Source organism: Sciurus carolinensis, chromosome 6 (genome assembly GCF_902686445.1).
Source record: "Sciurus carolinensis chromosome 6, mSciCar1.2, whole genome shotgun sequence".
Lineage (NCBI taxonomy): Eukaryota > Metazoa > Chordata > Mammalia > Rodentia > Sciuridae > Sciurus > Sciurus carolinensis.
In genome coordinates, this window is record NC_062218.1 from 101,606,505 (window position 1) to 101,678,593 (window position 72,089).

A 72,089-nucleotide genomic window follows, 5' to 3' on the forward strand; every position below is an offset into this window, starting at 1 on the left:
CAGTTGCATGATCTTGAGTAAGTTACTTTTCCTCTTTTTAACTGTTTGCTTTTCTCTGTTATGCCTCTGCCATTTCCCTCCTCATAGCTTGTACCTACACAGAAGTATAGTTGTCCCTTGGTATCCACAGAGAATGCATTCCTGGAATCCCCTAACCAGCTCTGTAGACACCAAAATGCTCGAGTCCCTCATATAAAATGGCATATGATTTGCATATAACCTCTGCACATCCTCCTGTATACTTTGCATTATCTCTAGGTGATTGATGATATCTAATTCAATGTAAACACTGTGTAAATAGTTGTTAAACTGTATTGTTTATGAATAACAGCAAGAAAAAAGGTCTGTCCATGTTTGGTAGAGATGCAGTATTTTCCCCTAAATGTTTTCAAAACCTGATTGGTTGAATCCACAGATGCAGAACCCATGGATGAGGAGGCCAATTATGATTATGTTCCTCTCATTACCTCTGGCTGCAGAGGTTTTACTAGCAACCCCTATTTAATGGGTTCCTGCTGTCTGCCTGTATGCAAGGCCCTGGAGAGAGAGAGAAGTAAGAGAGGCCTCTGCTCTCAAGGCTTTCCCAGTTAACAGAGGACAGAATCACAGATGATGTGATAAGTAGACACAATCATAAAGATGGGCATGTGTGACAGCACAGGAGGCTTGAGGCTGAAGCAGAGATCAGGGAGACTTCTGGCAGAGGCGGGGTGAGATTACAGGACCAGGCGTCACTGGTGCTGGTCAGGACAGATGGACTGAGGCTCAAGGGAGGACAGAGGTCATGCTGAAAGGAGAATTGTGCTAACAGAATGAAGAATCCAGGCTCGACGCTCCTAGTCATGTGACCTTCGCCTAGTTACCTCAGTTTCCTCCTCAGTTAGGTAGGCGTGGTGCATGGGTTTCCTGTTAGGGCTGCTGTGAACGTGCATGGGATTATGTATGCTAATTTTAGTACAACACTTGGTACCAGCAAGAGTTTACCTTTGCCAACAACGCATTCTGATACCAACGACATATTCTGATAACACATTCCTTGTGCCTCTCCCTCTTTCACGGACCCAGGCATATTCATATTCTGTTGTCATATGTATTTTATTTTTAAATATTTTGTTTATAAGTATTTGAAGCACTATGATAAAAAGTGACATTCCATACAATACCTTGAGATCACAGAGGGAGCCACTAATTATGTTTTTCTGTAGACAAGTAGTTCTCAACTAGCAGTGATTTGGGCCTTGGGGATATTTGGCAATGCCTGGAGACATTTGTAGTTGTTCCAGATGGGAGCGGGGGTCTCATTGGTGTCTGGTTAACAGAGGCCAGGGATGCTGCTAAACATCCCACAATGCACAGGGCAGCCTGCACAGGAAAGAATTGTCTAGCCGGAAATGTCCATAGTTATAAGGTTGAGAAACCCTGTCCTGGATGTAACCCACTCTGCTTATTTTCCATAATCATCAAGAAACATAGCAAAGCAATGTTCTTAAGTATCCAAGTTCATCTGCAAAAGTATGTCCTCCGGGCATTGTATACATTTTAACATTTCCTTTGAAAATGAAAGTCCTCAAGAGCCCCTGGTAGTGTCCCTCACACTTTCCTTACTATCGAAAGAATGGAAATTATTGTTTTTTTTTTTCATTGTTTTTCCTCCACATGGGTAACTCAGGACAGATACCATTTATAGATAATGATTTTAATGAAATTCACCAGAAAAGAGACTCACTCCTAGTTTAGGGTTTTTTTTTTTAAATAGGAGTAAGTAGAGAAACTTAAAAGTCTTGTTCTCTCTCAGTCACTGCAGGGATGCAAATGAACAGCCACCCACCTCCTGCAGCCTCTAGGTGAAGGGACTATTTGCCCTTTGAGTTCTCAAAATTCTTCCTAACACTTCTGCGAGAGTTGGGCCAAGTACAGGGGGACTCAGAAGGGTCTGTGTTTTTATTTTTCTCTAATGAGAACTTGCAAATTAGTTTTTCTAAATTTCTAAATTTTCTAAATGGGCCTCATCCTTCATTGGTATTTTCTTTCTTCCAGAAGCAATGTAGTAGTTGAGAGGTGGCTCTGGGGCAAGACTGCCTGGATTTGAATCCGATTTTACACTTGTTAGCTCCCTGACCTTGATCAGCTTAACCTCTGAGTGCCTCAGGGTCCTTACCTACAGGATGGGGGAAGACAACAGCACCTACCACCAAAGATTAATGTGCTGATGCAGTGCATTCACTGGGTGTAAAGCACCAGAACAGAGCTGGGGCATGGTCTGCAGCAGACAAGTGTTAGCTGTCCCGCTTCCACTCTTTCTTCTTTGTCTTGTGGTTCATTCACTTGCTCATAGAACAGTGACACAGACTTTAGTAAGGTGTGGATTTGGAGGAAGTTACGTGTCACTGCAGGGTATGTGGTACAGTCACAGCTGGAGCCAGCCATGACCAAGGTAGGGAGTGGCTAAGTGGTACTCACTGATTGGTCAGTTCTATTCTTTGCTAGCTTACCGATCTTTTTTTTTTCCCTCCTTTTAAAAAAAAAAAAAATTTTAATTTGTTGTTTTTAGTTATACATGGCAGTAGGATGCATTTTGACATATCATGCATACATGTAGCATAACTTCTCATTCTGGTGCTTGTACAAGATGTGGAATTATGCTGGTCATGTATTCATGTAAGAACACAGGAAATCGATGTCCAATTCATTCTACTGTCTTTTCTGTTCTCATCCCTTTTCCCCTTCATTCTCCTTTGTCTAATCTAGTGATTATTATTCCCCTGTCGTTTATTGTGAATTAGCATCCACATATCAGAGAGAAGATTTCAGCCTTTGTTTTTTTGGGATTGGCTTATTTCACTTAGCATGTTAGTCTCCAGTTACATTCATTTACCAGCAAATACCATCTTTTCGTTCTTCTTTATGGCTGAATAATATTCCATTGTGCCTATGTACCACATTTTCTTTATTCATTCATCTGTTGAAGGGCACCTAGGTTGGTTCCATAGCTTAGCAATTGTGAATTGAGCTGCTATGAATACTGATGTTAGCCTACCAGTATCTTGTGTGTTTCCCTCCCGGTCAGCTTTGCTTGTACCCGATTTTTTTGTTTTCCATGGCTTTTCCTCCCAAGTGTGGCATTTGAGGTCTTCCCTGTTTTGACCTTTCATAGTTTATTTTGCCATCCTTTACAGTGTTGATGTCCATCTGAGCTACCCATTAAATCATTTGGGAATTTGTTTATAGTATAGATATCTAGACCTGACCTTAAACCTCCTGAATCAATCTCTAAGGGAAGAGTCTAAAGATTTTTATTTGAGAGGCACTGTGGTTATATTTAAGAATATGACCAAGAAGCCAGGCTGCCTAGGCTACTGGTTAGGTGTGTCACTTCAGGAAAATTACTCAACTCTTTGCGTCTTATTTTCCTGTCCTTGTTTGTAAAGTTCAAACACTATGGTCTGAATGTTCCTGTCATTCCAAAATTCATAAATTCAAATTTTAACCCCTAACCTAAATGAATCATTAATTGTTAATGAATCAGCATTAAGAAAATGTGGTAGATCCATACAATGAAATGCTCTTCAGCCACAGAAATGGAGCGCTGACTTTACCTGCTCCAATGTAGACCAGCCTTTAACACGTTGTGTCAAGTGAAAGAAACTAGACATAAAAGCCCACACATTGTACAATTCCATTTATATGAAGTGTTCAGAATAGGGAAATCCCTAGAGACAAAAAAAAACCTGATGAGTGGTTGTCAGGGGGTTGAAGGAGAAGGGAATCACAAGTGACTACTAATAGTTTCAGGGTTATTGTTGGGGTATGGACATGCTCTGGAATAAGATAGTGGGGGTAGTTTCACAAACTTAAGAGTATATTAAAACTCACTGGATTATACTTTTAAAAATGGTAAATATTATGTCATGCAAATTAAATGTCAATTATAATAATAAAAATAAAAGTATTGACTATTAAGTATTAAATATATTAAAAGCATATGCTTTCTATTTTCTTTGGAATGTTGACACATTGATACGTCTCAGCTACAATAATAGAGCACAAGAGTTATGCCGTTAACATTTGTTTTATAAAAACACACGTGTAGAAGTTAGAGTTTATACAGATTATGATCAAGAGCAGGCAGAAGCCAAGGTAGGACCAATTTTAAGGGACTTGGCTGCCATGGCTCCTTTGACTAGTTTTAAACTCTCACATGATAATTTATCTTCTCACAATAGCTTCACCTTGAAAAAACAACTTTTATTAAAACTTGGTACAATAATTGGTGGGTCAAAATCTTGTCTCATTGGTACAAATTGATCATTTGAGACAAACACCTTCTTGCCGTGCCCTTAGCAGCTATCCATTCATCAGGTGGGGACCCTGGCTCGGCTGCCCTCTTGTCACCTGTCAGCATGTCTCATGGTGAAGTGTCCTCCAACACCACTGTTCTCTTCCTTAGATGTGCATTACCTGGTTTAACCTTTAGCAGCAGCTTCCAGGTGACATGAAGTCAGCTCTGTAAATGGGAATACAATTCATTAAACCTTAGGCTTCTTTCTGAAGGTTTCTGAGGTCTTTGTTTTTATTTCTGCTACCTTTAGAGGAGTTCAAGAGCTAAGATACTCGCCTCCATAAACACCCTATGATGTTTTAGCAAGCCTAATATTTCTGATCCTGGAAAGAGGAACACCAGTCTCTCCATAAGTAAGAGTTTTCAGTGTTCTGAAAGCTATGCTCTTACCATTTTGCTTGAGATATGGCTTACTTTTTTTTATAGTGAAGATAGGAAATAAATATTCTGAGGCACTGTGCAGTTGTGCTAGGGGGAAGGATTAGGCATATTGATCTGACACTGGGGTGGTGTGGAGGAGATTACCCTCAGAGTTTAATTGTGAACTTCACATCAAATGAATGAAAAGCCATCCTAACAGGGCAGAATGGCAAATAAAGTGAGACACAGAGGGAAGAAGAGAGTCGGAAAAACAAACTTCGGCAGTGTCTTTCCACCACCAGCCTGGAGATTACGGGTTTGGGGATTCCTCTCCTAGTGGGAGGACCATGGCCAGGGTGGAAGTGAACAATGTCATAGCCAACAGACTTCAGGAGCGGAGGCCCTGTTGGCAATACCATTCTTATGTGAGAGGGATGCACTGGGGTCGTGGCCTAATGATACTAAAAATGGATTCACCTGCCTTCCTTCCTGCCTCCCCTGGGCTCACTGTTCACCACTAGCCTTCTGAACCTGTTTTGCCTTCTGTGAGACACCATGTGGTGACGATCAGGGGCCAGACCACTTCACAGCCTGTGTTTGGTAGTCATCCCTACCATGCAGTAGCTTTGTGATCTTGCAAGTTACATAACCTCTGACTTAATCTACAAAGGGGACTTAACGACATTTCCTACCTAACAGACTTACTGGGAGGATTGAATGAGGTAATCACATAGAAAGTTTTGTGTTGTGCTTGGTCCAATGTCATTATTAATGCATGTTAACCATTGTGATCGCCATTACTGGGATTCCACCAAAGGTATGAGGATAGAATGGACTGCTCACATGTGGCAACTATGTTTTTTGTTGGAAATTTCTAAATTGGACTTTTGACTTACTGTACTAACCACCTGGACTTAGTGTAAGTCTGACAGGAAGTGAGGGACCGGGGGTTAACAGACAGAGGTTTCTGATCCTGCCAGGCTGAGGATTAGAGACAAGGCTGTGACAGGTTTACCAAAGCTACAGATGCCACCCTGTGTAGCCCACGGGGGTCCACAGGCTGGTCTTTTCCTGAAGATGCCATCTTACCGAGGAACTTGCTTCAAATTTCCTTAGAAGGGGACTCCACAGAGGAAGAAATGAAATGGATCTGTGGTTCACAGGGCGAGTGAAATGCAAAGACTGACCTCCTAGGCCTGAGCTTATCTCTATGAGGTCACGCCCCTTTCTAAAACCCTTCAAAGACCTCCCTTCTGCTCTTAGGATAAAATCCAAACTTTGTTCTAGGGACCACAAGGTTCTCCCTGTCAGGCTCCTTCCTGTCTTTCCAGCCATATTCTATGACTCTCCCTTGGCGTTCTATGCTCTCGTCCAAGAGTTGGCAAACTACAGCCACGTTTTGTGAAGTTTTATTGGGATGGAGCACACCCGTTTGTGTAAGTATTGCCTGTGGCTGCTTTCATGCTGCAATGGAGGAGTTCGGTTGTGGAGACAGATACCATATGGCCCACAATGTAAACACATGGTAACACTTAACTGGGAAATGAGATTTGGTGGTGGGTCCAAGAAGAAGGAATGGTTTTGTTCATCAGCTAAGAATTTTTGCCATAAAAGCAAAGATATGTGCGTGGAGGTCTGGAACCCCCCGTGCCTCACCATTCTATCACCCCTGTGCCCACTGAGGTCCCTGGAGCACACTCCTGCAGGGTTTATGACTTTGGGGCACATGTTTTGCAAAACACTGACTTTACTACTTTGTTTCGGCATTTTGAATAGTTACTTTAGTATTTTGATTAAACTTAGAACTACATGATAGAGATGTACTCCAACTACCAGCACTTTAAGAACGTTCAACAGGAAGCCAATAACTTCTTAACTATTTCACACTGAGTCTAAATTCATTGCTTAATAATAAATAACAATGATAATAATAGTAGCTAACATATGCTACTCACATGTAGCACCATCTTATCTAACCTTGACTTATGAGGTAAGCACTTTTGTTGTCTATGTTATACATGAGAAAACTAAGGAAATGAGTAATTAAGTGACTTGCCCAAGATATGCAATAATGAGTAATGAATAATCGGTCCAGGATTTAAAGTCAGCCGTCTGATGCCAGAGCAGCAATTAATTTATTTAGGTTACATAACTACATCATATGATTAAACTAATGCCCATCCTTGCCTAGAAGTTCACAGTTTACAAAATGGTAGGAGCAGCCTCATTTTCCAGATCAGTAAACTGAGGCATGAAAAAGTTCAGTGATTGGCAAGGCTATGTAACCATTTTTAAAGTAGAAGAATATTAGGAATTGGGTTCTTCCTGTTACAAGCTAGAATTGAACTGTGTTTAACTCCCTCTGGTATGGCATGGTCATGATCCTGGAGCCTGTGAGCATGAAATCAGAATCAACTAAGGGATGGATGGCATTTTGCTGCATAGAGTTTTTTTTTTTTTTTTTCTCTTCATTTGTTTGTGCTGCATAAAGCTTTTAAAAAGACAAATTCCACCTCCCTCCCTCCCCCCTCTCTCTTTCTCTCTCTCTCTCTTTCTTTCTTTCTCTTTTTCTCTCTAGTACAAACACACACACACACACACACACACACACACACACAACCCTTGAGAAAGAAATTCTACTTTTAAGAATGTCCTAAGGAAGCGGTAAGAATGAAGGAAAGAAGGACTGTATAGAGGGAAAAGAGAGGTGGGAGGGGTGGGGGGGAAGGGAAAAAAATAAACATCATTACCCTATGTAAATGTAAAAAAATAAAAAATAAAAAAATAAAAAAATAAAAAAATAAAAAAAAGAAAAAGAAAAGAAAGAAAGAAAGAAAGAAAGAAAATAAATTATTCCTTAAAAAAAAAAAAAGAATGTCCTAAGGAAATGAGAGAAAGTGTAGTAATCATGAAAATTAGAGACTACCTGACAATTAACCGAAAGGAGAATGGTTAAATTAATTATATTGCATCTACACGATGAAAAACTGCCATTAAAAAAATCACAGTTTTCTAATGATCTGGGAAAATGATCACAATAAAACAGTAAGTATACACATACAGACATATATACAATAATATCAACTTTGCTTTGGTTATGTCTTTATGAATTCCATACCTTTGTATTAGATTATATTTGCTATACTATGTTAATTTATAGTAAATAACTTTACAAGAAACACATTAAAGTATTGAAGATGGCTGTCTCTGAGAAATAGGATTGTTACAAGGCTGGGTCTGCAGGGAAACTGAGGTAATGCAGAGACCCTTCTTCAAACCCTGATTCTTGCAATCAGGTCAGAAAGATTTTAGATACATCACTCAAAGTAACAGACATGAGTTTATTACAAGGGATAGGAAAGGGAAAAAAGGGACCCCCTCAAGGGAGAGAGTGGGTCTTCTCACAGAGAAGAGGGATAGCATGCCTCTCCTGCCTTCCAGTTTTATTAGGGGTCCCAGGTAAGTTTCCAGAGAGTCCCACCCAGGTTCACCTCTTGCCTTTTGACTAACAGCAGGATGACATCAGACTTTCAAGTCCCCACTGTCATGATAACTCTAGGTCACTTTATCCCATGCTGACCAAATATAACTGAAACCTGTTCTTAAGGATTTTATGGGTAGGAGGAATTATTCTTATTTCCTTGAGTTCTGGGATCTGGTCTGTGGAAGGGTCACAAAAACTTTCCCCTTCAGGGCAACTTGTGTTCCTCTTATTAGCATTTTGGGGCCTAAATTTCTCCTGCAGATAACAGGTAGTTTCCGGAGGAATGTAACATCTCCTGTCAACTTAAGCTAGGTAGGGCTGCAGGTAAATTGCTTTTTAAAATAGGAAGCATGTGGGGGGCAGCCCAGTGGGCCCTGTTTCGAGAATTATTCCCTTAACCTCAGGTTCCCACTGCTCATGTCTGTCTGTCCCCTGTCAGGATGATGGTGGATTTTATTTTCCTCTACATAGTTTTCTGTACTTTTCTGCTTTCTCCAATGAAGATATAATGCTTTTTGTTTCTTTTAAGAGACAGGATCTCACTTTGTTGCCTAGGTTGACCTTGAATTCCTGTGCTCAAGTGATCTTTCCTGTCTCATGGATATATTACCTTTATGAGAGAAAATTTTCATAATACATGTTGCTATAGTCTGAATATTTGTTTCCCCCCAAATTCATATGTTGCCATCCTAATTCCCTGTGGGATAGTATTAGGAGATAGAGTCTTTGGGAGGTGGTTAGGGAATGATGGTGGAGCCCTTGTGAATGGGATTTATGCCCTATAGAAGAGACTCTGGAGAGCTCCCTTACCCCTTCTTTCACATGAAGACACAGGGAGGAGACAGCTGGCTATGACCCAGGAAGCTGGCCTGAAGCAAGCCCTCATCAGGCATGGGATTTGCTAGCACCTTGACCTTGATCTTCCCAGTCTTTAGAATTATGAGCAATGAATATGGGTTGTTTTGGCCACACAGTCTATGGTATTTTGTTACAGCAGCCTATAAAGAGGTTGGTGCCCTACACTTCCCAGCTGTCTCCTCTGCAAGGGCCTGCCCTGTTTGGGAATATGGAGGCTTCATGTGCAACCATGAACAAGACACCCCTATTTTGCAAGCCCACTCAGCAACTCCCAGTGAACCTTCAGGATCACCTAAATGTGTCCTGGGTTGAATCACCCAACAGTGTTGCTTACATAGAGATGTAGAGAGGAAGATATTTTGATCTCTTTGTGATTTCAGAGGATGTACTGTTTGGTCCTCTTCAGGAGACAAGAGTTAAAAGGTTCAGAGATGGTTTAGGACAACAGGGTGCCAGGACATGTAAGGAGCTGTGACTCGAGCTTCTGAGAAGCAGGGTGTGGGGCACACCATCCCCAGTACCTCTCATTTGTATCTATTGGTTTTCAACAGGGTTTAAGAACTTCCAGAGAAAAGACTGAAATCCTGCTCACTCATGCATTGCAAATCTTCATCTGAGAAACTGGGGTACTCCTGAATGGAGGGCAGATGATAGAGAGGAATATGGGCTTCCAGGGAAGAACGAGCCTGGCAGAGCAATTTCAATAATAAAGCCTGATGTCATTAGAGTGTGGGGGTGACCGTCTCTCGGTTTATATCAGAATTCGTCTGGACCCAACTACCCTGGGGCACTTTGTAGCCTTGGAAGAGGTACAGTGTGCGTGATTTGGAAAAATGATAACTCCTTAAAGGTAGTGACACTTTGGGACTCACACAACTTTGCAGTGGGGTCCTTTGGTGAGTGGACTATGTCAGTCACATGCTCTTGATTTGAATCCCAGTTATACTGGATGGGGCCCAGAGACCCCTTGCCCTGAGGTGGTGATGGCAGCTGCAAAGACCAGGGGAGCAGAGTTAAAGCCTTGGGGTGGGGCAGTCTGTACAGAACTGTCAGAGGTGGGGGCGCCCACTTCCTTGCTTGGTTCCTCACACCGCCAGCAAGCATGCCTGCCCACGGACCACTGGCACATCTGAGATCGAGCATAACGGCTGTGGGCTACCTTCTGAATGTGGCACCTCCTGAGTCAGTGCCTGAGCGGGGAGGTAACAAGATTTTTGAGCTTAGGCAACAGGTAGGTTTTCCAAGTTCACAGCATGGATCCTGCAGGACATCCTGGTGGCAGTGAATGGGGCAGCAACAGGGATGGGAAGAGACTTCTCAGTGCTGGGGGCATCTTTGTGGAAGACTCAGGGGCCTGGGCCTATGGATTCCTGCCACATGAGGATGCTCAACAGTTATTTCCAGTCACATGTCGGCACCCTCGGCATTTCCGCAAAATACTTAGGGGTAAAGTACTCTTTAAAGGTCAGGGGAAGCAGGGACACCTGCCACTAGTAAAGTGTGAGGTGTCTGGGGGAGTTTTGTTTAAGCACAGGTGAAAGGAGCCATTCAATCCTGAAATTCTCGCTGGATTAAATGTTTCTCCTTTAGCAATTTGACTTATGTAGCTGTAATGATTTAAAAGAGTGGCCCCACCAGGACTTCATTTACATGAACACCATGACTGGAGGCAACTCAGAATGAATTTCACCATGCAGTTTATCTATCTTTGGGGGCTCCTTTCCGGGGTTCCTTTCTACCTGTCCCCATCATCCTGAGCTGTCCCCCACTGCTGCCTTCCCTGCCCACATTTCCTCTCTCCTCTTGGAATTCAAGCTAGTTATGATGGTAGAAAAACCATCTGACATCTAACTTGACCTAAAATGACAAACAACTGACAACTCGAATTAGTTTCTGTTTTAAGGAGGATGTCTGGGGTCCACAATGCCTTAACGGAAGGGATGGGGCTAATTGTGAAATTCTTTCACCATGACAGGGCGTTGGAGGGAGACTTTTGGGCAGGGGAGCTTCCTGGAATCTCTTAATGAGATACCCCAAAGGCAGCACAACTGACTCACAGCATTAACTCTGACGGTGCTGCTGATGTTGTTACTAATAAGCCCTAAGCTTATGCAGCCTGGAGCTCACAGAGTTGTATTCAACATGTTCTTCTGAGGGAGGCCGAGCAAAAATGACCATCCCTAAGTCATGGCAGAGCTACTGAGGATCAGAGATCCTTATTTGCCCCAGTCTTTCAGCTAGTGACTGGTGGAACCAGCACTAAATATAAATGTCACCTTGTGCAAGCCCCATAATGGCGGTGTCAAGATAGGCAGGAGTATCTTCCTTGGCCCTGGTTGGTATCCTGGGGTAGAAATATTAAGGGGTGGGCTAAATGATCTGATCTGTGAGCTTCTTTCTTTCTCTCAATTCCCATATTCAGTCGTTCAGCAAATCCTCTGAGCTCCACAACCAGAATAGAGGGTAGGGCGACTCAGACTCTTTTCATCAGCTCCACCACAACTCCATGTCCCCACGACTCATCTGGTGACTGCAGCAGCTGCTGATTGCTTTCCAGACTTCCACTTCTGCCTCCCTATGGTCAATCTCCAGCACCAGCCGAGGGATCCTGTCAAACCCTAAGCCAGGTCACAAAGCTCCTTTGTATAAAACCCTCAGTGGTTCCCAGCTCAGTCAGACCCAAAGTCAAAGTCTGCCCCTCCTGCTGGCTGCCTGCTGGCCTGGGCTCCCCATCTCCACCCTGGTCTTCCTTGCTAGTCCTCCAACTGGGCAAGCACTTTCCCACCTCCGGGTTGTTCTTTCTCCTCAGGGAGCTGTCCTCCTCCCCGAGTCCCCAGGTGACCACACAATGTCCTCCTTTATTCAGATCTCTGTTCAAACGTTGCCTCCTCAGAGAAGTCCCTTCTATCTTCTCTATCCCCACAATTTTGTTTTGGTTTTCTTCACGGAACTTTTCACGTAATACAGTGTATATTTTTTTTAAAAAAAGTATTGGGACTGGGGAGATTTCTCAGTTGGTAGAGTGCTTGCCTTGCAAGCACAAGGCCCTGGGTTCAATCCCCAGTACCCCCCCCCCAAAAAAAAAAAAAGTATTGTTGGGTTCTCCTCTCGGCCATGAGCTCCATGCCTATCCTGCTTTGTCCACTGTGATGTCTTCGTTGCCTACCAAAGGGCCTGGCACACATTCGCTGAACAAATGAAACGGAGAAACTCAGAGCAACACAGTTCTTTTTAGGTAAACCCACACAAAAAGAATTTTTTTCCCCTTTGCAGTTCAAACTATTAAGTACACACATCAGTCTTGTGGGTATTTTTCCTTGATGTTCTGACCTCAGTGTCACCTTCGGCAAGCAATCTCAGGTCACTAGAACTCATTTTACCCAACCATAGAATGGGAATAGGACCACCACATACCTTCCGTCCTGACCCGTTAATGAAGCAGCCTCTGAAAATGCTTCTTTGCCAGGAAGAGTGCGGCCGTGAGCCGAGCAGAGGGAGGCTCCCCGGGAGGGCAGGTGCTGTGCTCTGCTCCCGGCCACGGCTGCACAGAGAAGGCGTTCATGCTGTGGTTATCAAAGCTCGCATCTGCAGGACACCGACAGCACCTGCCTCTGCAGTCACCACAGGAGCCGGCCCTCTTTCTGGGCTAACTGCTCTCAGGGCAACAGAAGAACAAGATCTGACTTAGATGTGACGCAGATTCCTTTTACTAGAAGTAGCTGGCTGCACCCCACTTGCCCAACAAATAGCCACCACTGGAACCTTCTTGGCTTTGAATATGAAGATGAGAATCTCACAAGAAGGAACCTTTCAGCTGGGAGGACTCCATCAAGATCTCTGTTTCAGAGAGACCCTGCCTAATACTGTGACTGCTTACTTTGGGGAATTTCCTGGTTGGCTCAGAGCTACTGATTCAGCAGTCACTCCCTGAGTGGATCCTAATGGAAACCATGGTGGGAGGGCTGGTTCCAGGTACAGTGGTGGTCAAGGAGGATCTGTGGAACAGACAAATGCACAGAGATTCACACCAGTCTTCTCCCCATCTTTGCCACTTTCCCTTTCTTTCTTCTCTTAACTTCTTGCGGACAAATCTATTCCTTCCCCATCTATGCCCAATGCTTCTCTCAGACATACAGGTGTATTTTGCTCCCGCTGGGCCTGGAAGATTACTTCAAGGTCCAGTGATTTGGTATCAGAAAGTCTACGTTTTCTCCTTCATGTTACCACTTAAAGAAGCATGTTGTAATTTCCTCAGCAGAAGTGAAAGTGGTCAGTTTCTACTCCAGTGTCTGCCTAGGCACAAGGCAGAGGGCGAGAGGGAGCAAGAGGAGAGGAAGAGAGCGCGCTGAACGGGGTGTGGGTAAACTTCACGTAAACTCTGACCACCCAGTGTGAGGAAATGAAAACTTGGGTTCAAGGACAAATTTACCATTAATTATAATTCTCTGTCATCAAGCAGCTGCTGGGAGTTTTTTAAAAATTATTTCTATCTGATATATGAATTTTAACAACTGGGACTTCCTCATTTGCCTGAGGAGGATCATTTCAATGTTCACAACTTGTAGTTAATTTGAAGATGAATAAAATATTAAAATATGAACACACTTAACTTCCCCTAAAACAATACCTAAATTAATGCAGTGCCCTGCTAACCATCCCACACAGGCATTCAGATTGCAAATGAGCTCAGTTTCAAGCACACTTATATCGGTTCAGCAAATGCACACATTACATGACCAAAATGGTACTGATGATGCAGGCCTCCAGAAGTGTTCTGTCCCATGATCTCTGATCTTCAAAGGTTTGAATACTCATAGTAGAACCAATGATATTGATTCAATGACCCCCAATGAGAAGGTTTTCATCTAGCGCAGTCAGTTACACTGAATTCTAATTATCGCAATTTTTCAAACAGATTTGTTTCCAGAAAGCTTGCTTGAGAAAAGTTAAAAGGCCCAAGTTGTTAAGCATATCATGTTGCCTTTTTGTTTTAAATAGCTGGTGTGTACAAAGTAAGAGGTCAAATTGTTACTTCAGTGGCAAGGATGATTTTTATGGTACATTTGTAATTGTTCTAAAAAATTAATATGAATTAAAAGTTACCAGAATTAAGTGGTGATGTGTACCTTAAAAAGTAGAAAAGCAGAGCATTTGCCTAGCACATGCAAGGCACTGGGTTTGATTCTCAGTACCAATATAAATAAATAAATGAAATAAAGATCCATTGCCAACTAAAAATATAAATACACTTAAAAATTTAAAAAAAAGAATATGAGAACAAATTGGCTCTAAAAAACTTGTCATTATATTTGTTGAAAGAATAGTGTCAAGGTCCATATTCTGTGGATCTACAGGACATAGTTTCTTTAGATTTTGGTTTTGGCATCCACAAAGTTGCTGGTTTCTTTTAATTTTTTTTGAAACTGTATGTTTTTACTATTAATCAGATTTTCTTGTTTGCTTTGGTTAGTAGGAAGCTCAATTTATAGACTAACTCTAGTGACTATAGAATTTTTTTAAAAAGGTTTAAAATGTATTTTAATAAGTTGATGCTGCATTACTTCTCCATTTCTCAGAAAAACTCAAAATTTAAGGTATCAGGAACAAATCAAACATGGTACACCAATAAAAAATGCACAGCATAACTACCTAAGATAGGCAAGGCTAAGTGCTATTGTCAGACCATCAGCATACAGCAACCCTGTTCCCAAGATTCTACTAGGCCTATCAAGAAAAGCTGTGAATACCAACATCATAGACACTAAAGGGTCATTCTTTACCCAAAGGGTAAAGGGTTGTCTTTACCCAAGAAAAAGATGGAGGCAAGTTAACACAAGATTTTTAAAAAAGATATGCTAAAATGAGAAGTTCTAAGAGAAAATGTCTTCCTTAGGACATGAAGGGGTAATATATGGGGTATAACAGAACTGTATGTAATGTTGTCTGTGACCTCTGTGGACATTTGCCTGAATTCTCACCTGGGAGCGAATGGAGCAATGGGGCTAAGGTCATTGGGGGATGTTTTGTTTTTGTGGTATATGTGGCAGTGTCTCTGAGTTCAAGGGGTGTAAGGACAAGAAAGCAAATAAAACATTGTAGGGAAAAAAATGGAATGATTAAGATTAATGGGGCTCTAACTGGATCCATTTTGCTTTGGGTACCCCAGCCCTCAACAATCACATTTGAGACTTCAGGAATGCACCACACAGAATCAATTAACCAATATGCCACCAGAACTGATTTGTTACATACCACCCCTCCCTTGCCCTCTGCCTCCAGCATATTCCTAGAGTAGTACAGGCAGGGAAGACCTAACTATTGGGAAGAATCCCTAACACTTTTCCAGGGTAGAATTCAGGCTAGTCCAAAAAGAATCCTTCTTTTAAGGGTTTTTGGAAACTAGACACTGCAATTTTATTAGAATCCACGACATTTGTTTGGAGCAAATTCAACTCCAGGAGTTGCACGGTTGAATGCAGGAGGGGTTCCACCAATTGCCCCAATTCCTTCCATTGTGGCAGCTTGGCCAAAGCGTTTAGTTGTTGGTGGGGTCAGTCCCAAAGTTCCATCCGGCATCATAGTGGCAGGTCCTGGAGGAGCTGGGGTATCAGCTGGCACAGGAGCAGGGGGCATGGCGCCTCTATTATTCAAGCCCATAGCACCTCCCATAGCCATCTGGCCCATCCTTATCTCAAGGTCCCCTTGAATCCTTCCTGCTGTCGCTGCATCATCTCTTCTTGCTGCCGCCGCACTTCTTCCTCACGGCGCCTACGCTCCTCTTCCTGCCTGAGCTCCAATTGCTTTCTTTTTTGCACCTCTTGGTTGTGCAGCTCTTCCATTCTTCGAAGTTCTTCTTGGCGCCTCATCAAATCCTGCCTCATTAGCATGACTTGGTGCTCACCATGAGCAGCCTCCATCTCCATTTCCAGCTTCTCACGAGCCACCTTGATGGTGTGGTCCACCTGGTCCTGCTGCCGTTTCTCCATCTCAGTGAGTGCCTTCCAACGCGTCGCATACTCAGACTCAAAGGAACCAGCCTGTGCAAATCTGGGTGGCTGCTCTCGCTCCTTGTGAAATTGCTGGTTCTTTATAACCAGCTTCTCTGGAAGCCCTTCTTCATCATCTAACTGGTCCATCGGCTCCATAGTCACAGACCGAGGAAATGTGGTTAACAGGAAAGACCCTTCACTGCCTTTGTCCAGAGCTTTCCAAGCAACTGGCTTCCCTGAGAACTCAACAATGCCTTTTCCTGAGGGTCTTCCTCGATCATCCACAACGACTATGGCCCTCTCCACCTGGCCAAACACAGAAAAAAGCTTCTTCCAGCAGTTCGTTAGACACGTATTGAGGAAGGTTTTGAACCGTAAGGGATGCACTATGACAGACAAAGCGCACACGCAGCTGTTTTCCACGGAGTGGCATATTGTCCAACTCTACTTTGGCAATTTCCACCAGGGTTCGTGTTTCCAAGTGGATAAAGCCAAAGTCTTTATCCTTATGAATGAAAACTTCGCCTGCCTTCCCGTATTTCTCAAAAAGTTTCCTCATTTCCTCCTCAGTGATGTCAGGAGGGAGATTACCCACAAAGAGATGGCTACGTTGGGTGAAGGTCTTCTCTCCTGGTTTCCTAAAATTCTTCAGGTCAATAGTCAAGCCTTCATTTTGGCTGCTGGCCTGTTGCCCATTTGCAGGTGTTGGTGGTGGTGGTGGCTGCTGCTGGTGCTGCTGCTGGTGCTGCTGCTGGTGCTGCTGCTGGTGCTGCTGATGGTCTTTCCTTGGAGTATGGTTCTGTTTCTCCAAATTAAAGGTTTTATTGCTCTGCATTTTTGCACCCCTCCACACACAGTCCTTTCCTCAGGGTAACGGCGATGCTGCACAGTCTCTACCCTGACTATAGAATTTTAATGTTTGCATTTCATTTTTTATTTTTTGAGGAGTGTAGGAGTGGGGTGTATGAATTTTATTCCTGGGTTTATTTTCTTATCATTATTTTCCCTTCATTTAGATTCCTTCAACTGTTTTTTCTCCTCCTTTTCTGTTATATATGTTCTTAAAAGCATCATGGAAGGAGATGGAACATGCATTATATAAATAAATCTGGTCTCAGAGTGACACGCATGAAAAATGACCACACTGGTGCTGCTGCTATTCATCTTATCTGTTCACAGCAGTACATCTGGAACACTGTCTTCCTTCTTGAAGTTTCTAAAATGGTTTAATTCTTCTCTGAATTCATGTATAGAAAACTTAGGCTTTCTTCTTAGTCTTTTATGTTTTGTTCTTTTTTATCCTTTTCATCAAAAGAAATTAAAGTGAACGACAACCTTAGCTTCCAGTAGGCATGGACTCTGGGGCACTGTCCATGGTCTCACTCCCAGAAAGCCTTTGTTTTGATAACACCCAGAAGGGTGATCCATCGAGCCTGGTCCATCATGATTCCTTTGCCCAGTGAAGATGTCCTGGCATTTATCTTTCTCTAGCTATCTCAACATAATTATTTATCGTTTGGTCAGTTTGAATTCTCTCTTTCAGCCTTCTTCCCTCTTTTCTTCCCTTCCCTTTACCAACCTCTTTCTCTTTATTTCTCTTCCTCACCTATCCATCCTTCCACTCCTTCCTTTTTCCCTCCCATATGTACTTCCTCAGAAGTTTAAGAACAACAAAAGGCTCGTAGGTAGTCAGACCCCTAAAAGATAAAATCCCAGAAGGCATAGAAAAGACAGAAGAAACAACAGGATTCTGGTTATGATTTAGGTCTTAAACTCAGTCTGGTCTACCTGCTAACTCCTGTCAAGGTGGAAATCAGAATGGATTCTGAAAGTCCCAGAGGCAGAAAACTGGTCTAACACATTGGTTGCAAATACAACTGGGTCCAGGTGGGTGGAGGTAGAGAAGAAGAGGGTTGTAGTAGACATTGGAGATTCATTTTAGAACAAAATGGAGCTAACCAGACCCATTTCAGACACAAACTCATGGCAACAGTTATCTTTATTTGGAAATTTGAATCCTCTGTTCACATTCCTTCTGGAACCCATTTCAGTCTTTTGACCTCACCACTCTACTCAGAGTGGTTTTATCAAAACTACTACTGGTTTGCTTAATCCAGCGAGCAGCTCCCAGGCCTCATCTTTCTTGGTCCATCACCAGCATTTGACACAGCTGATTACTCCTCTTTGAAATATTTCCTTTCTTTGGCTTTCGGGATACCACACACTTCTTGTTGCTCTCCTACTTCATGATCCCAGTGGTTCTTAAACTTCAGTGTGCAACAGAATCACCTAAAGGGTTTGTTAAATGTAAACCACAGGGTTCACCCACAGAATCTCTGATTTAGGAGGGTGGACAGGGGTCAGGTAATTTGCAGTTCCCATGAGTTTCCAGGGGATGCTGGTCCAGGGACTACACTCTCAGAAGCACAGAACTTGTCAGTCTGCTGGACTGGTTCCATACCTCTCCTACATCTTGATTCTGGAGAGCCTTAAGGCTCAGTCCTTGGGGCTCTTCTCTTTTCCATAAACACCTCCCCTTAGTTGGCTCATTTAACCTAATGGTTTCAAACAGAATCCCTATACTGAAGACAGGAATTTACAGATGTAACCTGCATGTGTCTTTGAAACCCCGTTCTTGTACATCTATCCTCCTGCTTCTCCTGTCCAGGTGGATACCCAGTAGGTATCTCAGACTTACCTAGAACTGAACTCCTGGTTCCCACTCATCACAAACACAGCTCGGCTCCTCCCATAGCCTTCTCCATTCACTTTGTAGCAACTCCGACTCCATTCTTCCAATTGCTTAGACCAAAAGTCTTGGAATCATTCTGACTCCTCTCATTTATACTTCACTCCCCATCCATTAACAAATCCTGTTATTTCTGGTCTCAAGACAAATCCAGAATCTACCATATACTTCGCTCACAGTTCAAGCCCAAGTCCTTATATGGACTACTTGGTCCTCCAAAGTCTAGATCCTGACCAGCCTAACCTCTCATCACTACTGAGCTTTGGCCACACATCTGTCCCCAGGCACCCAGACCATGAGGCTACTCTACCACATGGGACCCTCAGCACTCTGTCACCTTCAGGGATTCACTCAAGCCTTGTCTCATCAGAGATGGTCCTACTTAAGTCCCCGATCACCCTGCTGACAAGTAAGCCTCCTCTTCTAGCTCAGCCCTATTTCCTTCCTTCCTTCCTTCCTTCCTTTCTTTCTTTCTTTCTTTCTTTCTTTATTTCTTTCTTTCTTTCTCTGCAGCACTTGTTACCACCTAACATTCCATATATTATTAGACTTTATTTATTGCCAGTCTCCCTCCCTCAGTCCCTCCCCAGAGTTCAAACCGTCCAGGCCTGGGGCTTTTTTTTTTTTTTTTTCATCTGTTTTATTCATGTTTTATGTTCAACACCTAAAACAGTGTCTGGTGTGTGGGTAGCTCAATAAATATTGTTGGATGAATGGATGGAACCACATACTCTGGCCTCATTGGCACTAATTCTAAATATCTAAGCTAATAAAGCAGAGTGTCATCCAAAATAAATTAATAGAATGAAGCAAGGTCCCTGTTGCCAAAGCAAAATAGAAAATTGAAGCAATAGCTAGTTAATTAGGGCAAAGGAATTTTTTTTACTATATTACAGAATCATATAGAATCATGGGACTGAAGGGAAGTCTGAGCTCAGGCTCAGCCCTGTCTCCTGACTGCAAGGATGACAGGGCATGTCACACATTTAAAGGGAATCTTTTCTGTTTTTAAGAGTACTAGGAGAACTATTTTGGTTTTCCAGTATTCATAATTTTCCCTTCTGATATTCAGCAACTCACCACTAGCTTTCCTTCTTAGGAAAGTCATACCTCTACTTTAATTCTGGTACTGGGAGGTTGAACCCAGGGCCTTGCACATGCTAGGCAAGTGCTCCACCACTGAGCTACACCCCCTACCCTCCTGCTTCCTTTTATCTTTGACTATCTGGACCTAAACAAGAACAGAAAAAAGTACCAGATCCCTCAGGCAATCATGGCAAAACATCGAAATGTTACCAAATTGTACTGAAGACTTCAGTCTTTCCCTAAGTTATCATAAGTAATTTCATTTGGCTGATGTTTTCTACTGTCAGTGATCAACAGTTATCTGTATTTTCTTTTTCTTTTTTTTTTTTAATTGGAAAGAACTGTTAGCTATCCATCTTTTTAAAGTCAAATTCCATTATGGCAATGTGTTACAACTTTTTAAAAACACACAAATAAGGTTTTCTGATCTTGCATTGCAGAAGGCCCATTTTTCTCCAAAATAATATTTATGTTGAATGATGCTTGAAATTAAATAGCAAGTTTCCAATGAAATGAAAGAGGGCAGCAGGAAAGGCAGTGGGTTAGCCTGGGAGTTAGCAGACCTGGCTGGAAATCTGGTTCTCATTCTGTTACAAATCTGCTGTGTGAACTTGAGGCAAATTACTCCTCCTTTCTGGGGCAAGGCTTTGCAAGGGAGCTCTGCGTTCTCCTTCGCCACTAGCATTTGGTATAGTTGAAATGGTTTTAGCCTGAAGTTTTCAGTTTTGATCTTCTCAGTCCTCCTTACCTCCCTCCCTTCTCCCTCTCCTTCTTTTCTTTCTTCCTTCCATTCATCCACCCATCTTCTGCTTACATTTTGCTTCTCTATTTCTTTTCCTCTGAGTCTTTCTCCATTTTCTTTCAATTGCTCTCTTCCATACTTTTTATTTTTTACTAGCCCCTTTTTCTCTTTTATTCTTTCCCCCTTTTCTTCATTCCTTTTCTCCACCTCCTTTCTAGCTTTCCTTCTTCTCTTTCTTCGGTTCCTTCTTTCAACAGCAAATCACTTGACATTTCAACAGATCCATAAAGTAGCAGCAGTTTTATGGGCTGGTGTTAACATCTATTACCACCAGCAGCACTGCAGGCTGATGTGAGAGCTGATAGGGTGACTTTTAGGCCTTGCATGGAAGGTAGCCAAATCAGCACGTGGCTATTGTTTAATGATGCCCAGAGTCCAACAGAAAGCCTCTGTGCACTGCCTCACAATTGTATGGTGGCTCCTTGCTTTCTTGTTATTGGCATGAAATAGATTTGTGAAACTACCTTTTGACATGCAAATTCTTTCCCTGTTATAGGAAGCATCAAAGCAATCATTTTAAACATAAAATTTAAAAATATCTTGAGAAAGACAATGCCATAGGGTATAAACATCAGATGGGAAACATTTACCATATGATGATAATTAAAATGTCTAATTTTCATAATATACAGAAAGTTGTTGCAAATTATTTATATATACATACATATTTCAATAGAAAAATGGGGAAATTTAAGAATAGATAATTTATATTCAAAGAAATAAAAATGACAAATATAAAATGCTCAACCTCAACAATTAAATTCAGGTTGAAAGGGTCATTTTTTTTGATAGAGGATTTATTATTTTTAACAAAGTTTAATGCTTCAAACTGGCTTCAAGGGTAATATTAGTATGTATTTTCTTTTCCTTAACTTTTCAGATTAAAGTCACGCTTAAAAGTGACTTTAAAAATACTTTTCTCCCACTGAACAATTTAGTCAAATAATATCCTTTGCTTCTTATTACTGTAAGTAATAAAGAAATTTGGAGGTATTTTTTAAAAAGTGTTTTTCTTTTTAATTGACACATAATTATTGTACACAATTATGGGATAGAGTGTGATAATTTAATACCTGTATATAATGTGTAATGATCAAATCAGGATAATTAGCATTCTCATCTCCTCAAACAGCTTTCATTTCTTTGTGTTCAGAGCCCTCAAACTCCTATCTTCCAGGTCTTCATAATATGTAGAATAGGTTGTTGTAGTCTACAGCCACCCTAGTGTGCTGTAGAACACTTGAAATTAATTTTCCTACCTAGCGTGGTAGGTATTTTTTTTCCCTGAGTAATGTTTTATGTGAGCCAAATTCTATAAGACTGGTTCTCTAATTTTCTTCTCTACCCTCAGTTTCCACTAAAATGCTCAGAATATTAGGTATCATTGCCCTTATTCAAGATTCTGTTTTATAATTGAAATGTATCGGGCAATCTTGGAGACCTCCACCTTTATCTTAGTTAAGATGCTGGAATGGAGTCACAATGAGCCTGGGCTAAACCTTAGCTCTGGTAGTTGGTCATGAGTGTTCTTGGGTAAGTTCTTTATTTTCTTGAGCCTTGATTTTTTTCATCTGTAAATAGGACCAATACTAACATCTCTTTCATAAGGTGGTGGTGAGCCTTATGTGATGGTAGGCATATAAGAAAATCCTTAGCTGAGAACATAATGCAGGACAAAATCAATAAATTGCTGAGTTAATGGTGATGATGATGATGATAGTGTTGGCAAAAGTTTAGGAGAGTAAGGGAACTGACGGGAACTGAGAGGAGAAATCTGCAGAGAACCTAAGAATTTAGAAAGAAGTAGAATCTCGCATACATAGGAAGAAAAGAGCTTTGCAACTTATTCACAGTTGGAATTGAACTCCCTTGAAATCCCACGGAGTCAGTACAATGTAGAATAATATCTCATTCTGGTGAATAGCCAAGCTGTAAAATCTTTCACAAATGTAAATACAGTAGAATGAAGGGAACAGATCAGAAAAGAGAGCGGCAACAGTTGCAACAGCAGGGGAGGCAAACACACATTGAGGTCTGTGTATAATTTTGACACAATATGGGTCAACATCTAATAATATTCCAAAGAGCAGGAGAGGTAACCTTGACAACCCAAATGATGCGGGCATGGAAGGAATAAGAGATTCACAGACAGAATCAGGGGAAAATCAGGGCCATTTTCTTGGTTCACTGCTGGTTTATAGCTTTTGCTTGTAAGTTGTAACCCTAAGTCTTCACTTACTTAATCAACAAGCATCCATTAATACCTGTAGTACCTCAAGACAGTGAGAATATACAGATACTCCCTGCCCACATGAAGCCTCTCAGGGAGGACATCTCGACACCACAACCAACTAGGGGATAGCTCAGCCCATGCAGCAACCCCCTCAGCTCAGTTCTTGCTGACAGCAACAAAAAAGGAGTGATCAGTTTTGACTGGGATAATGTTAACAGAAACAATGACCATAATGATAATAATAAATTGGCTAGGTTTTGCTGCAGTAGCAATCAATCTCTAAATTCTGGTGGTTCCATACAATAAACTTTTATATCTTGATCATGCAACATGTCCATGTAGTTTTGCAGGGAAACCAACCTCACACACCACTGAACACCAGCATCTAGAAGAGACCACTTCCTGGCTTCTGGGACAGAGAAGAGCGCATGGAAGATTGAGAGCTGGCTCTAATCTTAAGTGTCAATTGCAGCTGTAACTTACTAGCCAGACATTGTCTTGTGGCCTTACTCGATTATGGGACTAGCATAAGGGGAGTGAAGTGCCCAGAGTATGAAATCTTAGCAGACCCTCACTCTTGGGGAAGTGCATTCTAGGGTTGGCCCTTGAGTGACTTCTTTTAGGATCAAGTGGCTTCTTACATTATTCACCTTAGGCATCTCACAGGTCTCACCCTAGTCCAAGCATAGTTATGAGAGAGTGAGGAATGCAGTGTTACCTGTGTTTAGGAACAGGAGGTCATTTGGATATGGGAAAGCAGTAGAAATGTCTGCTAACTCAGGCTGGAAACCTCAACTTCATCTGTGACTTTTCTGTTCCTTTTCTTCCCACCTTTCTGACCCAGCTAGTCAGAAACTTTCGGGTTTAGCCAAACAACAAACATACCAACATGTTGAGGGCTATTTCAGTCAGCTTTTTCACTGTTGTAACCAAAAACCCTGACAAGAACAATTTTTTGTTTTTGTTGTTGTTTGATTCATTCTGTTATTTTTTCCCTTCCCCCCCACCCCTCCCACCCCTCTTTTCCCTCTATAAAGTCCTTCCTTCCTCCATTCTTACCACCCTCCTTAACCCTAACCCTAAACCTAACCCTAACCCTAACGCTAACCTCTCCCACCCCCCATTTTATGTCCTCATCTGCTTATCAGCGAGATCATTCGTCCTTTGGTTTTTTGAGATTGGCATATCTCACTTAGCATGATATTCTCCAATTTCATCCATTTGCCTGCAAATGCCATAATTTTATCATTCTTCATGGTGGAGTAATATTCCATTGTATATATATGCTACAGTTTCTTTATCCATTCATCAATTGAAAGACATCTAGGTTGGTTCCACAATCTGGCTATGGTGAATTGAGCAGCTATGAACATTGATGTGGCTGTATCTCTGTAGTATGCTGATTTTAAGTCCTTTGGGTATAGGCCAAGGAGTGGGATAGCTGGGTCAAATGGTGGTTCCATTCCAAGCTTTTTGAGGAATCTCCATACTGCTTTCCAGAGTGGCTGCACTAATTTGCAACCCCACCAGCAATGTATGAGTGTACCTTTTTCCCCACATCCTCGCCAACACCTATTGTTGCTGTGTTCTTGATAATCGCCATTCTAATTGGGGTGAGATGGAATCTTAGGGAAGTTTTGATTTGCATTTCTCTTATTACTAGAGATGTTGAACATTTTTTCATATATCTGTTGATTGCTTGTAGATCTTCTTCTGTGAAGTGTCTGTTCATTTCCTTAGCCCATTTGTCGATTGGGTTATTTGCATTCTTGGTGTAGAGTTTTTTGAGTTCTTTATATATTCTGGAAATTAGCGCTCTATCTGAAGTTTGAGTGGCACTCATTCTCCCACTCTGTAGGCTCTCTCTTCACATTGCTGATAGTTTCCTTTGCTGAGAGAAAGCTTTTTAGTTTGAATCTATCCCAGTTATTGATTCTTGCTTTTATTTCTTGTGCTATGGGAGTCCTGTTAAGGAAGTCTGATCCTAAGCCAACAAGTTGAAGATTTGGACCTACTTTTTCTTCTATAAATGCAAGGTCTCTGGTCTGATTCTGAGGTCCTTGATCCATTTTGAGTTGATTTTTCTGCAGGGTGAGAGATAGGGGTTTAATTTCATTCTGTTGCATATGGTTTTCTAGTTTTCCCAGCACCATTTGTTGAAGAGGTTATCTTTTCTCCATTGCATATTTTTGGCCCCTTTGTCTAGTATGAGAAAATTGTATTTATTGGGTTTGTGTCCATGTCCTCTATTCTGTACCATTGATCTACCTGTCTATTTTGGTACCAATACCATGCCGTTTTTGTTACTATTGCTTTGTAATAGAGTGGAAGATCTGGTATTGCGATATCCGCTGCTTCGCTCTTTCTACTGAGGATTGCTTTAGCTATTCTGGGTTTTTTATTCTTCCAGATGAATTTCATAATTGCTTGCTCTATTTCTGTAAGATACATCATTGGGATTTTAATTGGAATTGCATTGAATCTGTATAGCACTTTAGGTAGTATGGCCATTTTGACAATATTAATTCTTCCTATCCAAGAACATGGGAGATCTTTCCATCTTCTAAGGTTTTCTTTAATTTCTTTCTTCAGTGTTCTGTAGTTCTCATTGTAGAAGTCTTTCACCTCTTTTGTGAGATTGATTCCCAAGTATTTTATTTTTTTCGATGCTATTGTGAATGGGGTAGTTTTCCTAATTTCTCTTTCTGAAGATTCATCACTTATGTATAAAAATGCATTGGATTTATGAGCATTGATCTTGTAACTGGCTACTTTACTGAATTCACTAATGAGTTCTAGAAGTTTTCTGGTGGAATTTCCAGGTTCCTCTAAATATATAATCATGTCATCAGCGAACAGGGATAGTTTGAGTTCTTCTTTTCCAATTCATATCCCTTTAATTTCTTTGGTTTGTCTAATTGTTCTGGCTAGAGTTTCAAGGACGATGACAAGAACAATTTTAGAGGAGGAAAAGTTTATTTTGGGGCTCAGGGTTTCAGAGGGGTTAGTCCACAGTCAAATAGACAGCAGGCTCCATTCCTCAGGGCTTAAGGTGAGGCAGAACATCAGGGTGGAAGAGTATGGTGGAGGAGAGTTGCTCAGGATGTGACTCCAGGCAACAGAGAGATGAGAGCTCTGCTCAACGGGGGCAAACTATATACCCCAAAGGCACACCCCAGGAGCCCACCTCCTCCATCCGCACCCTACCTGCCCACAGGTACCACCTGGTTAGTCTCTATCAGGAGATTAACACACTGATTAGATTAAACCTCTTATAACACAATCATTTCACCTGTAAGCCTTCTGGCATTGTCTCACACGTGAGCTCCTGGGGGACACCTGATCTAAACCATGAGAGGCTGACATCCGGTCTTGCCTTCTGCATGCTTATGCTCGTCATTCCTCACAGTAGCCCTGGGAGGCAGTTCCCATTACTATTGCAATTTTTAAAAGGAGAACAATCAAGTAACTTGCCCAAGGTAATTGTTTGTAAGAGACAGAGTTGGGATTTGAGCTCTTGTTGTTTACAGTGCCACTCACCCTTGTGGGAGCTCACACTCATTTTATATTCCAAATTTGATAGATCAACCCAACCCATGAGATAGTTGGGGCAGAATATACTCGCTTGCAATTTGGAGGAAGTGTGTATAACAATCATTGTTAGTGATTTCAAGTCTGTGTGATTGATAAGAGGTGACTTTTTTTGTCGTTGTTGTTTTGGGTTTTTACATTAGAGTGAAGCTCCATCTGTAGTTAGCAAGTGTGGGATATAGAATAGAGGTCAAAAGTCTCCACTATTCAAAATATAAACGAACAATACCTGGCTGCTAATACTAATGCAAATTTATCATAAAGTTCACAATACTGAGTCATAAAATCATCCCTTTATCAGACAAAAGTGCAAGGTTAATTTGAGGATTTAGCAAGAGTGTCACATGTAAATTTGGCAGTGGTCGAGTTTTCTTTGGTCAAAATATTTAAGCGCTTATTTTGGGTTTATTGGGCATAAAATATTGAATGAGTGTGAATACCCTCCCGTCCCACCCCGCCCCAAATCTGGCTCCTCCTGAGCCCACAAATGGCTGTAATGCTGAGAGACAAAGGAACTGGGGAAGAAGGAATCAGTTTAATGGAGGAGGAGGAGCATTTTTGAAGCAGTCATTAAGGATGAGGTCATGTTCACCAGTGCACACAAAAAACTTTGCCTTTACGTTTTTTGTGGAAACATCTGGCAAAAACATGTTGAGAAAAGAAAACTTTTTCTGTTTTGTGCAATGGGATCTTGCTGTGAAAAGACGAAAACTTGGGCTAATTACAGGATGTCTGCAAAAAGAAAGGGCTAGCTTTATATTTTAGATCCGTTTTTCTCCCTACAGCATAGAATGTGTAATATAAAAGCAATGGTATGCTGTGGGAAATAAGTATGGGGTAGGGAACAATGAAATGTATCTAATATATAATACTGTACCATAAGGGTTATTAAAATAGAATTCAATTTATACTTGCTTTTATAAATGTGCCAAGAGAAAAACAGACAACTCTGAAATTTGTATGATAAAGACCACAAAGCAGTTCATTTTCTTATGTGTAAAATGTTGCAGACTTTTTATAAAAAAAATATGTCCCAGCTATTGTCCTACATTGAAGTAAATAATGTATATTTTGGAATTTTGGTTTGCATTTATGTTTTTAGACTGCAATATCCCCAAACTCTTAACATTTTCCTTTCTCAATGTTCCTTTGGTCTCTTTGGCCTTTCCCTACAATCCTACATTTCTTTTATCCCCTTTGTAGGGTTCTGCAAATTTCTTCTGCCTCAAAACAGCAGAAGAGGGGCTGGGGAGATAGCTCGGTTGGTAGAGTGCTTGCTTTGTAAGCACAAGGCCCTGGGTTCAATCCCCAGCACCCAAAAAAAAAAAAAAAAAACAGCAGAAGAAAAGCAAAGCAAAAAAAAAAGTTGGGTGCATTCAGGTCTTAATCTCTTTTGGAGCATCCCACATGACCCTTCTACTAATGGTACCAGATGTTGAAGGACAGGACGACAGGCATTCAGGGGTTAAGACCATTCCCAGCCAGTTAGCCAGTCCTTCAGACAGTTAAGCATTCTAAAAGGATTTGAATTCAATGAGGCAGAGTGGTGCAGAGTCCCAGTGGCTTCTTCCTGTAGGAAAAGGATGCTTAAAATAAGGGGTTGGGGGGGATCTTCTGTCTGCTGGAGTTGACTGAATTCAATCTTTAGAATTCATTTGACCATTTTAGTAAATTTTTTTTTAAAATAAAGAGCTAGGCCAGCCATATCAACCTCCTACTTTTGTGACATCATTTATATTGTCATGTATCCAATTGACTGAAAACTATGGGCTCAGGGGCTAGGAGAATCTGGTTCCAATAACCTAGTCTCCTGGGGACCATATGCTGTACCTGGCTGCTCCTTTGCAAGTGCCCACCGTCCTCTGCATAGCGCTGTCAGAAGTCAGTTCTCAGAGCCAGGAATCTCAAAATTATTTGGAGACTATTCCCTTTATTGTTCAATAGTGGCACTCTCTTTAGTTCTCCACACTTCCCATCCTCTTTCCAAAACTAAGCCCAGGCCATCTGTCATTTAGTATCATTCTGACAATGCTGATTTTCTTAAAGTTGAGACACCATATACCTACCATAATTAAAAAAAATAAAAAATAAAAAGACCAAAAACGTTGTGTGGATTTTCTGACATTTGCCTGTTTTGCTGTGAGTTTCTGATTTGTGTGATTTGCAATAGAACTATAAGTTTCTTAAATCCACCACTGTCTGTTTTTGCTCCCCAGTGTTTCTTCCACCAGAACCTAGAACTGCTTCTGGCACAGAGTATATATTCAATAATTTTACCAGTCAGGTGTAGGAATAAATGCCACTACTTTGGCCATGACTGTGCTAGGTCCTTTGAATATAGGTGTGAATAAGACAGAGTTCTTGCTATTGAACCCTGGATAAAGGGCTAAACTTACATTATGGCTGTCAGTGCTGTTGACTTTAAGTGAAGCAAAAGAAGTAGAAGTTTCCATTAAAGATCTGGCTTAGGGATCCTAAAGGAAACTCTGCTTCCAAATGTCTCTTCCATTAGCCTGACAGTGCATGGTATTTTATGCATTTATTAACAAAGATAATAGCAACAACAAGCATAATTATGGGTACTTACTCTCTGTTGGAGACTGTACAGAGTTCCTTGCAAATATTTGATAAAATTATATATGAAATTTTATGTATCATGCATAATTCTATAATCTCATATATAAGATTATATGGGGTATAACCTAATACCCCTATATAAGAGGTAGTATATTATTTTATTCATGAACAGAGAGAAATCCAGAGATTATGTGCCCTCATTGGTTTACTTGCTGCATGACTGGTAAGAGGAGGTAATTGCTTTGAGCCCAGCCTATCGGAGTTCACAAATCAGACCTCTAGCCATGCTCTGTTCTTTTTCCCACTCCTTCCTTAAGGATCAGGTCATTTTGTCAAGAAAAGGCAGCATATTAATTAGTATCACTTGGTTGATTTTGTCCCTTATAGGAAGCAAAATTTGGCATATTTTGATTTATTTTTCCAGCTATTCACTGACATGAGCTGGACAAGTCTTATGTCCCTATTGTAAAAATGAGGAACTTGGGACATCTGGAGGTAATAAGGAGCAGACTGCTGGTGTGATTGGATCTCAAACAGTATTCTCTCTATTGCATAGAGAACGAAACCTCCAGGATTTCAGAAAGACATTTTCTGGTTCCATGTTTTCACTAAGGGATGGAAATCCATGTAGTGTTTCCCCACTCCCCAATCTGATCCAAAAAGTTTTAGAGAGACCACATTGTTGATTGGAAAAATGCATGACCAAGAAGACCAATGATGGTCTTGCCTCATCTAGGTCTACTTTTCCTGGGGGATCAGGAAATGGTCTCTGTTTCTATCCTCTGCTTCCCTCTAAACCATGGTTCTCAATCAGAGGTGGTCCACCAACCAGGGACATTTAGCAATGTCTTGAGACACTTTTTATGGTTCTATCTGGGGTTGGGTGGCTTCTACCGGCATCAAGTGAGAGGCCAGGGATGCTGTTTATCATCTTAGCATTTGAAGGTCAGCTCTGTGCAGTGAAGTATCTGGTCCATAAAACTCTGCTTAAGCAATGTTCTGTCTATCTCATTTAAAAAATTCTTATTTCTCCAAAAAGTTTAGAAACACCTGACACTTCAACAGACAGAATATCTTAATTGATTACATGTAGATGTATAGGACCACTGAAAACAAGGGAGATGTTTAATGATCTTCACAAACACTATGTTATTAAAAAAATTTTCTCCCACTACCAAAGGTAGAGTATCCTAAGTGAAAAAAAAAACTTCAGTATTTTGAAAATAAACTATATAACCACTAACAAAATATCAATTGGTGTTCTTCTACATAAATGACTTTTTAAAAAACAGAAAGATACTGTGAAGTTTTAAGATAGTCAGTGAAGTAGGCATCACACAGATGGGCAAGGAAAATTAAAATAATTTCCTGTAAACAGAAAGAAATAGGAAATGAGGTTAATTTAAACCTTTAATTCACTGCCACCTTTCCAAGGCTTTGAGAAGCTTTGTACTTAGAATTCCGCTTATGTGGCACAGTTTGTGTCTCTCTTCACTGTGTGTTTTGGAGATGCATGCAGGTGACCAAGAATTCATCAGTTTTGTTCTTAGTACCCTGCAACACACCTGGGAACACCAGAGATGTGCCACTGCTCAGAGCTCTGGGCTTAATCAGGTGTGGGGTTCTTCACTCAATGATGGGGTATCTCTCCAGGGCCAATGGTATCATTCAGCCACCTTCTTCACCTCAGTCTTCTTCCCAAGCCTGTGTTCTCAGCAGAATAAGGTTTCTTCTAGTTAAACCATTCAAGAATCATTTATCTATTTTTCAATGGAACCAGGCACCAGTGATGGTATGTACACCAGTATGTACAGTGATGAATGGTGTAGGCAGCCTCTGGCTTTGAGGAGCTTATAGTATGGTAGCGGGCAGAGAGGAATGAATATTTAATCCCACAGTAGTGATTAGAGAAAATAACTGAGGATCCAATGAGGGCACCTGACAGGGGACCCTACCAGACCACTTGGGTAGTGCCTGTGAGGGGGAGGCTGACCAGAGATGTGACATGTAATTGGATGCATAGGATCAATGAACGGTGCAGGGAAAGTATGTTCCAGGCGTCACAGGCCACCTCGTGGCTTCTGTAACTCAAGTGTAAATGGACCTTGTACAGTGGCCTTTGTGCCTTTTGGCTCCTGCTACTTCTGCTTACAGTCTTATTTTCTGATATTTCCTCCTTCTCATTTGTAAGGGAAGGAAGGTGATTAGGTCAGTTTATTTTTTACCTTTGACTTGTATGACTTTTGAGCTATTCCTGTTTCTGGAACTAGAGTCAAATTTATTCTTGGGCAAGAGCCAGAGTCCTCAGAGAGCCTCGTCATGATGCTCTGGAAGGCTTCCTGACCCTCACCATGTGGTGATCCCTGTTTCTTAGGAGAAAAGATGGAGTTTTGGACTGCATGGTAATGCAACCCTTGGGCTAATCCACTAGCATGGATCATTTGCCCTCATTACTATAAGAGGAGGAAAGAAAAGCATGAGAAACTCTCTGTCATCATTTTGTATTGCTTTATCTCAATTGCTTTGGTGTACAAGAGAGGTACACCACTCTTCCTTGTCCCATCTGCCTGCCAGCTCCACTGAGCAGAGCTGTAGATGAATCTGTCTGTCTGTGCCTCCAAAAATAAGGTGGTCTTGTTTGGATCTCACAAAAAATTCAAGGAAAGAAATCGTCTAAGTAGAAGCCTGAGAAAACATGTGTATACTATAAATATTATTACTTATAATATACTATACTATTACTATAATATTATTATAATATTATCCTGAGTAGAAAATAAAAGGGATTTTAGGGCTGGGGTTGCGACTCAGTGGTAGAGTGCTCGCCTCGCATGTGTGAGACACTGGGTTCGATCTCAAAACCACATTAAAATGAATAAATGAATGAATAAATAAATAAATAAAAGTATTGTGTCCATCGACCACTAAAAAAATGTATTAAAAAGGGGATTTTATTGAAAAATCCTTTGTAAAGTTTTTGTCTTTTCAAAATTGTATACCCACACCTTTAAGAAGAACTAGTTACTTAATTTAGGGTTAGCCAAGAGAAGGGAATCTTTTACTTCAGGCTGCAGAGTCCTCTTAAACTGGGAGGGATGGCTCTTGACTTCTTTTGTTTTCACCACAGTGCACGACAGGGGCTGAGCAAAAGGTGGGGCCTAAGAGGACTGTGCCATCAGTGTTTGTTAAGGAAAACCAGGAATTCTTCACTCTAGTTCTTTGAACTTCCTCCCAGGCAGCTCCTCCTCCTCTTTCTTCCTTCCTTCCTTCTTTCTTTCTTTCTTTCTTTCTTTCTTTCTTTCTTTCTTTCTTTCTTTCTTTCTTTCTTTCTTTCTTTCTTTCTTTTTCTTTCTTTCTCTCTCTCTCTCTTTTTCTTTCTTTTCTTCTTCTTCGTTGTCAGCGTCATTGTTGACTTCTTCTTCTCTTTTTACACGTCTGTTGTGGTTCTCATCACATTACCCTGTCATCAATATTATTGTCATCATCATCATCATCACTGACTCTGATTAGTTGTTTTCGAAGGTGGCTTTGGCAAGCTTTTGGAAGCTTGATGGTATGGGTCAATCATCTGTCTCTCCATCCATCATCCATCCATCCATCCACCCATCCATCCATCCATCCCACTGAATAAGATTGTCTTGGTCCCCCAGTTACTGTAGTAGCACCATTTTAACCATAACCAACTTTTTGGTGACTTGAGTTCTCAAGCTACATAAAAATGGAATAATCATGGTGGAGTGGGGTTGAGTGAGTATGTGGGGAAAGGTGTGGCGGGGAGGGATGAATGAGAGGGAGAACAGGAGAGGGAGAATGCACAGATATGAGAACACATAGTAGCAAGGAGGTTGAGATTGATTCATTCAGCTCTTGTTTCAAAAGAGATTTACAAATGTTAAACTATTTTAGAAAGCCCTGAACAAGGACCTTTTGTGAGAGGCCACAAATAAAACTCACCCATTCAATGACAGCATGCTTGAAGAAGAGAAACAAATCAAGGGAAAACAGAAATAAGAAAGAACCTTCATGAAGAGGAAGGAGGGTGGGAAAGGGAAAGCAAGTGAGACCTGTCTTACCTGAAGAGACCAGCAGGACTTTCTTACCTCTCTGCCAAGCATAGTCTCAAGCACTGAAGCAGAAAATGAGGATCCAGGAGGAGGAAGGACCCTGACACCAACTCTAAAGGATTCCTTGCAGTTCTCCAGATTCCCCACTCCCATCCCACCCACCACTGAGCAGCAATGACTCTGCTTTCATCTCTCTGTGAAGCCCTTCTCAATTTCCCAAGGAGGTGCGAGGGGTAGCCTTGTTTCTGTACCCACACTCCCCCCTACTTGTCCTTCTACTAAGAGTTGCCTTAGTATGTACTATTTATTTGTCTGGATTTCTAACTTGGCTATTGTTATGGTTTGAATGTGAGGTGTCCCTCAAAAGCTCATGTGTGAAACAATGCAAGAAGGTTCAAAGGAGAAAATGATTGTGTTATGAGAGCCTTAACCAAATCAGTGAATTAATCCCCTGATAGGGATTAACTGAGTGGTAACTGAAGGCAAGTGGGGTGTAGTTGGAAGAGGTGGGCCACTGGGGACGTGGCTTTGGGGTATATATTTATATCCGGTCAGTGGAGTCTCTTTGCTTCTTGATCTTCCTTTGAGCTGCTTCCCTCCACCACACTCTTCCACCATGATATTCTGCTTCATCTCAAGTCCCAAGGAATGGAGTTGGTTGTCTATGGACTGAGACCTCTGAAGCTGTGAAGCTCCAAATAAACCTTTCCTCCTCTACAGTTGTTCTTTTAGTCCCATCAGGGAAAAAACTGGCTAATACAGCTGTGGATTTGTGTTCACAAGTTTGGTCTCTTTTGCCTTTCAATATGTAGGGCTTATCATAGACCCTTGTTTATATTCAATAACATTTGAGAAATGGAGGAGGAATAAAGGAGTAATCTGGCAACTCTACTAGAGTCCCTAAATAGAAATATACATTCAGTGAGACTTTAGACATTCATTCATTCAACCAATCAATCAACTATCCAATAGTGGTATTTGCTACATGTTAATCACTGTGATAATATCAGTCTTTGAATTCCCTAGTGGGACTAATTAATAGACTAGTAAAATGAAGTGTGCTACAGAGAGGTAGATAGTGGTGATGGTTGCACAACAGTGTGAATGTAATTAATGTCACTGAATTGTATATTTAATAATGGTTAAAATGACATATTTTATGTTATGTGTACTTTAACACATAAAAATTTCAAAACCAAGACTGCAGGCTATATATTACACTTCCATGAAGTCCAGTGATGGGCAAACTAATCCGCATGCTGGAAATCTGAGACATGTGCTTGAGACTGTGTTATTGGAAAAGGGCTGGCAAAAACTTGATGGGAAGAGGAAATGTTTTATGTGTTGTTTGGGTTGACGATTATCTGGGCATATACAACTGTCATCACTCATTAAATTGAATGTTTCAGATCTGTGTTTTTAACCGTATATTAGTTATTTCTCAATAGAAAGTCAAATTTTAAAAAGAAAGAGGTAGAAGAATTTATGTGAGCAACAGGAGGGGCACCAAATCTCACTAAGGGGGGCCTGGGGAGTCTTCTCATAGGACCTGAGCATGTGCACTATCAAGGCTACATTTATATGTTTGAAGGAAGGGAAAGGAGACCCACAGCTGGGAGGTGATGTGTCCACACCAACACTGCACCTGCCTCTTGAATGCTTTCTCTTATTCCACAGCTGTCCACTTAGAGGGGTACATAAAGCAACCAAGGCTAGTCTTTTCAAAAAGTCAATCAGAAAATTTTTCTTACTTGCTTAAAATTCTCCTTTGGTTTCCTCCTGCCTTGGAAGGAAGTTCAAAGTCCTCACCAGGACCTAAAAGTCCCAGAATGGTCTGATTGTTATGGCTGTTGTGCTTTGCTGCCCACTCTCCCCTCTAGGACAGAGGACTTTCCCCCCCACAGTTGTGAGTATTGCTGCCTGACAGCCCATACCCACCCACCCTGGCTGTTGGAGAGCAGCCCATGTCCAGTGACTGTTCAAGGTGGGCTGAGGAAGCCCAGCCATCCCCCTTGTCTCTACTTGGAACAAAGTCGACGGTCAGCAGGTCAGCACTTCCTACGGGGTTAACCAAGGGCCTGCCATGTCCACAGTGCAGCTCAGCTTCTCCCTCTGCCCAATCTTACTCTTCCATTCTCTCCATAGTTGGTCATCCCAAGAGCCAGGGAACCTAGCTGGCAAAATCCCTGTGTAACTTTATGCCACTGTCCTCCTTAACCCAGGCATGTCACGCTTCTTTACTTCCTTTGCTGTCCTGTGCTCCTCATGGCCTCAGGGCTGTTATTATTGTTCATTCCCTCTGTATGGAAGTCTTTTTCTGCTGTCTGCCTGGTTGGTTCCTACCCACCCCTTAGAGTTTAGTTCAAAAGCAACTTCCTCAGGGAATTTACCTCTGACCTAGGACTATGCCCAGGTTTCTGCTATGCACTCTTATAACACCAAATACTTTATCCTGGTACTCTCCTGTAATCACTAATACCTTACTTACATAACTAGGTGTTTAAGGTCTGTGTTTCCTGCTAGAATATCTGTGTCAGGAGAGTAGATTTTATCAGTTTTTCTTTCACCATCTCTGCCTTTTATATAATAGGTGCTTAATAAATACACTTATGGGATGAATCAATGAGTGATTTAACTCCTTTGTCTTGTCCCTTAGTGATCAGCAGAGGTAATTATAAAAAAACTCTGAGTAATTGTGGTTAACAACAACTTATTTATCCTATATGTAAGAAAATGAAACAAAACACCAACTACAAAAGAAACAAAAATAACACCTTAAGGAAAAAAATATATCTGGACAGCCTACAGTCAGACACAGGTGTTCCTCCTGGAAGACTCACTGATTAAGGCTTCTTGATAGACAATTCAGCCTGAGATGGAGAGAGGAAAACAACCCCGGAGAGGCTAGAAAGACTCCTCTGTGTCCAGCGTGGAGTCCAGAGTTTTCCCAAGCACATTTCAAAATGTGTCAATTAAATTAGATTCAATTCAAGACACATCTGTCTTTTAATACTCCCGAGGTTTCAATTTTTATGTTGAAATCTTCCATTCTTTTGGAACGTGACCCACTGTATAATGTAACAGTCCACTTTTTTTTTTTTAACCATAGGAAGTGCTTTTTAACTTTGTCCAAAATCTAGAAGACATAAAAAATTAATAAAGTATGTAAAATTAAAACAATTTTGCATGTATGGCAAAAATATCATAAGTAGAGAGAAAATACAAATGACACCTGAGAAAATATTGCAATTCTTATCACAAAGTGTTTATTTCTGGAGATTGAAGATGGTGGACTAGAGGGAGACTGTGTTCCTTGGGATTCAAGCAGAGGAAAACCTGTTTGTGAGGCAGTCTTTGCTGCTCATCGATTCCCTACTGCTTACCCCATTTGTCCATCTTTATCACCCCTGGTCTGCCAGCATATTGACTATTTTTTGAGTGCAGAACCCTCACTGACTACTGCCTATCATCCGCCATTTGCCTGTTTGCCTGCTTCTTGCCTGCCCATCTCCTGCCTTTCACCTACCCATGATCCACCGCCCGAGGTCCACCTGCTGATCATCTGCCGATAGCCTGCAGATCGCCAGACCACCAGTGGATCACCAGAGCCTGCTGTTGTTGGAAGTTCACTGTCACAGTACCCTCATGTTTGGTTACACATGGCTGCCACCATTTTGGGACAACAGCCAGGACTTGCAGGACCCCTGCCTGATTGACCCTGTCCCACCTCCAGGACCCCTTCCTGACTGACTGCACCCCACATGGACTTGGCACCCATTCCCTATGTTGCAGCTGCACATTTGCCAACACATTTGGAAGACAGTGCAGCAATCTTGGATTATCCTGAAAGTGGAAGCTACCATCTTTAGGTGGGGCCAATCCCAACCTGAGACTGGAAGTTCATTGTCAGGTACCTCTCATGCATCAGGCTACTGAGGACTGGGAGGTTTGAATAGTATATGACTGTTGTAGTATAGATTTTTTTTCTCCTTTTTGAAAAATTTTGAGTTTTTATTTCTTTAATTTTCTCTCTATTTTCCTTTTGTTTATCTGTATCCTCAGAGTCTCTTTTTTCCTTTTCTCATGCTAACAACCAACTTCTCTTGACCCCACTTTTACTCTTCCTATGATCTAATACTTGTATATACTTTTTTCTTATCCCATTAACAGTTACATCCTACGCCCCACCCCAATCTCTTTGTCTACCATTAGAAAGTATAGACCTCATTGAAAATCTATTTGTTATACTGTGGATAATAGTTGAACTCATCTTCTCTGTTTATTATGACAATATTTTTAATGTCTTCATAGGGGCTATTCGATTTAGGGCTGCATATTGTCTGTACTCAGTGCTGCTAATATTTATCTCTCCCTTAAAGAGGAGGTTTTGGAAGCCTGTAGGGTCACTATAAGCCTATAGGAGGGAAACTGTAATACCCCAGATCTGCACTGCTAGAAGGGAAGGTATGCAAACAACATGAAAGAACAAGGGAAGAAAGTGTTCCAAACAAACCAAGATTCTATATTAATAGAATCCAATGACAACATTGTAGAAGAAATGAAAGAAAAGGAGTTCAGAATATACATAATTAAAATGATTTGTAAAGCAAAGGATGAGATAAGAGAACAAACAAAGGCAATGAACAATCATCCAATAAACAGTTGAAAGAGTAACAGCAGGAAGCAAAAGATCATTTCAATAATGGGATAGAGATTCTGAAAAAAAAATTAAACAGAAATCCTTGAAATGAATGAAACAATAAACCAAATAAAAAACTCAATGGAAAGCATCACCAACAGACTAGATGACTTGGAAGACAGAACCTCAGACAATGAAGACAAAACAATTTAATCTTTAAAATAAAGTCAATCAAACAGAGAAGATGGTAAGAAATCATGAACAAAAACTTCAAGAACTATGGGTCATCATAAAAAGACCAAATTTAAAATTATTGGGATTGAAGAAGGCACAGAGATACAAACCAAAGGAATGAACAACATATTCAATGAAAGAATATCAGAAAATTTCCCAAGCCTGAAGAATGAAATGGAAAATCAATTACAAGAGGCTTACAGAACACCAAATGCACAAAATCACAACAGATCCACACCAAGGCACATTATAATGAAAATGCCTAACTTTCAAAATAAAGATAGGATTTTGAAGGCCGCGCAAGAAAAGCATCGGATTACATATAGGGGGAAACCAATACGGATAACAGCAGACTTCTCAACCCAGACTCTAAAAGTTAGAATAGCCTGGAACAACATATTTCAAGCTCTGAAAGAACGTGATTGCCAACCAAGAATCCTATACCCAGCAAAACTAACCTTCAGATTTGAAGATGAAATAAAATCCTTCCATGATAAACAAAAGTTAAAAGAATTTACAAATAGAAATCCTGCGCTACAGAATGTTCTCAACAAAATATTCCATGAGGAGGAAATGAAAAACAACAATGTAGGTCAGCAAAGGGAGGAACTACCTTAGAGAAAAATTCACTCAAAGGAGAAACCGGGCCAAGATAAAAACCAAAACTAAGCCCAAATGCCTGGGAATACAAATCATATCTCAATAATAATGAATGTTAATGGCCTAAGCTCATCAATCAAAAGACATAGACTGGCAGATTGGATTGAAAAGAAAGACCTAACAATATTCTGCCTTCAAGAGACTGATCTCATAGAAAAAGACATCCAAAGACTAAAGGTGAAAAGATGGAAAAAAACATACCACACACATGGACTCAGTAAAAAAGCAGGGGTTTCCACTCTTATATCAGATAAAGTGGACTTCAAGTCAAAGTTAGTCAGATGAGGTAAAGAAGGACATTTCATACTGCTTAAGGGAACCCAAAATCAGGAAGACATAATGATTGTAAATATTTATGCCCCAAACAACGGCACATCCATGCATGTCAAACAAATTCTTCTCAATTCCAGAAATCAAATAGCCCACAACACAATAATTCTGGGTGACTTTAACACACCGCTCTCACCACTGGGTAGATCCTCCAAACAAAAACTGAACACAGAAACTGTAGAACTAATTAATACAATCAATGATATAGACTTAATGGACATGTATACAGTATTTCATCCATCATGGAGTGAATACACTTTCTTCTCAGTAGCTCATGGATCGTTCTCCAAAATAGATCATATGCTATGCTACAAAGAAGCCATTAGTAAATACAAAAAAAAAAAAAAAAAAAAGAGATACTCCCATGTATTCTATCAGACCATAATGGAATGCAATTAGAAATCAATGATAAAATAAAAAACAAAACCACTCCTAACACCTGGAGACTAAATAATATGTTATTGAATGATGCAATGATAACAGAAAACATCAGGGAGGAAATAAAAAAGTTCTTAGAGGTAAATGAGAACAATGACACAACATATCAAAATCTCTGGGACACTTTGAAAGCAGTACTAAGAGGAAAGTTCATTGCATTGAGTTCATATATTAAAAGAATAAAAAGTCAACAACTAAATGACCTAACATTACATCTCAAAGCCCTAGAAAAAGAAGAACAGATCAACACCAAAATAGTAGAAGACAGGAAATAATTAAAATCAGGACTGAAATCAACAAAATTGAAATAAAGAAACAATTCAAAACATTGACAAGACAAAAAGCTGGTTCTTTGAAAAAGTAAACAAAATTGATAAACTCTTAGCCACACTAATGAAGAGAAGGAGAGAGAAAACTGAAATTACTAGAATTCATGATGAAAAAGGGAAGATCATAAGGGAAGATCATGACAGACACCTTTGAAATACATAACATAATCAGAAGCTACTTTGAAAACTTATACTCCAGCAAAATAGAAAATATCGAAGATATTGAGAAAGTTTTAGAGACATACGATCCTCTCAAACTGAATCAGGAAGACATAACACAATTTAAACAGATCAATTTCAAGCACTGATATAGAAGAAAACATCAAAAGCTTAACAACCAAGAAAAGTTCGGGACCAGACAGATTTTCTACTGAGTTCTACAAGACCTTCAAAGATGAACTTGTATCAATACTCCTCAAATATTCCATGAAATAGAAAAGGAGGGAACCCTTCCAAATTCATTCTATGAAGCTAGTATCACTCTGGTACCAAAACCAGACAAAGACGCATTAAGGAAAGAAAACTTTTGACCAACATCTCTGATGAACATCAAAAATCCTTAACAAAGTTCTGGCAAATCACATACGAAAATATATTAAGAAGATAGTGCTCCATGATCAAGTGGGGTTCATCCTGGTGATGCAAGGTTGGTTCAACATCCAGAAATCAATAAATGTAATTCATCACATCAATAGACTTAAGGTTATGAATTGCATGATTATTTCAATAGATGCAGAGAAAGTGTTTGACAAAATACAACACTACTTCATGCTCAAAACACTAGAAAAAATAGGGATAGTAGGAACACACCTCAACATTGTAAAGGCTATTTATGCTAAGCCCACGGCCAATATAATTCTTAATGGAGAAAAACTGAAAGCATTCCCTCTAAAAACTGGAACAAGACAGGGATGCCCTCTTTCACTACTTCTATTCAACATAGTGCTTGAAATACTAGCCAGAGCAATTAGATAGACCAAAGAAATTAAAGGGATATAAACAGGAAAAGAAGAACTCAAGCTATCACTATTTGCTAATGTCATGATTCTATATTTAGAGGATCCAAAAAACTGCACCAGAAAACTTCTATACCTAATAAATGAATTCAGCAAAATAACAGGATATAAAATCAACACACATAAATCTAATGCATTTCTATTCATAAGCCATGAATCATTTGAAAGAGAAATGAGGAAAATAACTGCCTTCACAATAGCCTCAAAAAAAAATATGTGGGACTTAATCTAACAAAAGGTGAAAGACCTCTACAGTGAAAACTATAGAACATTAAAGAATGAAATTGAAGACCTTAGAAGATGGAAAGATCTCCCAAGTTCTTGGATAGGCAGAATTAATATTATCAAAATGGCCATACTTCCAAAGGCTCCATACAGATTTAATGAAATTCCAATTAAAATTCCAGTGACATTCCTCATAGAAATAGAGAAAGCATTCATGAAATTCATCTGGAAGAACAAAAGACCCAGAATAGCCAAAGCAATCCTGGGTAGGAAGAATGATGCAGGAGGTATCACAATACCAGACCTTAAACTATACATAGAGCAATAGTAACAAAAACAGTGTGGTATTGCACCAAAATAGACAGGCAGACCAATGGTACAGAATAGAAGACACAGAGACAAACCCACATAAGTACAGTTATCTCATACTAGACAAAGGTGCCAAAAACATACAATGGAGAAATGATAACCTGTTCAACAAATGGTGCTGGGAAAACTGGAAATTCCTAGGCAGTAAAATGAAATTAAACTCCTATCTCTCAACTTGAAATGGATCAAGGATCTAGGAATTAGACCTGAGACCCTTCACCAAAGAGAAGAAAAAGTAGGCCTGATTCTTCATCATGTTGGTTTAGGACCAGACTTCCTTAACCAGACCTCCAGAGCACAAGAAATAAAAGCACGAATCAATAAATGGGATGGATTCAAACTAAAAAGTTGTTTTCTCTCAGCAAAGGAAACAATCAATAATGTGAAAAGAGCCTACAAGGCGGAAGAAAATCTTTTCCACATACATTTCAGACAGAGCACTAATCTCCAAAATTTATAAAGAACTTAAAAAATTTTATACCCAAAATACAAAGAACCCAATCAATAAAGGGGCTAGGGAAGTGGGTAGACACTTCACAGAAGAAGATATACAGGTGATCAACAAATATATGAAAAAGTGCTCATCATCTCTAGTAATTAGAGAAATGAAAATTAAAACCAACCTAAGATTTCATCTAACTCCAATTAGAATGGCTATTATCAAGAACACAAGCAATGATAAGTGTTGGTGTGGATGTGGGGAAAAAAGTACACTCATACATTACTGGTGGAGTTGCAAATTGGTGCAGCCACTCTGTAAAGCAGTATGGAGACTCCTCAGAAAACTTAGAATGGACCCACCATTTGACCCAGCTATCCACTCCTCAGTTTATACCCAAAGGACTTAAAATCAGCATACTACAGTGATGCAGCCACATCAATGTTCATAGCAGCTCAATTCACAATAGCTAGATTGTGGAATCAACTTAGATGCCCTTCAATTGATGAATGGATAAAGAAACTGGTAAATATACACAATGGAATATTACTTAGCCATAAAGAAGAATAAAATTATGGCATTTGCTGGTAAATGGATGGATTTGGAGAATATCATGCTAAGTGAAACAAGCCAAGCCCCCAAAATCATGTTTTCTCTGATAAGTGGATGATGATACATAACTGGGGGGTGGGGTGGCATGGGGCAAGAGAAGAATGGAGGAACTTTGTATGGTGTAGAGGAAAATGGGGTGGGGGTGGAGGAAGGAAAGACAGTAGACTGAGACAGACAGTATTACCCTATGTTACATGTGTGATTACGTGAATGGTGTGCATCTACATTGTGTACAACCATAGAAATGAAAAGTTGTACTCCATTTGTGTACAATGAATCAAAATGCAGTCTGTAAAAATGTTTAAAAACTGTTTATTTCTCTGATATAAAAGTGTGTTGTCAGCTTTTCATCACTGTGACCAAAATATCTAATGAGAACAACTTAGGGGAGGAAAAGTGTATTTTTGGCTTACTTTTTCAAAGATTCAGCCCATAGCTGGCTGATTCCATTGCCCTGGGCCTGAGTTGAGGCAGAACATCATGGTGGAAGGCATGGCAGAGGACAACTGCTCAGCTCGTGGTGGCAGGGAAGGGGAGGAGGGGAGAGAAAGCACACAACGAGCCAGGGACAAGATATAATCCCCAAGGGCAGTCCCCAGTGACCTACTTCCTCTAACCATGTCCGCCTGCTGGCAGTTACCCTATAGTGATTCATTTATTATTAATTCATGAAACACATTAATTCATTGATGAGGTTCCAGTTCCAATAATCTAATCATTTCACCTCTGAACATTCTTGCATGGCCTAACACATGAGCTCTTTGGGGGACATTTTCAGATTCAAACTATAACAATAAGGAATACCTTAGAACTGATAGGAAGAGACTGACACCTCAGTAGAAAATGGGCAAAAAAGAGGCCTATAAAATTCAGAATGGGGGCAAAACAAATGTCATCTAAGCATAAGATTCTCAGCCTTACTCTACAAGAAAAAAACTACCCTGAGATGCTATTTTTAATGTTTTATATCACTCAGTCATTGGTGAGGCTGTTAGGAAACAGGGAATATTATATTCTGCATGTGGATATATAAATAGGTAAACTCTTAGGAATGCACAAACTCTAATCCAGCAATTTCATCTTTAAGATTTTATCCTACATTTTGCACTGGCACGTGCATCTACTTGTAGGTTTTGTAGGTCTCCTGTATCAGACTAAGGAAATTCCTTCTTTTCCACACATCCTGAGAGTTTTTATTATGAATACTGACTCTTGAAAACGCTTTTTCTGCATCTATTGAAATACTCATATGATTTTTCTTTTTCAGTTTTTTAACAAGGTGAGTTGCATTTATTGACTTTCAAACATTAAACCAAACTTAAATTCCTGGGATACATGCCACTTGATCATGAGGTACAATGTATTGTACAGTGGCATTAAGTAATATCTTCCTGTATGCAACTCAATGACATTTTCTAATTTTAAAGACTCAGATTGATGGAGATACATTACATACAGCAAAATTTGCTCTTTTTAAGGTAATATTTTTGATTGATGACAAACATACAGTTGGGTGACCATCTCTACAATTAAGCTGTAGAATAAGTCAATCACCCAAAACCATTCATTCATAACCTTTTGTAGACAATCCCCTCTGCCCAAACCCAGCCCCTGAAAATACTAATTTGATTTCTATTCCTAGAGATTTTCTTTATGTCTTAGAAATAAAATAGGATCTTCTTTAAACTCACCTAGTACCTGCAGGATCCATTTATGGTTTTTTTGCATGTATAAGTACTGTGTTTCTTATTACTTTTGAATAGTATATAGTTATATGAATGTATCACAATTTGCTTATCCATTCAGCAGTTGGTGGACATTTGGGTTGTTGTGATTTTTGGAGATTATGAATAACGTCGTTAGGAACATTTGCATACAGGCTTTTACATAGACATGTTTTAATTTCTCTTGGTTACATACCTAGGAGTGGTAACTTTGGGTCATGTAGTAAGTGTTTAACTTTAAAAGAAACCGAAAACTTTTCCAAAATGGGTGCACACATTTGCATTCCTATCAGCAATGTTGGAAAGTTCCAGTTGAGTCACATTCTTGCTGACATTTGGATTGTTGGTTTAAAACTTTTGTCATTCTAACAGATATTTGTATCTCATTGTAGTTTTTATTTGTATTCTATAGTGAAGAATGGAATTATTTTTCAGGTGATTGTTTACCATCCAATTTACTAATATTTTCTTTGAGATATTTGTTTCATCAAAGATATTGATGTGTAGTTTTCTTGTAAATTTTTTCAACTTTAGCTTTCACGATTTTGCCTTGTAAAATGAATTCAGAAAGAGTTGGTTTAGTGTTAATATTGCATCTTTAATGTCTTACAGAATTTACCAAAGAAACTATCTGACCTTGGAATTTTCCTTGTAGAAAATTTTTGATAATGGGTCTAATTTCTCAAGTTATGGTAGGGTATATATATGTGTGTATATATGTATAAATATGTATATATATATGTATATATGTGTATATATGTGTATATGTGTGTATTTTGATTTTTGGTGAATAATCAAAATATTGATTTTGATAGAATATATCAATATATCGATAGACTATATTCACAATTATTGATAGAATATATTTATAGTAAGGTTTAGTTTGATTTTCTATTTCTTCCCATGTCAGTTTATATAAGCTCTATTTTTCAAAAAATTTGTCCAATTAACATAAGGTGTCATTTTATTGGCACAAGGTTGTTTATATTTCTTTATTGTTCTTTTGATGGAAGGATTTATAATGACATGCCCACTTTCTTTCTTAATATTGGTAATTTGTGTTCTCTTCATTTCTTCCTCAATTGGTCTTTCCAGAGTTTTATTAATTTTGTGAATGTTTACAAAGAAGCCTTTTGTTTTGTTAAAATTTCCTATTGCTTATTTTTCATTTCATTTAATTAAATTTTCTAATACTCATCATTTTCTTCCTTTTATTTCCTTTGATATTAATATGTTCTCCTTGTTCTGGATTCTTAAGGTGGAAATGCAGATCTCTGATTTCTGCCTTTTTTATTCTAACATAGCATTTAAAATCCATAAAATTCCTCCTATGTGCTGCTTTAGCTCCACTCCACCCATTTTGATATGCTGTATTTTCTTCATCATTAATTTTTACATATTTCTGAATTTCCCTTTTTATGCCTTCTTTTATTCATGTGTTATTTAAAAATGCATGTTTAGTTCTAAAATATTTGGAGATTTTCTAGATATCATTGCTATTGAGTTCTGATTTAACTTCATTGTAGTCAGAGGATATATTAAGGACTTCAGTCTTTTAAAATGTATTGAGACATTTATTATTTATTTATTTTAAGATCTTTTTATGGTTGAAATACAATTGTACGTAGCTGAAGATATTGTGTAACTTGATGAACTTTCCTTGTACACTTGCAAGTAATGTGTTTCTGCAGTGCTTTTATCTGGTCTATAAATATCATGTAGGTCAAGGTGATTTGACAGTGTTTGGATATTTTATATAGTTACTTTTTCTATCAATTACTGTCTGCTTGCTACTTGTGCTATTAGTGAGAAAGGGATGTTAAAATCTCCAACTATAATTGTGAATTTATCGAATTCTCCCTTTAGTGCTGTCAACATTTTCTTCATATATTTTGAACTTCTGTTTTTATGTTAATACCATTTATAATTGTTGCATCTTTCCATTTCATCGTTGTGAAACGTCTGCTTTTATCTCTGACATAACTCCTTTTTAAAGTCGTCTGTGTCTTTCATCAGTATAGCCACATTAGCTTCTTATGCATACAGTTTGCATGGTGTATTTTTCCCTATCCTTTAGCTTTTAGTATAGTTTTATATGTAAAGTGTGTCTTAGAGACAAGAATAGGTCTTGCTTTTGTATCTAGTCTGAAAATTTCTGCCTCTTAATGGGGCGATCAGTCTATTTTTAAGTAATTATTGGTAAAGTTGAGTTTAACTCTGTTATCTTGCTATTTCTTTTCCACTTGTTTCTCTTCATTTCTTTTTAAAAAATTTTTTTAGATGTTGATGGACCTTTATTTTATTATTTATATGTAGTGTTCAGAATCAAACCCGGTACCTCACACATGCTAGGCAAGTGCTCTTCCACTGAGACACAATCCCAGCTCCTCTCTTCATTTCTTTATTAGTCCTCTCCTATTTCCTATTAGGCTAATAAAATATTTTTAATATTCCATTTAATTCCTCTTTTGGTTTTTTAGTCTTGTCTCTAGTGATTAAAACATGCACTATTTATTAATGGCAGTCTATTAGAATTAATACTGTACCATTTCATTTAAAATACCTAGAACACGATTGTATTACCTCTATGTCTTTGATGATATTCTTGTCATATATCTTTCTTCTGGCACGTAGTGGGAACATGCCAACATTTACTAAATGTATGGATGTCAGGTCAAGGTGAAATATCTAAGAGAAAGGAAGTGCCACATTATAACTTTGACTGCAGTTAATCTTACCATGTTCCCTGACTCCAAGGTTATTGGTATTTCCATGGCTTTGTTGAGGTTATCATTTGCAATTAAGTGCTTACTCAATATGTAGGAGGTGCAGCTGTGGCAGAGTACAAAGGACAGTAAACTGAGAGTCAGGACTCTGTTGCAAGTTACAGAAACCCAAGTCAAACTGGGTTAGGCTAAAAACAAAGGATAAGGGCTGAAGTTTAGGCATTTTGTATTCAAGGGCCCAAATAACATTTTTAAGCCTCTCTCTCTCGTTCTTTCTCTTTACTCCCACCCGTTTGTCACTGCTTCTCTCTGGGTTGGTTTCATTCTTTCATCCAGAGTTAGACTTTCCCCCCACAACAGGAGAGATGTTTCCTGAAAACTCCAGGCTTGTGTTTTTTTTCAGCTCAGCAAAATCACAGGATTCATATTGGTTTAGCTTGGCTCACATGATCTTCCCTTAGCTAATCATTATATGCCAGGAAATGTTGTACTGTGATTGAGAAAGCCTAAATTCTGGGTTCTCTTATTGGCTCAGGAGGGAATCACCGACATTCCCAACAGGATCTTGTGGAATAAAAGGAGTTCCTCAAACGAGTCTGAAGAAAGAAAATGGAAAAATATGTTGAGAAGACAGCAACTGGCCCCTTCCAGTTACCATAATATCTTTCAAAGTCCTGGCTCCGCCATGGACTAAACCTATGAAACTATCAGTGACTTTAGTCAAGTCACTTCCCTTCTTCAACTTTACCTTCTGGCCTATGTGATGATATTTGAGCTTTCTTCCACCTCTAATATTGGAATCAACAAAAACCTTTCTCAATTTCATGACCTGTGTAAATCTATACTATGTACAACCAGAAGAAGGAGAAGTCATACTCCATTTATGTATGATGTGTCAAAATGCATTCTACTGTCATGTATCACTAATTAGAACAAATTTAAAAAACCAATAATTTGAGGAAATAATGGCTAATAATAAAGAAATTTTGAAAGAAAATTAAAAAAAAACTTCCTGAAAAAATAGAATGAATTAAAGAATATTTATATAATTTAAATATAACATAGTAATTGTAATGGATTAACTGAAGCTACCTATTTCAAAATAAATCTCAAAAACATGGTGTTGACCTAAAATACATCTTGAAAATAGCTATTATGTGCACTATTATTTTAGAATGCAAACTAAAAATAAAGAACATGATCACACAAAATCTGGGATTGTAATCCTCTGCTAGATAGGAATGGGATGTGGGGAGAGTACATAGGGTGTCAGCTCTACCTGTAATATCTTGCTTCATAAAAAATATGCAAAATATGGTCTGTTCGTCAGCTTCATGTCACTGTGACCAAAATACCTAACAAGAACAATTTAGAGGAAGGGAAGTTTATTTTGGCTGATAGTTTCATAGATTTAGTGCATGGTGGGCCGACTTCACTGCTCTGGGCCAAGGTGAGGCAGAACATCATGGTGGAAGGTGTGCCAGAGGGAAGCTGTCAGGACATGGCAGCTGGGAAGCAGAAAGAGAGAGAAGTGGGAAGGGGCCACAGGGAAAATGGACACTTCCAGGACACACTTCCAACCATGACCCACCTGCCTAGAGTTATCACTTAGTCCATTTAAAATAAGGTGAACTGATTAGGTTACAGCTCTCATAATCTAATCACTGCACCTCTGAACATTCCCACATTAACAGGAGTTTTGGGGGGAAACCTCATATCCAAACATGACATACGGCTGCATGTTGTTTGATAGAGGTGAATGTCAGTGTTGTGGCTATTTGTTACTTTATATGCTAAATGTTCCATATGAATAAAACATTTCAAAAGAACAACTGCAATTTAGCTATTACAATAATACTATTTACCACATTCTAGGTGCATACCTAATAACTTTCCACACTGAAATCAACTCAATCTATACTAATTATCTCCTGGAGGGCTTAGTTCCTTGTCATGTGGGCTTGTTCATAGGGTTGCAAGGGTGTCCTCAAGCATGGGAGCTGAGCGAATGACTGATCCAAGAGAAAGAGGGAGGAGGAAGACACACACTGTCACTGTCACACAGTCAATGAGCACAGCCCTCTCTCGAGGGGAGGAAAAAAGAATTTGTGTACTTATTTTAAAATCATCACGATGTGCATTTTACTTAAGATCTTATATTTAAGAGCAGTTTTAGATTTACAACCCAACTGAGAGGAAGGTACAGAGATATCCTATACACCACTGAGTCCTACACATGTTTAACTCCTGCTCCCCCCATAGGCATCTGTTATAAAAGTGGTGTATTTATTCCAACAGATGAACCTCACTGACACTTCATAATCACCCAGCATCCACAGCATACATTAGGGTTCGCTCTTGGTGTATATTCCATGTGTTTGGAAAAACATATAATGCTATGTACCCACAATCATAGTACCATGCAGTGTATTTTTACAGCCCTATAAATCCTCTGTGCTCTGCTACTTCACCCTTCCCTACCCAGCCCTGGCAACCACTGATATTTTGACTACCTCTGTAGTTTTGTCTTTTCCAGAATGTCCTATAACTGGAATCATACAGAAAGCAGCCTCTTCAGGTTGGCTTCTTTTGCTTAGTAATATGCACGCAAGTTTCCTTCCATCTGCGTTTTCAGGTTGCATTATCTGCGTTTTAGGAATGAGGAAATACAGAGGCAACTTGCTCAAATTCAAATCTAGGCAGTGGCAGGGCCTGAGTTTGACCCAATTCTGGTTTTGGAGTCTGTGCTCTTAACTACCATTACCCTGCCTCTGTATGATATAATAAATTGAAGACATAACTGGATAATTACAGAATCAGATGCTTGAAAAGTATGCAGACAACTATAGAATTTAAGACCAAGAAGGTTTCCCTTCACAGTGGAATGAAAAGGGAGAGTTCAGTGGAGGAAAAATCATTTAACCAGGGCTCTACATAGAAGGTGGAGACTGGCAAGGAGTCCTGTGAGGCCAGGAGAAGAAATACATGAGCAAAGGGAATAGCATCAATGAAGAACCGGGCGAAATCTGAGTCAGCCCACAGGCAAGTATTGGGAGCCAGCTCTAGAACTATGGGACGTGGTATAACAAAAGAGGCTAAGAATGTCAGCCCGTGCTGAGGAAGCCCAGAACTGCTTCAAGGAAGAGAGTGCACCTCAGAGTTGGGACTTAGGAAGAATGAGGGCAAACTGGCAGATCAGAGGGAGGAGACTGTGCAGAAGAGAGGGAATGAGTGCCCTGGCTGAGAGGCCAGCAGGTGGAGATGGACCATGGTGCAGCAGCCCTGGGCACACAGCTTTGATGTCACCATACCTAGGACCATACCTTGTGGGTTCCTTGCCACGACTCTGCAGGGTACTGCGGTGCCCATTTTGTAGCCGAAGAACAGGAGTCCCTCTTGTCTCCTCTCTGGGGTCTTGTTCCTGGTGGTGAATCCTTTGGTATGGAAGGAAAAAAAAATTCATGACAGATACCCTCTCTTGGTTCTTCCCAACTTGCACAGTTTTGAGAACTTCCCTGCAATGACCTAAAAAAAAAAAAAATCTTCCTTGCTTCTAAATATAGACCAGTGAAATTACTCATTATTAGATAGCTCTTGCCTTTAAAAAAAATCTACAGATAGATTCCTGGAATGGTGGAGTAGGGGAGAAAATAGCTTCATTTCTTTTAAAAATAAATGGAGCTGTTAGAGGTGGCTAATGCATTCAAGTTTTCCAAAGAGAGTTAACTCCAGGTGAAGCTGTGGAGCCAGAAGCTTGGCCTGGGTGTGCTATGCCTCTGCCCAGGGACTCCCAGGAAGATGGGTGGTGCCCTAGAAGTGTCTCCTGTAGTGATCACCACCAACCTCTAGTGGCCTCAGCTGGAGGCCAAACCTGAGAGCAGGTGTGTGGATAGGGGCCTGCCCTCTAGCTGCCCACAGTCTATGAAGAAATTCACAGGGCATAGAAAACCTTCACAATTTATGCCCACCATGTTAAGCTTCTGCCAATTTCCCTGTCAATGTATAACTGCATAGAAGTGGGTGAAATGTGAATGGTCTGCTTGGGATAATTTGACATAAAATTAGAAGTGCACAGAAATTTGGAATGCCATACGAAGATGTTTCAAATAGATGGGTCCTCCAGTGTGGCTGAAATTGAGTAGACCCAGTCCATGGGATTGCCAACTGGGAAAAGCTGGCAGAATATTATTGAGTGGCTAATGCTTGCTGAGTATTTACTGTATATTAAGATGAGGTAGACAGAAAACAGAAAGAGTAGTTTTATACATGAGCTACTAGAGGAAAGTCACTGAAGGTAGATGTTCCCAACTGTCAACACTTAACCAACAAAGATCTAGTGCTTCTCATCTGGATACATATATAGAGTGCTCTAGGATGTGTAGCAGCAGAAATTCATTCATTTCACTATGTTTAATAATTTTCCCAGGCAATGTCAAGAAACTTCATTATCTCTACTACCACCTTTTAATAAGTAGCTACCATTTGCCACCTCTTGCTATGTGCTAGGCAGTGAGTCTTTGCTTTTGTACTGATTGATGATCCCGTTTTTTCTTCAAAACAACCTAGTGATGCCTATGACATATAGAAGGAAACTGAACCTGAGAAAATACCCACTAACTTGTGCTAGGCTACTGTGACAAAAATAAAAACCTTCTCAAACTCAAAGCAGGTGCATGGGATGACAAAAGTTTTCTGTATGATTCATGTGTCTGCAAGATATTTAATAAGGTATAAAAATTCACATATAGTCAATTAATGAATATCTTTATTGAAAGTGTTAAAATGATATCAGATTATCATTGCCTCAGAACATCTGGGCTAAGGAGTTACTGGTCTTAGGTCGAAGGGGGAAAAATCCTTGTCAGCAGGGATTAGGTTTTGTCATCGATCCTTCCCTGTAACCCTCCTGCCTTTTCTGGGGCATCTCTTTCCTTTCTATATCATCCTCTTTGGAAGGAAGTCACATGCACAGCCTACATTGAAGGAGTGGGGAATTCTGCTCTGCTTTCTTGATAGAATCTGCATAAATTGTTTGGAACTCTTCTGCATGAAGTTTTGTCTCTTTCCCCCTATTTGTTTATTTATCTCAAGGAGATTTATTTTATGCCTTGGGCTATAATTGAGTACTGCTCAAACTGTTCCAGCTTTGACCATTGGGAGCTCTTTCATTTGGCTTGTGTTCCTTTGACAGACTCATCTTGTATATTCCCTGTCCCAGTCCTAGGGTCAGTCATTGCTCCTTTTGATGGAGAATGTCATTGGAAACCAAAGTCTATGCACTGAATGGTGTTGTTACTGGGATGTGATTGCCCCTAGGTCCTCTCCACTTGAGAATAGTGAGGTTCCTAGAGATTTTACTTCACTTTTGTGAAGATAACGAAAGCTTCCAAAAGCCTCATTTCCTTTGAACACCCCTTACTCAATCTTCTGTGTAGTGAAGTAGCTTCTATGTTCCCTCCTGTGAGTTTGCTCTTCTAAAATGTCCTCTTCTCTCTCCCATCAGAATTAATGTTTCTTCCCCCCTCCTTCCCCTGTACTTTGCGAATGCCACCAGGAAACCTGCATCTCAGCAGGGCACATTAGACTTGGTTAACATCTTGGTAAGATAAGGGGAAAGAGGTACACTCATACATTGCTGGTGGGACTGCAAATTGGTGCAACCACTCTGGAAAGCAGTGTGGAGATTCCTAAGAAAAATTGGAGCGGAACCACCATTTGACCCAGTTATCCCACTCATTAGCCTATACCCAAAGGTATACATAAATAAAATCAGCATACTATAGTGACACAGCCACATCAATGTTCATAGCAGCTCAATTCACCATAGCTAAACTATGGAACCAACCTAGATGCCCCTTCAACAGATGAATGGATAAAGAAAATGTGGTATATATACACAGTGGAATAATATTCAGTCATAAAGAAGATGAAATTATGACATTTGCCAGTAAATGGATGAAACTGGAGAATATCATGCTAAATGAAATAAGCCAATCCCAAAAACCCAAAGGCTGAATGTTCTCTCTGCTATGCAGATTCTAACACACAATAAATGGGGATGGTTGCTAAGAATAGAAGATCATTGGATTAGATAGGGGGAATGAAGGGAAGGCAAGAGGGGATGGAATAGGAAAGACAGTAGAATGAAGTGGACATAACTTTCCTATGTTCATATATGAAACTCCATAGTGAAACTTCACATCACATACAACCACAAGAATGGGATCCTAATTAGAATAAGTTATACTCCATATATGTATCATATGTCAAAATACACTCTAATGTCATGTATACTTAAAAAACAAATAAAATAAAATAAAAAAGACTTGGTCAACATCTGACTGTTCTTCTGCCTTAGTTTGCTCATTTAGCACGTCTAGTAAGAACTCAGTGCATGTTGACTGAACTGTTATCACATGTACAGACAATGTTTGAGTTGGAATGTGAAGAATGAATGGAGATTGGAAAGGGATACCTGCAATATACCTGGCATCTCCCTGCATCTGCCCTCCCCACTTCCCCTATGGATTCTTCCTGGTAATTCATGGTATTGTGCATAGAAGACAAGGGCTGTGGGGTCCTGGAAGTCATCTAGGCAAAGGTTCCTGAACATGACCACACGGTAGTCTCACTGGAGTTCTATTAGTATACAGTCCTCCCCAGCATCCACTCCAGGCACTTAATTTCAGAATGTCTGAAATGGGGCTGGAGATGTGTATTCAACATTCTCTTCTCCCTGAAAAAAAGATGTCAGGAAAGCTTAAGTGGGCAGCCTGCAGTCTGACGTTTGTTAATTCCTGTGCAAAACAACCTCTCTAGTCCAATCTGTAATAACTGAACCCTTTTAAAGAGTTCCAGTAGGACCTTTATCTCCTCCGTGGTGGACACGCAAGGTAATTACAATATAGAACCTTGAGTGTGGAGAGGTGCTTAGAGGATCCCTTGGAGACTTCTCGGTGTATAACCTTAAAATTCTTCTCCACAAGATTAAACTGGGCCAAGCTGAGCTTAAAAGTGACAGTATAGAGTTTGATAACTGGGCAGTCCATCCGGTCTCTATGCTCAAGATTTATTTGAAGTTCCCTCATCCTGTGCTGTGGTTCTGAAAAACACACTGAGATCAAAGGACTCAGTTAACAGGGTATGAACTGTCAGCCATTGCAGTGATTCCAAATTTGCTTAGTAATGCTGCCTCGTCCATCTTCCACAAGCAAAGGTTGTTCTACAGGAAATCTGTTTCCTAGTAACCATCTCTCTACATTTGTGAAAGATTCCACTTCTTCCTCTTCCCCCTCCCTTTCTTTTCTTCCTTTTTCCCTGCCTCTCTCCCTTCCTCCCTTCCTTTTTCCTTTTGCTTTCTCCTTTACTTCCACACATGAGGTCCTGGATTCAATCTGCAGCACTGAAAACAAAAACATTTTTCCTTCTCTCCTATATTCACAAAACTCATTTATTTGAAATAAGCTCATTGGTTGAACAGACTAAAACTTGAACTGTAGAATGTATTAAAAACAATTGTAGGCCAGGCATAGTGGTGTACACCTATAATCTCAAAGTCTCTGGAGGCTGAGGCAGGAGGATTGCAAGTTCAAAGTCAGCCTCTGCCAATTAGCAAGGCCCTAAGCAACTTAGCAAGACCCTGTCTCAAAGTAAAAAATAAAAAAAGGTTGGGGATGTGGCTCAGTGGTTAAGCACCCCTGGGTTCAATGCCTGGTATCGAAAAAGAAAAAAAAAATTATAGTTTATGGCTTAGTGACACACAATAAGCTGAAACCACATTGACATAAATGTTGACAGGTTGAGGTCATTCAAAGTTAAGGATTGGAGAAGACAAACTTTCAATCAGTTTAAGTGTCTTGCTTTTAGCCATTGCCAATGTCTTTTAAATTCTTTTTCATCATAAAAATATGCCCTCCCCTCACATCCTTATTTATTTAATTATTTTGCTTACCAGAATGAATTTTTTCATAGGAAAGGTGCCCCTAAAGCCCACATATTAATTTTTGTGATGATGATGATGACAATGAAATGTCAGTGTTTCTGAGTGCTTGCCACGTGCCAATTGCTTTCCATGCATCATCTTATCCAACCCTCACATCAACCCTAGGAAGCTGATAGATATCATTATTATTCTCAGAGAGGCTAAAGAATCTGCCTAAAAAATGAAGACTCGTTTTAACTCTAAGGAGCAACAGACTGTGCTTTGACATTACTCTATCGCATCTCCAAAGACTCCTGTGGGTGCTGGATACCTGCTGCTGCCACCGTTGCAATGATGATAGAAACATTGTCTGGGAGGAAGAGGAAATACAAACTGTATTAGGCTACTCCAGTATTCAGTGCTGCTTTTGTGAACTGCAGAAAGTCTTTAGTTTTGGAGTCTTTTTCTTAACTAAGCTGCATTTATGTTTTTTATTTTTTTCTTCCATATTAGGCTAACTTTCGAGTAGCATCAGCGAGGATACAGCAAATTTTGAAGAAAACTATTGTTCCTCACAAACCTACTATTTTTAACCAATCAGAATTCTGGCAGCAAGTTCCCTTCAGTCTGAAACTTTCCATTCTGTGAAATATTTTTTCTTCCCAAGTTCTGGTTTCAACATACTTTTGAGGGTTCAAATAACTTGGAACTTCAGAAATGGCATGACCTTTAGTGGGACCCTGTTGACTCAATGGGAAGAGAGACAGGAAACCAGTCACATTTAGAGCTCCTCTGTATTACTGTCTCATCGCTACACCATATTCTTCTCTAAGGGACACTTCAGAGCATCCCCTAACTGTGGTCACTTTGCAGAAACTTGTTTTACCATGCCTGGTTTTTGATGCTTCTAGAATGAAAATTATTTCTATCATTCATTTGCTTTCTTGATGTAAAGTATATGTGTCTTACTTTTGTACTCAAGAATAGTGTGGGGAGAAAGCTATAGTCTAATAACACCATTTCATCGATCTCTTCTTTTATAGGAGACAGAACGTGTTTACCAATAAGAAGCTTTCTGAATGCCACCTGAATATGGGACTATTTTAATAACGTGCCTTTTTCTACCCACCCCCTCATACCAACCACACCACCTAGGCTTTCACCTAGTTTGCCAACAAATATTTCCTGCATATTTCCATATGATGATAATTACTATCAGGTGAATGAAATAATTAGTATCCTTGCCCATATGAAGCTAATTTTTTTTTTATCATGGAAGGTTTAAAAACAATCCAATTTTATTTGGTTTTCTTCACCAATGTACCTCATGATTTTTCCTATGTAAAGTAAGTCTTTAGATGAATATTGTGGGGTTCTTGTAAGGAGGCAAGCCATGGTCTCCATCTCAGTCTGGGCTAGTTGATTCTGCTATATTTTTCAATGGTTATGGAAACAGATTTCTCATTTACCAAACCTTTTACAAAATGCATGTTATTGATCATGAGGGATCTGAGTAGCAGAATATAGATGGATGAATCCACACTTCTCCTGACTCTGTGACCAAGAAGTCAGAGTATGTGTCATAAGAGAGATGGATAAAGCATCTAAGATGGCACATCCATCATCAGCTGCCACTGGATTGCCTCTTTATCTTGCCTCCTGAACACTTGCTAATAAAACAGAATAAAGCATAAATTAAACGTGGAAAAATATATCATCTCTGTATGTCTTTGAAGTTAAGTCCCATGTAGAGTTCAAAGTGAAAAGTGAAAAGTCCATTTTCATATTAGAGAATGAAAATTAATTCTTAATTTGGTTATTAACCTAATTCCAGTCTTATAATGTAACTATAGGGACTAAATATTCATTTACCCATTCATTCATTCTACCCACAAGCACTTGTTACCTGCCTATGGTAAGCCAGAAACATAACTTCAGGATCTCGCAAAGGAGGAGAGGGAGCAACCACTGAACACAAGGTGGCAATTCACATGTTTCAGGTGTGGTTTGCCTGTTACATGCATGGGGCTGGAAGCCTGTCCAGGGGCCTGACATTTAGACAAGACCTTGGGAAGAAAATCATTCTGTAATTGAGTTTTGAAAGAGGAGTATACTTTTTCCAGGTGGAGGGAGGGATTTAGGGGAAGGCCTTTCAGACCTAGGGAACGGCAGCAGCATGTTCTTGAGAGACTGCGAGCAGCTTAGCAGGGCTGCTGCATGTGCGAGGGTGATTAGTAGGAAGGGTGCCAGGGAGGGGCTGGTGTCACCTGAGGGTGGGAAATGAAATGAGAGGACTCCGGAGCACACGTCAGAATGGAGGTTTTGTGAGCTTCTCTCTAAAAGGGCATTGGTTATTGGAGAGGAGGAAGTTTGTAAAAGGAAACTCCTATTATTTTTTCTGTTTGTGTTAATGTCAGGCTGTTTTGGTTTGTTTTGTTTTCACTTGCACAAACTTTCTCCTACATCACTTTGCAATCTCATTGCAGTAGTTTTAAGTTCTTGATTGTAACCTTTCCAAACAGGTCAGAAGTACGATAGCAGGAAGGAAAACTTACACAGTCCAGGAACTTTGTACCTCAGATCAGAGAGAAAATCCAGAACAGAACTGCCAAACTGGCTGTGTTCCTGGTGCTGAAATCAGTGTGAATTTGTCAAACTTAAAAAAAAAAAAAAAAAAAAAAGGAAGAAAATTATGTAACTTGGCCTCAAGAAACACTTTTCTCCTTTTGGGGTGTTGAACTTCTCTCTGCCCAGTGTCCTGGAAAAGTGACCACATAGAATAAGCTCAGAATGGGCCTCCCCTGGTAGAATTTTGTCATTGATCACCACCATCTTCCTTGATGAGTCCAGATATACAAACAGAATGATCCTGTCAATTCTTACCACCCTGTAATAGAAGAAACCTCTGTGTCTCTGGTCTCAGCATGATTTACATATGTAATTAAAATTTTTCTCATAGCCACTGTAAAAACTAAAAAGGGACAGTGAAATTAGTTTTAATAATGTGTTTTATTTAACCAAATAGAAATCAAAATATTAAAATATTACCTTTGCAACATGGAATCAATATAAAAATTAGCAAGATATTTTGTGTTTTCATACTAAGTCTTTGAAATCTGGTATGCATTTATATATTTACAATACATCTTACTAATTATACATTAAGTGTGTCAGAGTCACATGAGGACAACTTGGGTTTAGATTTTACCTCAGGTCCACGGGTGCAGCTGAGGGAATGGGCTCAGAAATCCTCTTTTTCCTTTGACTGACTAAGTCCTTCCCACCTTGTATGCACACTGCCTAGTGGGCCAAGTCCTGGTGAGACTGGAGGAAGTCCACTTTCAGGCTGCTTTCCATGGAGCATGTCCTTAGGCTGCAGATCTTTACTCTCTGAAGTGGAAATATCTTCAAACCGGCACTTGACAGAATCCATAGGTGTAATCACATATTTCCTGTGAATATCATAGTATAAACATGTGCTATCCATGTGAAAAAATCCTTTTAATACGCCTTTTGCTTTAAAAGTAATTTAGAGTTGGACATCACAAAAGGATGAAAAACAGAATATTGAGATTTAGAGAAGATATTCAGTAGAGATCAAAGACTCCAAAATGTTAGAACTGGAAAAGTCTTGGAGGTAAATTTTACATACTTAGAAACTGAGACTCACAAAATTTAAGGGCCTTTTGCACCACACAGCTGAGTAGAGGCCATGCCAGTTCTAAACTTTGTTCTCCCAATTCCTAATCCAGACATCTTGGCCTTATATCACCAGGTCAAACAACACTATTAGAGGAACATAAACTTAATTTTAAGACTGCATCTACATATTTAGAGTGGAGACCTAGACATCATGGTCCTAATGTCATCTATGGGGAAAAAAATAGTTTGTTAACATGATTTTGCTTTTGGAGTATGGGGTGGAGGTGGAGATAGGAATCCCTTAAATATGCTTGTCTATCTTTTTTAATCACCAGACCATGCTAACTTACTTACTTACTTATTACTTTATTTATTATGAAGGAGAGAGGGAGAGGGAGAGAAAAGGGGACGGGGAGAGGAACGAGGGTGAATATTTGGATAGATCAGGCCAAATAAAGCTATCAGGTAAAGAGTGGGGTTGAATTACTGGACCCAGATGGTGTTCCCTGCCACCGCCTTCAATTTGCTAGACTTCACAGCCCAAGGGTTCCCTTCAATCTTAGGAACCCAAGGGTCTAAGATTTATTTGACATTACCTAAAAGAACCTCAGGGGAAAAAGGTTTCTGATTCTGAGTGATTTTTAAAGAAGAACAAATATAAGCAGATGATTTAATTACCAGCCCTTGAACTGAATTATTTTCAATAATAACAACAAAGTCATACCAACCAGTGACACAAGTCAAGTGATTACTCTTAAATGTGAGAGATGAAGAAGACAGAAAGAAAAATGCTCTGATTTTGTATTATGGCTTCAAGCCTGACAGCAAAGAAGGAAATCTGTGAGATTCAAGGTCTTTGAGTCTATTCTTCTTCTTTGCAATTATTTCTGAAATAAGACCTGGACAAAATCAATTCAGGTTCCGAAAGAATATTACTTTAATTTTCTACATAAAATTGTTAGGAAGTCTGAGTTAGAAGAGGGGACAAGACAGATGACTATCACCCAAGCAGAAATTAAATGAATACATTAAATGAAGCAAAGTACATTTATATTATCAAAACTCTCTTTATGAGACAGAACACATCTTTTGGCACAAATATGCTGGTTGGAAAAAAACAAAACTGGCAACATAAGTGATGAGGTAATGCCCCAGAAAATAAACTCCCCCTGCAGCCTTAGGAAATCAATGCTAGATCCATCACAGAGAATTAATTTATTTGGAGGCAAATGCATCCTGAAAACTCTTAATTAGACGTCATCCTAAAATATGTGATTTTCATAAAAACTTAATTTGAATTCCTCCCTCCTCAAGTCACTGACGTACAACTTTTGAAAAATGGGGAAACTCTTGGGAAAGTCAGTCCGCCTGTGATCAAATACTGATGCTTCAGTCCTACTTGAGCGTGTTTTCCATTCACCATCAATTCCATCGCCTGTAATGCAATCTCTACCAGATGTCAGGAGAGCAGCAAAAGAGTCCAAAGAAGCTGGTGATAACACTTATGGGAGTGAGTTTCCCCTGCAAATGTTCCAGTGGTTCCCAGCCTGGTAGGACAACTTGACTGCTATTAGGTTTTTGCCATTTTATTCTTCATGTGTTTGCCCTTCCTTCTTAGTTATTAGAAGTTCTTTCAGAGGCTTTTTAATGCTGAGTTGCTGATGGGAAGAATTAGTCAGTACAGTTTATGGCTGTAATGGTTAATTTGAATTGTCAGCTTGATTGGATTAAGACATACCGATGATTAAGAGGCTTCTGGGTGTGTCTGTGAGGGTGTGTCTAGGAATTACTGGAAGGTGGGATAGTGAACTGAAGTGGAGACCCTCCCTAAGACTGGGCAGCACCGCACAGTAGGATGGTGGCTTGGATGGAATAAAAGTTGGAAGAACAAGGAGCAGATGTAGATGCAAGCTCAGCTCTTTAATGGGTCCTTGATTGGTGCTTCTATCGTATGAAGATATCAGATTCTCGCGTCTTTACTCTTCCAAAGCAGACTCTGCCAGTGATTCTCAAGGTAGTTTCCAGAAGCCATGGTCTTGGACTAGGGTAGCTTTATTGACCCTTTTTGTTCTGAGGCTTCTGCATCTTGGACTGCACAGCTACTGCTTCTTCCAGCTCTCTAGCCTGCAGACACCATTGTGGACTATCCAGCATCTGGTCATGTAAGCCAATCTAATAATCCCCTTTTTATAATTATACTTCCTGTTGATTCTGTTCCTCTAGAGAATCCTAATACAATGGCTCTTTGGTTGATTTTAGACAGAGGTTTTCTTGACTCTTCCCTTGCCAGGTAAATGACAATGGAGAAGCAGTTGGCATTGCTTTTGGGCATTTGATTCAACACCATGGTGTGTCCTCAACATAAGGCCAGCACATACTGGACACTGAGTCTGTTTCTCACTACTTTTTTTGACATATGCTAACCTCACTTTCTCCTAAGTATATGGGATTTATGGGTTTGTCCAGTTTGGCCATGGATATTCCCCTTTGCCAGGGGTGGATTCTGAATTTCTACCCCCAAATCAAAATTTACTTTCCCCCATTTAATTCCCTCTTGCCATTGCTATCTAGTGACTGGAGTGGGTTTGATCCATGACTTTCTGGAACTGGAAGAAATCTCATAGCTCATGTAGTTCAGTGGTCTTGTTTTAAATATGGGGAATTGAGTCCTAAGATGTTTTAGTTCAATAAACATTTAATGAGAATCTACCTGGGACCAGGGTGTGTGCCAGCAGTTATCATTTGAGACCATATCATTAAGACACGGTTCACCATGGTTATTTTGTGGGAATGTAATTACACATAGGTAATTAGGATATTTTAAGTGCAGACACAGAGGTATGCTTAGGGTATTATAGAGCTCATGGAGGTTTACAACCCAGGCAAGGGCGGGGCAGGGACAAAGCAGAGGGCTTCTTGGAGATGATGTCTTGACCACCGCTGTAAAGGATGAGATGGAATTAGCAAGTTAAAAAAATGTTTAAGAGGACTGGGGTTGTGGCTCAGTGGTAGAGCACTTGCCTAGTATGTGGGAGGCACTGGGTACAATTCTCAACACTACATAAAAAAAAATTAATAAAATAAAGATATTGTGTCCATCTACAGTTAAAAATATTTTTTAAATGTGTGGGAAATGGAAATAGGCTCTCCAAGGAAATACACTGAGCAAAGACCTGAAGAGTGGGTTCAGCTTGGTGAGTGTGTTCTAGGGTGAAATATATCAAGCTCAGTAGCTCAGAGTTGCTGGGATGACAGTTGTGAGGTGGGAAAGCAGGCAGGGGGCCTTGCATGCTGCTTAGGGACCTTGGATTTGGTCCTACAAGTCCTGGGTGTGGGTAGAGGGGCAGCTGGGTGTGATGAAGAATTCCAAGCTGGTTAGTTTTGCATATTAACTGGATCACTATGGAACACTATGGAAAACAGATCTGAGAATAGACCAGAGGCAGAAGAACTAGAGAATCTAGAACCCTAGTCTTCCTTTGTGAACCCAGTATCCTACTTACTATGCCATATGGTTTTCATGGACCCAACTGGAAGCCAATTTCCTGAGAAGACCCTAAAGGTATCCCTCACTTTGTGGATGTCTGCTATCTCTATGGAGGGCATCCATACCATTATCTGGTGGTAATACCACCTCAATTTCCTTTTTGGGAGCCATTCCTATTCTATCTTTAATCTGAGCTTTCAGGGGAGGTTAATCCCTTTTCCAGGCTTCAACCCTTCTAGGCCTGACCCAGGCCTAGATAATCTATCCTCTTAGGAAAATGGCTATTCAGTGATGGACATGTGACCAGTCTAAGTCAATGAGACCCGGCTCTGCCCTGGATTTTTCAGTTATGTGAATCTTTTTTCCTCTTAAGCTGATTTCATCAGCTATGGGAAATTCTTAGAAAACACACCAAGAAACATTTCTGAATGCTTCCTATGCCACAGGCATAGTTTTAGGTTATACTTTACATGGAGATTTCAAATGCTATAGGAGGTATATGGATCAGGACATTTGGAGACATGTATTTGATGGAGGATTGTTTTCTTCTTTGGTTAACCCCCAAACTCAACCCTGATCTTTGGATCCAATGGACTTTGGCAATATAAACTTTTCAGACGGTTAGCCTTGCAAAATGACAAGCTTTTAAAGCCAGACCGCAAAACATAAGGGTAAGGATTAGGGAACCTCAGTGGCTTCTGTGGGTGGTGACCCATTTCTCTCTTCTTACCTGAACCACAACACTTGGTCTGAAAGAGCCGTGTGATAATTACTAGTTGACTGAAGGGGTGTCTGAATGAGCTCCTTCCTGGGGTTCGTCTATGCTCTAGTTTGGGATTCCATGGAGAAGAGCAGTTGTCCAAGAGGAAGAGGGTCAGTAGGGACTGGGTTTTCTTGTTCAGATGACCCCAGGCAGAATTTATGCTGAGCAAGGCAAGGGTGTCTGAAAATGGAGAAACAGCATTGGGCAAGACCAGTACTAGGCCAGATCTGGAGGAAGGTGACTGAAGCTATCCTCTTTCCAACTCGCCAACTCTTCACTAGAGAAAAAAACATTGAAAACCCAGCACGGCAGAAAGAAGAATCAAAATGTTAGCAGTTTTTGTGTATCAGCCTCTAGGGTTCTTTTCCATGTCAATGCACTCACACATACCTACCAGTGCACAAACGTAGAAAACCCAGCCACTGGATTCCGCCTCTGCTACTCTGTCCCTGGCTTTTCCACTGGACAGTGAATCTTGGGCATTTCCCCCATAAGCATATCATCCTTAAGTAGGCTAGTTTAACCTCCAAATAGCTCTATGATGCCCTTATCTGACTCCCGTGTTTCTAAGCTTTTGCTAACTGCCTGAGAGAAGTTTTCTCCTGGCTACTGTTCCAGGGAATATCTGCTGGCCGCCTCTTTCTCCTCCTTTGGCAGTGGCCAAGTGATTCATTGACCCCAGAGAAAAGGCAGAGCTAGGGTCACAGACCAACCCTAGGGCTGGGAGGATGGAGAGTGCTTTTCTAACTCTTAATACCCCTATAATATTAGTCGCTATACTATTTGTACTATTGTTGAGGATGAATCAAATAGAAATATGATCTCACTATCCATTGTAGTTTGTCCCCTGGAAACATCCCTCATGTCATCTCCCCTGCCTGCCCTGTGGAGTGATCTGGCCTTTCTTCTTTGCTCCTAGCACTGTTGGTCTAGGCCTTAGAGCTTCTCTTTTGCCTTTTTCTGTCTTCCCAACCCTCTATGCATACTTCCTCAGAGAAGTCGCCCTTGGTGTCTATACAGAGTCCCCTGGGTCTTGTTCCTTGATCTTGTCCTCGATCCCTCTCCTTGCACTTGCAAAGGTGTGTCCTTGAGAGTGGTCGCTTACTCTCTCTCATGGGACTTCAAGCTCCCTGAGGGTGGGAGTAGTGTTGGGGCCGTTCACTGGTGATCCTCAGTGCCTGGGTTGGTGATGAACACATCATTACGGTCCCAGGAAATAAATGAAAGAAAGAATGACATCATCACTGTCACTGAGGTAGGGGGACAGGAAAGAGGCACAGAGAGAAAAATCAGCTCCATCACTTGTCCCTCTTGTTTCTTATCATTTTCCTGCTACTGACTGGGTCGACTTTTCCAGCAGCCCCAGTTCCTGCATAGCAAAGCCCTAGAAGGGATCCCAAACCTCTTTATTTAGCTTCCCTCCTCTATTTCTCTGCTAAAGACCTAGGAGAAAAAAGAGGGATCAGGGCCATAGCACTTCTGAAACACACAGATGTGAATCCCTGGCCCAATGCCCAGAGAGGCATGAGTCTGCCAGAGCAAGCAGAGACTTTGTCCTTATACAATTAACCCGGGCTGTGGAGACAGAAAAAGACCAAGGCTGTGCTGCGGGAACACCACAGCTGAACTCCTTGGACCTGGTGTGGCTCATCCTTCTGGAACTCACTGAGGCAGAAGCTATAGGAGCAAAGCAGACACTGTTTTCCCGCTTTCTGCCTGGAGGCTCTGCTTTTCTACTCTTCCTCTTGGATGGCTATTACTGTCATAATAACAACTCCAAGTAGCGCCTCCCCAGGAGGCTTTCCCATCCATGAGCTCACAGGATGGTGTGACCCATCTGCCTGCTCAAAAGTGTGTTTTTGTCCTTTGCTGCTAAATCTCGGCTTGGATTTGTGTTTCTGCAGTGTGTCCCCACCTAGTTACTAAGAGGGATCGCATCTCCCATAACTACTAAGCGTCTCTCGTGGGTTTACACAGTCTCATCTAGGCTTGGAAGCCACAGATGACTCTTTTGTTGGAGTGGAAAATCCAGGTTCTTTGCCAGACATGCAAGGCACTTCTGGCCTGGCGCTTCCTCTCCCATGTCCCCTACCAGAAGGTGACTGCGTAGGAAATTCCTGCTCTGACACACATGGTTCCCTGGCCACTTCTGTGTGGTTTGGGCTTTAGGTACTGCTGCTCTGCTTCCAGCAGCTCTACCTCCCCCCCCACATCTCAGCCCATCCTCCACTCCTTTCCTCTGGATCAGTGTGAGGCCTGACTTCCCCAAGTCTTTTCTAGCCACTTTGAACAAAAGCCAGCAGCCCCTCCTCTGTCCCCATCTGCGTGACCTCTGGGTTTGCTCAGCCCTGTTGTTGACTTCTCTCCCTGTTCTCTGCAGTACCCACCTGCCCCTTTCTACCTCCTTTGTGGTACATCTTTTCCTACCCAGTCTTTAAAGGCTGATATTTCTGAAGCACGGCCCTAGGCTCTCTCTCTCATGTGTGCGAATGACTCGAAAATTTCTATCTCCATCCTAGCCATCTCCTCTGGGTTCTCAAGTCTTATGTCCAACTCTTGGGTTTTCAATAGCATCTCATCCCAAGTATAGCCAAGACAAACTCGTACTCTTTCCCTGTCTTCCCCTCCTTCGACCTTGCCCTCTTTCAGTGTTTCTTTCTTAGGTATGTGGCCTTGATGTCCAGCTAAGCGTGCAAACCAGAAGGCTTGCTGGGAGTCGCCCTGGGTCCTCTTTGTTGCAGAGACACTTTCGGATGCCTACGATGTACCAAACTCTGGATTTCAGGCGCGTGTGTCAAATTGTCTCAGTTCTCTAAACATACATGACCTCTCTCTCCAGTAAGATTGCAAATTCCTAGAAAGTAGAGGCCCCGTCTCTTGCACAGCACGCCAGGCCCTCACTGTGGCATACTGTCACCTTCCTAGCAGGCACTCAATACATGTTTGCTGACTGATTAAGTAGTATAGCAACTGCCATGAACAAACAAAGATAGATATTCAGAAGGGAAAAGAGGACTGCCCTTCGAGTCTTTAGTTTTGCCTGATTTAGATCAGCATGCAGGATTTTAAGGTCTCTTCATACTTTTAAATCTGTGATTCTAGGAGAAAGCATACATTTTTAAAACAACAGAGAACCCAGTTCCAAGCATGAACTGCTTTTAAGTTTTCAGAGGCACATATGATAATGAAAGGGCTGGGTTCAGAATAATGATTTCATTCCTCACAGAGAGTGTTGGGAGAGGAAGTGAGATTTTCTTTGTTTTTTTCCAAGTGTTATGGTGCAACACATTAGGTCATCTGCACGAAATAAGGTTGAGTCTGCTCTGTCATAACGTGAAGGGTTATATAAGGTGGCAGGGCCAAAGAGGAAATGACTTAAGAAACTAACCACGGAATAAAAAAGGGTCAGATTTATGGCATTTGGTGAGACATTACAGGCATTTTGAATGTGAAAATTATCAGATAGAGAGATGTGAATTATATACAAAATTATGAGGGATTTTTAAACAGTGGAGTCTTAAGTTATATAAAACGACACATTCCATTTTATTAGAGTTCAGAAAATAGAGGAGGACTTAATTGGTCCAGCCCTTTATTTAATGCTCTATTCCCAAGAGCAGGCCTGTGGGGCTGTTTTGGATACCCCCAGCAAAGGGGTATCACCCTTCCCTCTCTGAACACATAAGTAGTAGGGAAGATTTTGTTGTGTTTGAGCCTAAGTCTTTACATGTAGTTTCTACTTATTTATTTTCACTTTGTTCCTCTAGAGTGCCCAGGATAAGTTGGAGAACTTGTTCATGCAAAGATTGCAGAGGATGAATCTCAGGTCTCTCAGAATTGTTATTTGTTGTTCATTCATTCAACAGGTCTCTTTAGGTGCTAGACATAGTCAAAAAATCTTCAAGACATAATAACTTCTCCAGGATGCTTGCCTTGCATGCCCAGCATCTCTACACAGTCTGGCAAATGGTAGACATTCAATAAATATTAATGGAATGAATGGTGGGAGACCATGATTCTTGGTTAGAGATGTCTGCAATCTGGTTGGGGAAACCAGACATAGAAAGATATGAATGATAAGGAAAAGACCATAAATCCATTTGAAAATGGGCAAAGGATATCAACAGGAAATTAATGAAAGATAAAAGCCAAATGGCCCAAAACACCTGACATAGTGCTCAATCTCACTAGTCATGAAGGAAATGTGAATTAAAATGACAATGAGATATCACTTTAAGCTCATGAAATTGGCAGAAACTGAAAGGTCTGATTAGAATATGGAGTAACTAGAACAATAACACACTGTGATGGTTGGGAAATTGATAAACTAGTTTGAAGAGGTATTTGGCAATGTTTTGGAAAATTAAAAAGTATAGAATGTTTGATTTAGCCATTCCATCTCTGGGTATATGCTTTCAGAAATTATTTCACATGTACAGAAGGGGGTATGTACAAAAAACTTATTGCAACATTATTTTAATAACAAAGAACTGTAAACAATCTAAATGCTCCTCAATTAAAGAATGGATAAGCAAATTGTAATGTATCCATTAAGGCAATACTTACACAATGGAGAAATGGAATGAATGAGATCCAACATGAATTGTTCTCAAAAATCACAATTTGATTAGAAAAGCAAATTGTAAAAGGTTAAGGAGGATACTATTTAAACAAAAATTTTAAAATCACTTAAACAATATTATGAAAACAACAATAAAGAATGAAAATATGTGTGGGAAAGAGAGATGTCCAATTCAGGATAGTAATTGACTATGGGATCAGGGTAAGCAAGTAAAACTGAGCAGGAATACTCAGGAGGCGTCAACGGGATTTGTGATGTTTTAGTTTTCAGATGGGTGTGTTGGACGGGGTGCACATTATAAAACCTTTTTATAGTAATGAGTCATCTGAGCCATGTTTGTATCTAAATCCTAGCTGATTGGATCAGGGTGAGTGGACACTTGATTAAGTTAAACCAATCAGATTCTCTCATATATCTGAAATATTCCCTTTTTGCAAAAAAGGGAAGGAAAATAACAGTAGTTGTGGTAGACTGTTTGGCTGAAATGTAGCAACAAGCAATCCCCTTCTCCCTTGTCACTTTCTGCTCAATATTCATCTTTCCAGTCTCAGTGACAGTTAAAGGTGGCCATGAAATACAGGTCTAATGAGTGAGATATAAGCACAAGTCTTCTTGGAGTTTTTTCAGAGATAGTTTTGTTTTCCTGATAATAAAGACAGATCAAGCCAGTAGTACCCCTTCCCCCTTTCCTGCTTTGATTATGAATCACATATCTAGAGCTTCGATGGCCAAAGTGCAACCACGAGGTCAAGAAAAGGTCATCGCTGGATGCAGTTGCCTGTAATCCCACCTACTCAGGAGGCTGAGGCAGGAGGAGTGCAAGTTTGAGGCCAGTCTCAGCATCTTAGCAAGACCCTGTCTCAAATTAAAAAATAAAAAGGACTGGGGTTATAACTCAGTGCAGAGTGATCCTAAGTTCAATCTCTAGTAAAGTAAGAAAGAAAGAAAGATGGAAAGAAAAAGAAAAAAAAGAAAGAAATGAAGGAAGGAAGGAAGGAAGGAAAGAAGGAAGGAAGAAGAAAGAAAAAGTTAAGGGAATCACAGAGATGCCAACCTTGACATCACTGGACCAGTGACCTAATATCAGAAACCACTTGCCTCTAAATACCTCCCTCTATAAAAATAAATAAATACATTTTCAACTGCTTAAGTTTCTGTGGATTGGAGTTTTAAAAGCCCTTCTAACTGATCTGATCATATGTTGTGAAGAGGAATTAATAAGTTCTACCACATCCTGTTCCAGTTTGCCACAATCTGTTATGGCGAGGTATCCAGGGGAACCAGATTTTAATCCAATAGAAGAAGGTTGTCACCTTTCTCATTTTCATGCATGTATTTTATGTTGTTAGGTCCCAAGATCAAATTTGCTTTTTGTGATGGCCTTCTAACACTGTGATTCATTTTAAACTTTCTGTAAACTCACAGGTCTCAGCAACCTTGATCAACAGTTTTGGGTTTCTAAACTAATGCTCCTTATAGTAAGTGGGAAGTATAATTCATTACAGATAAGCAGGGACTCACTGAGGCTTAAATTACTTTCATCGAAGTCATACGAATCACAGAATTCCTTGACTGATCTTTCCTCTGCAAACTTCCCTTCGGGCTGCCCCAGGGTGGTCCACACACCCATGCCTGCATTCTTGGTTCTGATTGGCTCTGGTATGGATACCTGACTGCAGCTGGGTTAATCACATTATCTCTCCGCAATGCTTGTAGGTCTGGAAACCACTCTGATTTTTAACGAATTCATTGCAATGGATATAGAATGAGGCAGTCTCAATATTAGTTCAGGGATCCCTTAGTCTTGCAGAGTGGGAATGCACAGATCATTAGAGGTGAGAGTGGGAAGTGCCTCCTGAAGAAATGGGTGTCCCCCTCCTACTGCGTGGCCACTTCACTGGACCCCTCCTGGCTCAGCACCCCTGAATTCGGTACTCCATGTATTGAAGTATCTTCTCCCATTTTTGTTTCTTTACGACCAACCTAACATTCTTCTTCCTTCTTTCCTTGAAGGGATTGTGTGCTACTACATCTCTTATCACGGAGCAAGAAATTAAAACTTTTCTATATATTTGTGTCTCTATAGTAAGATCTACAAAAAGAAAGCAATGGGAAGAACACACTCTCAATCCTAAGGCAGGGAAAGATTTAACAAATTGACTAAAAATTAGCTGATTCTATTTTTCTTCCTGTAGCTCTCGGGGGTTTTTATGGCAGTTGTCATGAATGCTATCATCTATGTCAGAGAGAAAGAACTCAGGACAAAGGCTTCTGTGGTGACAGGGGGACAGCATCCAGAGGTTGGCCCTCTCTGTGTTTGTGTGGGGTTAGCCTTGACATTTGATTTATGCAGTAACTTGGGAGAATATTGTACTTTCATTCTTGAAGAGTGCAGTACATGTTTTCTTCTGCAGAAGGCTACAGTTGAGTGACATGTTTTAGATCTCAAGAGCCCTGAAATTTCAATTTTAATTAGTTAAAATGATCTGATATTTTGTTTTTCAGTATAGAGGGTTGTTCTTGCTGGAAAAGTCTTCAGGAAGAACAAAACAGGTAATGTAATTTCCATAAAGTCTTCTGTTCATGTCAATAATCCCCATTGATAATTAATCCCATTCAGAGAGGTGGGTATGGAATTTAACTAACATCTTGTTTCTCTGCAGGAAATATTTAAATATATCCCTTTGCAGACTGCCACTTGGGACTAGGAAAATTTTAGAATGTTAAGGGAAGATAGGAGAGACTTCTCAGAAGCATATAAAACAACCTATTAGGTCAAAACAATCATACAGGGAGTCCCTGTGGGCTTTGCATTAAGCATGACCCTATAGCAAATACAGATTGAGACAATTAGCCATTTCAACTTTATACAAGCAGTAGCAACGGGAAGCTGGCCAAGAGGGATGATTAAGGATTAAACAACAGCATGGGAACTTGATCAGAAACTTCCAAACTTTATTGCCAGCACCTGACATTTCCACATTGCCACCTCCTTGATTGTGAAAGGTGGGGGTCCTTCTCCTAGACTCCACCCCTTAGTCCTGCACAGCTAAAGGGAAAGTCGAGGAAGAGAAGGATTATGTCTCCACCAGTTTCTAATAGGGAACACCGCCAAGAGAGGCAGGAAGAAGCATGCTCATTTCCAACCTTTTTGGCAAGCTCAAGCGGGAGCAAAAGCCATTGCCAATTCTATTTTTTAATACAGATCTTAAGAGGGTTGTGTCTATACATGCAAAGGGAAGTGCACAGTGCGCTGTGTTAATTTAAGTAGCACAACATTGTTATTTTTTTTAATTAAGAAAAAAATAAAAGCCTCAAACTTTGCCTGGCTAACCAGATTCTTGCTTTACATGTGGTAGGTCCAAAGTAGGATAGGAGAGTAAAGTGCAGACCCACTTCTGTAGTTGCACATGTACTCTGCAGCCTGGCTTTATCACCCATCAGCTGGGGGCCAGTCAGAGACCAGTCAGTGACCACATGGCACTTCACATATCAAACTAGTAGAGAGACACCATCTTTCCTTTGGAAACAGAATTGAATTCCTAGGTCTAGTTGACCCTGGTGTAAGTTTGAGGTGGGAGTTGGAGAGGGAGAGCTAGAGAATAAAAACAATTTCAATTGTTTCATTTAATGATATAAGAACTAAAGGCAATGAAAGTAGTTTGGAGACAAGTGCCTAAGTTTCAGGCTGAAATGTTTAGAAAAATTGAAGTCGTTTGGTACAATGGTGAATAATTTGGAAAAATATCAAGGTATTTACAGCAGACATCTTTCCTTGAAAGATATAGATGTGCTGAATTAGCAAATGTTATGGAGAACACACATGGGACAAGCCATGAGGAGCTGTTTGCAGGGATTCCTAGATTGTTGCATGAGAGCAGGGCCTATGGCTATTTTGTTTTAGCCTATGTAATTTCCTTATAGGTAGGTATTATTATTACCATTTTTTAAAAGACCATGGGAGGTTAAAACTTGCATAAGTTCACCAGCTAGTTAGTGGTAAAACTGGGATTGAATTCCAGGTCCATGTGACAGCAAGGTTTGTCAGTCCTGCTATTACCATGGTCTCTAGCCAGCAGAGAGGGACTAGTGTTCTGTGACCACGCAAGAAAGAAAGGAGAGAACAAAGAATGCAAGATGCTGAACCTTTTACCAACACCCATCTACCCACCTGCCTATTCGTGTACACAGCTATATGCATTTACTGAATGCTCACTATGTGCTAAGAGTTTTATCTCATTTGATCTTCTCTTCAACCTACATGATAAATAACATTACCCCATTTCATGGATAAGGAAACAGATTCAAAGATCGCACAGTGCATTAGTGATTAACCCAGTATTAGACCATGGGTCACCATGGCACTGTTTCCTGCCCTTCTTGCTCTGAGATGAATTTCTAAACGAGCCCCAGTTCTCTCTCCTCTAGTCAGTGAGTATTTCTCACAGCTCAATTCCCCAAAATAATAATAATAATAATAATTTTTTTTTTTTTTTGGTGCTGGGAATTGAACCCAGGGCTTTGTGCTCATAAGGCGAGTACTCTACCAATTGAGCTATCTCCCCAGCCCCAATTCCCCAAAATAATTAAAAAGTGAAATTTCCCTTAAAGTTTGTGCTGAATCAATCATATATAAACATTCATTTACTTAGTGTTAAATTTAACAACTTTTTATATACAAGTTTTTTTTTTAAGTGAAAAGTATCTAAATCAGAAACTGAAACAGTTGAAAAAGACAATCAGCAACATTAATCTTTCCTATGCAGGACACCTAGTGCCCTTCTCCCAAGCCTATTGCAGTTAAATTTCTTGTAATTATTC

The 72,089-nt window shown here is 40.2% G+C and overlaps 1 protein-coding gene across 1 annotated transcript; it reads right to left on the reverse strand.

Annotated features, from left to right (window-relative positions):
* Positions 1-15,458: 15,458 nt before the first annotated feature.
* Positions 15,459-16,865, reverse strand: LOC124987461 (non-POU domain-containing octamer-binding protein-like). Its single transcript, XM_047556713.1, is given in 3 exon segments — positions 15,459-15,736; positions 15,739-16,354; positions 16,356-16,865. Coding segments are annotated over 3 exon segments (1,404 nt in total).
* Between the last annotated feature and the right edge of the window lie 55,224 nt (positions 16,866-72,089).